Raw genomic sequence first — 69,239 nt, forward strand, 5'->3', positions numbered from 1 at the left:
GAACACTGGCACCAGGTTGGTTTAGAGTCACCCAGGACCCAAAGAAATGCACTTAACCACAGATCAGAGAAAAATGTTCCCTGCTCTCTTTCCCTGCTCTGCTGCCTGGCTGGGAAAGCCTTCGAGGACCAGGTGGCATGGGAAATCTGCAACTGGGGGCAAGGAAGTGTTCACCCGCTTTTCTTTATACCTGACATTTCCAAAGCCCAGAAAAAAAGAACTCCAAGCCCCCGCCACCCCCCAAAAAAACCCCACAACCAACTCAAAATCACCACCCCACTGCCAGAAGCATGGGGCTGGCCCTTTGGCTGATATAAATCCTGACTTACACGAGTCAGGAATCCAACAGCTGTATTGTTTGGCTTTTTTTCCCTCCCCTCTCCCCCAACCATCCCCTCTCATTTTTTCTGCAGTGTGCTTCACCTTGCCAAGCTGCCTGCAATGAAAAACAAAGCCCAACGTGCCATGATGGAGGCTTCTAGGCATCACCACAAGGCAAAGAATAAACACTGGAAAGAATCCCCCAGGGGTGGCATCCCGGTGGGATCCCTCCCCATTTTTGCAAGCCAAATCCAGGGATCATCTTCCCTGCACACCTCAGCCCAGCTCAGAGTTACAGGAACATGGCTGGAAGGTACCAGGGAACAACCCCAGGGGATGAGCTTAAGTATGGATGAAGTGGTTGTAGGAAAGTGAGTGATTCCATCCCAGTGCAGGAGCTGGGAAGAAGCAGGATGGGAAGAGGAGGCTAAATCCCAGTTTCCAGTAAGGGCTGTATCATGAAGGAGAGCTAAATGCATGTTACAGAGTGTGGTGTGATGTGTGGCTGCCCACAGGAGCTTTGGAGATATAGTTAGGTGAGAACTTAGACACAACAGCAACCAAAAAAAAGGAAGTGATTTCTTACCCCACCCCCCCCACCCCCGCCCCTTCTTTTAATCTTTTAAGAAGTATTTTGTTCCTATGGAGCTGGCTGGAAGCTGGACCAATGCCCTCCATGCTGGGAGAGCACAAGAAGCTGTAAAATACAGGAGGACTTCCCAAATGAAAGGGTTTGCCTCACACATACCTGTCCCCATGTGGAGCACCACTGGAACCCTGCAGCTCCGTGCATCCTTTCCCTGCTAGCACCAAAACACAGGAGTTTCCCTCCAGGAAAGAGCAAAGACAGGGCAGACCAGCTCCTGCACAACCTGGAGGATGCTGAACAGTTCCTGTCAGCATCCAGCCAGCAGGTGAGGGATGGGAAAGGAACTGTCCTCTTTGGAATGGGTACAAGGAATGTTCCCGAGGCTACAAGCACCTGAGCCCCATTTCCAGCCTCAGCATGGCTGAATCTTAAGTCCTAGAAATGCCATTTCACCAAACCCATATCACTTTGCACTGAAACAGTGAGAAAAATCAAATTAACCATATTCCTATCACCACAAGCTGATTTTTACTTTTTGTACTATATATACCTTAACTTTAAAACTTAGTAAAAGAGTATTTAATAATCCATTTTCTAGTTTATATTCTTTTCTTGTTGGGAGCCTTTCCCCAGCTAGTGGCACATGTCAATGTGACAGCCATTCCCTTGTATAGCTGATATTTTCCAGTTAGTAAGAAATATTTCCTTGGGAGAAGGGAGTGTAGAAATGTGTGTATGTATATGCGTACATACATAAATATATAGTTAAGTGGCTAATAAATTGATTTGTCTGAAAGCAGAGAAAAAAGCACAGCTTTTTACGCTCTTAATTTTCTAAGGGAAATCTCCAGAGACATCCAACATTTCCAGAAGAAAATCAAATAGGCCAGAGGGTGGGAGAGTTAAAAGCCACTCCAGGTAAACCTGTTGAAGCCAATGAGTAAATATAATCCTAAACAACAATGCTAACATCCCATCTTTAGCAGCAAAAAGGCAAAATCATCTAAACATAACATGAGCCCAGCCACCATGCCCGGGGAAGAAAGCAATTGCTTTTTCTCCAAAAGCAAAGAACAAGTTTTGCTCAGGGCAATGTGGAATATAAACATGCAACTGTTCTGCATTAGCTGCAGCATTCTTCTTTTTACCACCCAATTTTCCCTTTTATTCCACGGCAAACAGTGGAGGTTCTCTATTGCACATTGGGGGGATCCAAACTGGAAATCATTAAAATATAGATTTCAGTTAGAGTGGACCTTCTGTTAGTGGAAGGAAAGATTGCCACAGCTTCCTGAGTATATGATTTAATGATGTGTTCTGCATTTTCTTAATTTTCCACATTTTAAAGGCCTCTGTTCTCTATTTGGTGGAGGAGGGCTCACTCAAGAGGCACGGCAGCTGCAGGGATGTGAAACCGAGAGTGTCCACAGCCAGGGCCCAGGGGGACATGAAGAGGCACCAGGTAGCTGGGGTGCTAATTTTCATATAAATGCACCAATTCTGTGACTGGTGATGCCAAGCCTGTAGCCAGGTGGGAAAGACATGAGCTATAAACCAAATCCAGAGCTACACGACAGCCCTCAGGGTGCTTGGGGATTGAAGGCAATAGTGCACCTCCTTCCATAAGCTACCCATCACAGGCCATGGAGGTCCATTGACATTGCCTTCATAGGACACTAAAGAAATCCAAACATCAGGATTAACCTGGTGGCTGGGGTCCATGACAGTGACCACCAGGCAAATGGGTGGCTCTTTCCCATATTTTGGGGCTCCCCATTACCTACAAGATCTGACACATCAGTGCTGGTGCTTTGCACATGAGATAACTCGAGGTTCACAAACCGGAACGTGTACCATTCCTTCCAGGATTTTCTCCCTCAAATAATCTCTGATTTACACTATTACAGACCCATCGTCCAGATACAGGGCTAGAAACCTTGCACAGATTTTCATTTCTATGTGATCTGAAAGTACAGTCGTGGGCTTGGGGTTTGTTGGGCTTTTTTTTTTTCTTTCTTTTTAAACAAACAGTTGAAAAATACAGAAGGGGGAAAAAACCTATCTTTTAAATAATATATATAATCCAGGAATGAGCTGTGCTGAGTGCATGTCTGTTATGTATAACTTAAATTTATACCCGTGGCAGAATGAAATCATCACTTAAAATAAAGTCAAATGTCCATTTTTCAGATTTAATTAAGACATCATTTTGACGGAGGCTGAGCTAACATAAACAAACCAAGGAAGGCAACATGAGGAATGAACTGCACAGAAAACCTGGAGCTCGTTTGTGCGCTGGAGCTGCTTGCCTGGCTGCAGCTGAACACTGGCAGCGTCTCTCACCCAGCTACAAGTGTTTGCTGCTGTGGTTGAACCTAAGAAAGGTAAATAGAAAGGGGTATTTTTAAAAATAACTGTCAGAGTGAGCTCTGGGAGCTTTGCTCCCTTGTTTTTATCTCTCTTGACCTGAGAGGGTTTCACCCTGAATGTAAAGCGTGCTTGATACTTCTGCACCTCCACTGGGTGGAGGAGAGCTGGGACACTCACTGCATCCCTTGGCAAGGGACACCTTCAGTATAGACATTGGAATTTATGGAAAAATAATGAAGGGAAGCCATGCAAAGCTTTTCCTTTCCTCCAGCTGAGCATCTGAAAATGCAATGGGAGACAGGCTCAAAAACTCATTCACACTCCTGGCTTTGTTAGCTTATGGGACAATTAGCAAGGGTTGAGGCAGCAAGCAATACTACAATCACCTCCTTACCTAAAAAAAACACCAAATCACCTAAAATGTCAATGCTAATGTGCCTTGGGGGCTGGTGGATAAGAAGTTGCCCCTCTAGCTACATGATCTTTTAGGTAAAGAAATGAGCTCTGCAAACACTGAGGTTCCACCTCTGGGTCTTGCATTTTCTCCTGGAGTATTTGTGCCCCCCCCCTCCCCAACAAGCTCCAGGCACCTAGGAACCAAATAATTGCCTATTTGGCTCCCATGCACTTAAACAATTTCCAACATCCTGCAGAGTCTGCCAGGCTGGGACCCTGGCCTCCTGAATTAACCTGCTGAGGTGACTCAGGTCACAGGGTTGTTCCTGACTCCGCTGCTGGGGTGTCCTGCACCTCTTCAGTGTGACCTTCTGCTCCCTCCCTGACAGTTTTTGTTACACTTTCTGGGATTAAGGAAAGTCAAAGAACAAGACATTATTTCAAAAGGAACCTGCAATTTGTTGAAATCCACTTTTTTTCAGGCTAAAGGGTTTGCTTCAACACTCCACCCTCCTCCCCCTCGCTACAAACAACTGAAAATAAAAATGTTAACATTATTTATTAAATTACTGGCTGAAAGCACCATTTGATTTCCAAAGGATTTTCCACTTTAGGTGTAAGGTAATGATATATGCTAATAATGACAATATGGGGTGGGTGGAGGGAGGCATTTTAAACCAATCACAAGGAGCAGTTTAAATGACTCAGCACAGTCAACCCTCCAAAACTTGGGGGTGCACACGCTATTTTGAAATCAACCTGTTAATCCCAATTTTGAACCAGAACAACTTTTTAACATTCAAATATTATTTCTACAACAAGAAATGCATTTCCCTGCCTCACACAAATAAAATACAAAGCAGCAGCCTGTGTTTCCCCAAGGGCTGAGCCCAGGCTGCTCAGTTGGAGCCAGCACATCCTGCTCCCAGCCTTATCCCATGATCCAGCTGGCATTGGGGCAGCACTGCTTGGTGCATCCAGCTTCTTTTTCCCTCCTGTTTCTTACATCCCAGGGCCCTGCCTGGGTTCCCCTGTCGTGGTTCAGCAGAGGTGCAAGGCCAGTAGGTCATATAACCTTTTCCTCCACAAACCAGCCTGCCAGAGCAGTCTCTCCTTTCCAGACCTATGTTCCCAGTGAGCAGCCCACCTCCCAACAATGCCTGGCCAGGTAGTGGGGACTGGCCTGGAACCAGCCCCTTTCTCCCCACCTACAGAACATCCCAGGCTGCAATAAAACTAACAGTAACTCGTTTTATGAAGTGTGAACCAATAAACCAGTGCCTCCGCATTGCACAGGTTACTCTGCCTGTGGAGAGCAGTTAGGACAAGAATTTTATTTTTTTTCCCCCGGTCCTCAAGTTATCCTAACACACTCATGATATGTGGGGGTGCCAGCCAGGCCCTGTGTCATTACCGTGGGGCTATTCCAGGAAATGTAGGCATGGGGACACTGCAGTCAGACGGCAGTGGCAGAGCCTAATGCCCATCAGCCTCAGAGAGAAAACCCAAGGGGCATTCAACAGCTCACAGATCAGAGGCAGCAGCCCAGGTACAGGGCAAGGGAGCACACTAATTCTCTAGCAAACATCTTCCCAGAACCCCTTATTTATTTATTTTTTCCCCCAGACAGGGACACCCTGGCAGCCTGCTGGAATACCAGATCCTCATCAAAACCTCAAAACCTCACTTGGCTCTTGCACACTTCACTGTGGGCAATTCCACTGGCTAAATAATTTATTAAATGCACATATGTATGTGCAAAGCACAGGGTGTCTTTGGTGCACCCTGCATCCCTGGGATCCTGCTCCTCCATAATTTGTTCCCACCATGGAGAACCACCTGATCTCCCCTCCCAGCACACATGTACACCTCTGTTATAACACCTATAAGTAACTTGTTTTATTGCAGTCCAGCAGTTTGTCTCTCAGAAGCATCACTGCCCTGCCTCTCTGAGGGGAAAGGGGCTTTGACATACTAGAAACATCCCCAGGGAAGTCATGAAGGAACCCTGGGAGCAGCGTGGGTGCCAGGACCCCCTGGCGGAGCAGGAGCACATCCACCTTTCATCACACAACCTCGTGTAGCCCCCGGTTGTTTTTCAGCCCATCTCCAACAACAAACAGTAATTTTGGTAGGGAACAGGACGGCCGGTGCCTGTCTTGGATTAACCGTCTCGTTCAGGCAAAAGAAAAGATCCATAAAAAAAAAAATGTCTGTCCAAACACCAAATATTCACCAGCAGCATAAATCTCTGCAAGTGGAACAATGGCACTTTATCACCTTCTCTACCCCCCAGCTCTGGTTTTGTTGTCATCCACTTTAACCATATTTTATCTTCCCCCCCAACACCCCCCATGTCTTTTTCCAGCACGAAAAAACTCTGCTTTTTTAAGTCCTACCTAGAAAATTTTCGGTTACATCATTTGCACAAATATGTTGTTGTTAACATTGAAAAACCTCTTTGCTTGCAGTTGTATATTTTATTTGGCTAAAAATGTGCTCATGTCTAATACATCACATGTCCTCTGGTGATACTATTTAAGCTAGAAATTCCAAAACTCACAAATACCGAATAGCCAAATGTTCCAGAGCTGTACTCGTCTACTAAACATGCAATATATCTCCTCCTTCTCCAAACAGAAATAGATTTCTCTCCGATTTGTTTGATAAATTTGACCCAAGATTTCCATTTGGAGTTATTGGAGTTCCTACTGTTTTTCTGCGTGTTGGTGGGCCAAGCCCTAATCACCCAAATCTCCCCAGGAGGCCATAAATTACAGCCATGAGATGGGGCTTTGTGTTCCTCCGGCGGCGGGTTTTGACAGCCCTGAATTTAATCCATTGTTTTATGACGGATGGGGAGGAGCAGCCACGCTCATGGCTGAGATTTACGAGCCTTTGGGTCTGGAGGGGTCCATCGTTGGCCGGGCGTGTGAAAACAGATGGAGGGACAGACACCCCCAGCACGCAGGGCCTGACCTGGAGGTTCTCACCAGTCCTCACAAATGGGATCCATATGCCCAGGGAGATCTTTATCAGCGTGGCTCTCTGGAGGGCACCCAGCCTTCCTGCCTCTGCACTCGCCCAGCCAGGCTCACTGATTAAAGTCTTGACTCGTGATGGTGTTACAGGTGTGAAGACCAAGCCCTGGATACCTCCACCCTCCCATCATCTCAAACCTCAGCTATGTCACCCTTTATCCTAAAGAGTTGAGATTTAGATACTTATCTCATAGAATCCCCAAACTGGTTTGGGTCAGAAGGGACCTTGAAGACCATCTAGTTCCAACCCCTGCATGGGCAGGGACAGCTCCCACCAGACCACGTTGCTCCAAGCCCCAACCAACCTGCCCTTCAACACTTCCAGGGATGAGGCAGCCACAGCTTTTCTAAGCAACTCGGGCCAGTGTCTCACCACCCTCACAGCAAAGAATTTCTTCCTAAGATCTTAACTGATCTTCCTAATATCTAATCTCCATAGGCATATGAAACATCTGAATTTATGCAGCCAAATGTGTCATCTCCTCTGCTTTACACATGTTAATGTGTTTTAAGCAGTGCCTTTTTACAGGCTTAGCTGGACTGTAAAACAACTACTTATGCCTTTGCCTGACAGATGACTGAGACATACATGCATTTGAAACCTTCCAGGCTGATCACCTGAAGAGGCTGAACACTGTTGGGCATTCCTCCCAATAATTATTTTTTTTTAACCAATTAAAGACCACAAAGGTCTGTTGCATGCATATTGAAGCTCACCCAGCAAATCCCTTTAAACAAAGCACAGGAGAAACTCTCTAAGGCTAAACATTACTCTGCTTTTTCACATTATGAATACATTTATGTAGGAAGACGTGTAGCTACATCTGCAAATAACAGACTGCAAACAAGTCACCCCTATGTTGAAGGTACATTCAGTGCTGGAGCTACTGTTTTCACCCCAGCCTGCTCTGCAGCAGGCAGCTTCTCTCCAAAGCACCAGCTTACATCTCCTCAATATCCAGCAAATAACTGGATTATTTTAAAAAATCAGAGCCCTCCACTTCTGCCATAATAGAAAACTGGGAGCTGGAGCAGCCCCATCCCAGGAGCAACGGGGTTCAGGTGTCCCAAAAATTCCCTGTTCCTCTGTGCCAATCTTTGCCCAGAGGACCCAAATTTATTTGTTCAGAAAAGTCCCAGATAAGTGGTGCAGACCAACCACTCAGGCAGCCACAGGCACACAGAGAACCTGGGCAAAAAAAATCATGTTCCACTGTGGAAAAGCCCAGCCGAGGCCCTGGGAATGGACTATCTTCAACAATTTAGGTGGAATAGCTGGTTTTCAACTACTTCATTTTCTTTTCAGCCTTTCCCCTTCCTATTCCTGAAGCTTTTAAACTATGCAAAGCCAACTGCAAGATTACCCTAGGAAAAATATCAACAGCAGTTCCTCTTCTTCCTCAGCATATAACAACACGTTTTAGAGTGGGGAAAAAAAAAAAGAAAAAAAAAAGAAAAAAAAAAAGTCTTAATTATTCTCAGAAACAAATATATACAGAGCTACAGCTGGGAATAAACTGGCAGCAGTGGTTGAAGTGGGGAGAGGTGCCCAGGCTGCTAATACCTGGGTTTGGGTAGCTCAAACTGCCTTGCTCACCGGAGATGTACCAGTCCCAATATAAAATAATTTAAAATTACACCTATCTTGATGAAGGCTACAGGAGAAACCCATTCTGCTATGGGAGCATGACTTCACATCGCCTACAGTGCTGATTCAGCCATGCAGGTAGGGCTGCACCAGGGCATTACACAGAGGCAGCACATCCATCCTGCCCCAGATCACTCAGTTCAGCTTCAAAGAGAAGAGGCTCAGCTTGTCTGAGCTCTCTGCTTTTCATATTTTTACTAACCAAAATTACTGTAAAGTGAAAGGAGAAAAATCTCAAACAATATGACTCCAGGACCCAGGGCTTCAGAAAAAAAATATTCCAAGGCTCATGAGAAATGCCACATCAGCAAGCAGGCACACTGACCCTGTGGTAGAGGCTTTGAAAAATATTGCCCTGAGTAAGTCTGAATTCAATGGGATGTGAAAGGGCTTTAAAAAACATGAAACCAGTTGTCAGAAACATTAAAAAGTTATTTTAAAATTTATAACAATAATAAACATTTATTAAGGAAGGTGAGTTATTAAGCTCCAATCAGAGGGGCTTATCCAACCAGCCCAGAAAGGACATTTTAGATGGTACGTGAAGGCAAACATTAATAGTGTGTGGTATTTATTTCACACTGCTGAGCCCCTTACAGCTCGTCAATTAGGTATGTAACACTGTGCAAATACAAACTCTCTATGTGGAGAGAAATATCTTGACAAAAAAAAAAAAAAAAAAAAGGAATAAACCCTATAGCTCTTTGTCCCAATTAAGTTGTCTTGTACTCACAACTCAGTAATTAATTGCATTTTGGCTGAAAATGCCCTTGTCAAAGAGCATTTTCATTCGGTGGAAACGAGTCCCCGACTCACCGCAAACAAACCTTCTGCTGCCTTTTAAAAATCCCAATTGGCTCCACTGCAAAACGAAAAATACCCCGTGCTGCTACATTTCTATTATTGCAGTGCTTGGAGTAAAATATCTCCAGCTATCTTTTAAATTAAAAGCTGCTCTCCGCTGAATCCCGGCCGGCAGCGCGTGCCGTAAATCCTCCCGCCGCACACTCCCAACCCGCCGTTCAGATGGGGAGAAAAATGGGGAGTTTGGTACCAGGAGTATTCCAGCATTGAGGAGCACCTCAAAAACAACAACACCACCACAAACAACCAAACAAAAAATATCGCTTTTACTAACGGTTACAAAATCCATCCCTGCTAAAAGACAGAGGAACCTGCAGCTTTCCTCCTCACTCTCAGCTTGCCAGATTTCTTTTTAGTTACTCCTATTTCTGTCCCTCCCCACCCCCCAAAAAACGTTGACAGTCCTTCAAAAATAAAGTGTGTTTAATATTTCACGAGAGATACATTTTGCAAACAGCCGTGCTGAGAAGATAAATAAATGCAAGGTTTCTGACGAGGAACCGCTCGGAAACCGGGCTTTATTTTTCTATGATAAATCATTTACTTTGCAAACGATCTATATTTTATGAATTATGGCCATCAGATGACTAGCTGTCTAGCCTGTCTAGCACTTGCCCGTGCTGTTGCTTTTTTTTTTTTTTCTCTCCTCATAGCAGAGCTCTTTGTTGCATTTGTTTCGTTATTATTAACTATGAGCTGTCAGTGCAAAAAAACAACGATCCAACCATGGGGATGCAGGAGGGCCAGGAGCTCCAATCTCCAGGGAGCAAACCTACCCAATTTTTAAGCAGGGGGGGAAGAAAAAAAAAAATAATTTAAAAAAAAATCAATCTGAGCTATGTTGCTTTTATTCCACAAAAAGGTCCAGATTCAGGAAGGCTTCTATAAAACTCTCCTGGATGGACAGAACTCCTGTTGCTGGAAAAACCCCAGCTGGGAAAGGTCAGGGAACCCAGACTTGTTCAGCACTGAGGTTTTAAACCTCTGTCATGGCTTTCAGGCCATGTGTGTTAGAGACATTTTTTGCCCCTAGCTAGAATTAAAAGAGCCTTATGGATTGCATTTTGTTGTTCCTTCAGGCTCCTTGTCAATATTCCCTTCACTCTCTGAAGTACAACTTTCCCCACTAAAAATAAAAGATACCATCTCAGAAATACTATCAAAGGCTTAATAGTCTCAGCCCTTAAAACTATGAAGACACCTTTCTGTATGCTGCTTGCCTATTTTCTTTCCCCTCTGCTCTTTGCAGATATTTATAACTGAGCCACATGTGGTTGTAAAGATTTATGATGAGTCTGTGGAATAAGCCCTGTTAATGTGTCCAGCCAAGGGCCAAGGTTTTGCCTTGGGTAATACCCTGCAGCTACCAGCAGCTCAGAGCACCAGCCCCAAGCAGTGCTCTGGGGTTATTTGTCCAGGGCAGTGGAGTTATAATCAGTGCTTATTGACCTATTGTATGTGGGAAGTGTGGGTCAGAGCCTATTATCAGGAAACAAGACAGTTTCCAGGGAATTCAAACACCTCACAAAAGGCAGGAGATGCTCCAGGAAGCAATATCCTGACACGGAATGGTTTGAAGAATGCAAAAAACCTCAAGCTGATGCTGTGGGTTTTAAGACACTGGAATTAAAACATCACTGGGATTTCTTTATTTTCATTCTCTCCCTCAGAATTTTCCAAAGCATTTGTTTCACACTATTTCAGAACACAAACACCCGAGATGATGACAGGTCCAACAGAGTGCAGAGTCCAGCCTGGAGATGGGATGGAGCGGGCAGGGCAGCAGCATCTCACCCAGTTCCACCAGCAGAACCAGCTTCTCCATCCCCAGGTCCCAACGTGGCAGCAAGCCCTGTCCTGCACAGCAACCCACAGATATGCCTTGTTCCTGTGGTGGGGTCCAGGGAGACTCAGAGCTGGGGGATTATGTGGCTCTAAAAACATAAGGAACCTTCACGGGAAATTGTTTCCCAGCAGAAATTGGGGAGGGGGCAGGGGCTGCACAGCCCAAATTGTTGTATTGCCCAATGGCTAATTGCATAGGGTTCCCTTTAACCTCTGATGGTAAATCCTAGTCAGAACTGTATGGTCTGAGACAACTACCTGGAAAGAAAATAAATTACATCTGCAGTCCCTGAACTTGGAACCCATCTCAATTTACAATATTAGAGTGGGGTTTTTTAAAGGATATTTTAAAAAACACACAGCATTTCAAACCCCTTTAGTTAGCTGTTTACCTTCCAGCCTTCCTCTGCCTTTCCCCTAAGCCATAAGTCTCATAAATGAAAAAAACAAAACAACCCAACTGACATATGGTGGGGTTTAGTGCTATGGAAGGTGTGGGACTTCAAATCTCAACAATTTTAAAAGCAGAGCCCATTCTACCCAGCACAGCTAGACCTTGCAGCCCAGGCCAAGCCATGAATTAGAGTTTATAGTGCTGCAGAGAGAATACCAAGGAATTAAAAGAAAAACATTTCGACTTGAGTAGGAAAATTTTCTGTATTCTCTTTTACAGCCAACCATAACTTTCACAAGATGAGTTATGCTTTCTGTTATTGGCATGTTTTTCAAGTTAAATAAAAACTGTTTTCCAGGAGAGGCACCGGTGGATCTTGCTTCCCAAATCCCTTGTCATTCTCTCAGCTCCACTTTCTGCCCAGATATAGAGTTTTCATTCAGTTCTAAATATTAATAATAAAAAAAAATAATCTCATCGCCTCCTTCCTTACATACTGGGACAATCTGGGCAGGATTTATTCTCACTGGTGTCTTTCTGAGGTCTTCCAGTCTATCAGAACAGAAACTTGTCCTTGTTTGGAAGAGGGAAGGGCAGGTAGAGCAGAGCAATCCCGTATCTGCTGTCAGCTCCAAGCCCGTGTGCTCAGAGTTGCTGAGCAGGGTTGGGCTGGGATAAAAAAAGCTACAAGAACCACATCAACACATGGAGTCCCTGACTGGGAAATGGATACTTGCCCCACTGCTCCTCCATCTCATTGAGTCACACACAGCTCAATGCTGCAACATTTACTGCCCAAAAAAACCCCACCAGGCAATGCCAAAACCCTCCAGCAGCCTCATGTCACATGTGCTCTGCTGGTAACTAGCAAAGCTCTGCCAGGAGGGAGCACCGGGCAGAAGAAACCAAGAACCTGGACTTGAGGAGCTTCAGGTGGGCTACAGGCTTTCACAAGGGTGAAGGGAAAGAGGCAACAAAGCTCCCACCTCGAAAGCTTTGCCCAGGAAAACCCACTTACATGGCCTTGTGCCAGGGGGGTGGAATCCTATCCCCATAAAAGTCCATGGAAGACCTGAGGGAGGGTTTAGCAGAGCTGTTTTCCCATCTTCTTTGAAATGAATAAAGATATCTATAAATCGGGGACCCTGACTGAAGATGGAATTACACCCATCCCAAAGCAGAGCACAAAAAAATACTCAAGGCGAAGTTTTAATTCTTATTTGATCCCTGTCACCCTTGTGCTACCTCACAACAATATTCACAACAACATGGAGGTGCATTTGTCTAAAAGACACCAGCCCTGAGACATCTTATGAAATCCAACCCATGGCAGCATGAGATGTTTAAACACACAATATAGGGCAATTTAAAGCCAAAACCATGTGCACTCGCTGGAGTGCAGAGTGGTATTTCCTAACAGTCCTGTAGGTGAAATACTTTCTGCTGAAAAGGTTTGTCATCAAAAGAGGCAGTTTCATCAAAATCAACATCTCTGCAGGGAAAAAAACACAACTATTTCAATAATGTTTTCCTTTATTTTTATGAGAAGATATTTTTAAATGAAATATTTCACTTTGAAACACTGCTCGAGTCCAAGTGTTTCAGGCTTGAATACCCTAAAATATTTTTGTTTAGAAAACAGGGAGACTTTCCTCTAGCACAAGTAACTCTGAACTTCTTGTGCCACCAAAAAAACACATCTTGCCTTCCCACTCAGATCTAGGGTGAAAAATATCAAAATGTACAAATTTCCACTGGACGCAAATGACCATTTCGACCTGTATGATGAAATCCCAACTCTTCTGTTACTTCTTTATACTGGTCTGTGCAGGGTCAGAATGTTTTCTGCTGGTGACACCTGCATCAGGTTGGTGTCCCCAAATCAGGACAGAGTCAGCTCGAACACCAACACCTTGCATACTCCCCTGGACATAAGCCTTGGCAGCAGAAGGGTGAGGAGCAGGTGGGCTTGGTGCCAGGTCAGACATACTCCATGGTAACTCCCACCACTCCTGGAGCACAGCAGAAGTGGTCAGCTCAATGTGCAGGAGAGCAGCAGCTCCTCCCCATCCCCTGCAGTGTGGAACTGGAAACGAAGAGCCTCTTACTCAGAGTCCCTAATTTTTTATTATTGATCAGCATCAGCCATGGGGCACTGGACTGAACCAAGCCTTACCCCAAGCCAGAGCTATTGTTTTGATGCAGGACAAAGACAACAACAACCAAGACAAGAGAGGAAACCTTACCTTACCTCCATGATGACCATCCCTTCGGCAGACAGCCATGATCCTCTCCTACCCCTCGTCCAGTTGAAAAACTATGCTTGGCTGGTCCTGGAAGAGGACAGATAACAAAAGAGTGAGAAACACAGAAGAAACTGGAACGAAACAGTCACTTAGAGGGATAAACTTCTCTGTCCGGGGTATGACTACTCCAGTGGTTTTGACTCTTTTTCCAAAACCCAGTGCTGGGATGAGCAGTTAATACCAGATGTTCAGCTCCTCCAGACACTTGAATGGAGTTTTGAACACGAGGAGGAAAAAAATAGTCTATTGGAGCAGGCGGGTTTGTGGTTAGAGCTCTAGGCTGGGATGCAGTTCTTGTTTCACAGCCCAGCTCTAGCACAGACTCCCTGCAGGCTCTCTCACCCTACATGCCATGGTCCCAGCTGGCTCCTCCAAGCCTTCAAATGGAGATAAAAATGAAGGGCATGTTTGTGGAACAGGAACCAGCTTTGCAAACTGCACTGCTTCTCTGCTCCATCCTAGACTATGGAGAAACGCCTGTTTTATTTCTACTGATATATGAGGGTCTAAAGGTAAATATGAGTAATATCTCTTTGGTTGAACAGCAACCCAGCTGGACGATGGAACAGAAACCAAGTCAGATCTTTTCCTTTGTCCCCCCCAGTGCAAGTCACCACCCAATTCTGAACATCTAGAAATGCTCCAGCCTTCAGACTGCGTAACTGCCAGAAGCTGTCGTCCCCAGGTGCAATCAAACGAGTAACAAGATTGTTTCACTTTTTTAAAGGAGGCCTGCATCATCTTCTATTGCTTAGTGCAACAAGTATTTCATGGGAAACCAGAAGTCTGCAGGTACATCCATGCTTAGTAGCAAATTAATTCTCATACAGAGGATCAACAATGAGACTTCGGTGAGTCCTGGCAGTTGTTTTCTCCAGCCCTGGACCAGCCCTTTCTCCCAGAAGGATTGCTCTGAACAGCTCCTGGAGTACACATGGCAGGGAAGACCCTATGCAACAGCCCCCAGGGCTGTCAGCAGCACAGCCACATCTCCAGGCACTGCTCCCTTGCCGATAAATCCCATGGAAATGCAGCACTCATGCCACATCCACACCTTAACCATGCCTCAGGTACCATCCCTGAGGACAGGGAGCTGAAGTACAACCCCTGCCCCCAGCAGCTGAACCCCCCAGAGCTGGTGTTAAACGCATCTGGAATAAAAATCCCACTTGCCCAATTTCCCCAAACTGGGAGCAATTCAACCCAGCAGCAGTAATGTCAGAAACAGCATCCACATAGCCTGAGCTTCTGCGGTAGCTGCCTGTCATGGGCTGCCAGAGCTCCAAGCCTCCAAGAGGCATTTCGGAAAGACAGAAAAGGGAAAATTATAGTTATTTTACTAAACAGTGATGGTCCCGCCTCTGCACAGACAGTTGATGTATTGGAGTGGTTTATTTTCTAAGAAAATAAGTATTGTGGGTTTTCAGCCTGGCTTCCCAAAGGAATGAGGTTTGTGTAATCTCTCAAGTGTACATCTCTTCACTAAAACCAACTTCTTTCCCCATAGCTTTTCAGTCTGCTGCTCAGCTCCAGACAGAAGAGAGAATTAGAGGTCAACAAATTAGGGGGCGAGGAATAAAAGGAAAACCAGCAATTTTTCAGAGAATATATTAGTGCTCCTGCTAAAAGGGAAGGGACTCTCCATACCCACACAAGCTGGACACCCCAGAGAGCAAACAACATCCACACCATTGCCATTAGCCCAGCACATCCCATCTCTCACTTGCTGAGATATCACAGAGATTTGCTGGATTTGTCCCTCCAAAGCCACAAAATCTCCAGGAAATGGGATTTCCTCGGTCCTGATCCTGCCTGTGCTCAGGGCTCCAGGCTGTCAGGGTAGAGGGTCTGTAAAAGAAGCCCAGTTATACTGCACAGCAGGGCACTGGAAAGCCAGTTCCCCCAGAGACCCCGGGCCAGCTTTCAAAAACTCAGTGCAAGTCACTGCTCCTTATACCCAGGAAAACAACAACCCATCAATCACGGCACGGCTGCTCTCCAGCAGAACCAAGCCAAACCCCCACGAGGCCCCTGCACAGTGCAGCAGGATCTCCAGAGGCTTGTGGCGGGCTCACCCCTTGCACAGGTGACAGGGAGGGGAGGAAGGTGACAGCAGCAGCCTCCAGCACTCTGAACACTTGCAGAGCTGTGCTGATGCCCTCGCTGCATCCCAGTGCCCCCAGCACGTCCCCGTGTCCTCCCAGCGAGCTCTCGGTCCTGAAGCACTTCCCAAACGGCGCTGTCTGCAACAAGGGACCGCTTAAGCTCCTCCCTTCTGCAAGGCAGTAGCTCGAAGTCTTTCTTAAGCATCAGGCATCAATTCCTTAAGCATGTGCTGACAAACTGTACTCCCCCCACACCCTTTTTTTTATTATTATTTTTATTTTTTTCAGGGAAGGCAGAACAGGAGCCTCCAGCTCAGCACCCTCAGTCCAGCCTGCACCAAGCCATGGAGCCCCGTCCCTGCAGCCGTGGGAACAAGCTGTCCAGCTCCTCTGCACACGGGGCAACACTAGCACCAGTTCTCACTGCTGCAAAGAGCCTGCAGCCCTGCCCAGCTCCTTCCTGTGAAGGCAAGACCAGCCCCGTGGAGATGGCACAGTCACTTGGCTCCTCTCATCCAGCAGTGCTCCACCAGGAAGTCACCCTCGGATTTTCCTAGCCAGCCTAACTACAGGCACTGGCAATTTTGAAGCCTCCCCACACCTCACTTCTCCCTTTTCTTGTTATCCTCATGCCCTACCTTTGTTCAGGCTCTGCTCCAGCAGCAGCGTCTTCAAAACTTTTCTCAACTACCACCATGGCTTCAGAGCCTGGTGACCCCAGCTGAGGGAGCTGCAGCATTTCCCACCTGGAGCAGGAGCACAGAGAGGACACACAGCAAGACTAGGACAAACAACCAGCCAGGAGCACCCTTAGGGAGGGCTTAAGTAGGCTCCAAGGGCAGTCCCAAGGTGTGGATCGGGCACAGGTGAGGGGATGGAATTAACCCATTCCCGACAGACCTGGGCTGGTCCCAGCAGATTTGGGTGAGCCTGAACTTTTCAATCTGCTCGTTACAGAGCATCTCCACCCAATGTGTTTGGTTAAGGAAATCACATTACTTTGCACATTTAGAGTTCAACATGTTGGGAAACCTGCCAGATTTTGTTCTCCTCTTTCACTTTGCTTCTCACTTTCCTCAAAGTTGCTGACATTATTTCTTAGATGATAAGAAGGTCACTGTGCAGCAGGGGTGGAGATCTTTGGAATAAATATAGGGGACAATAGATATGGGGCAAATATATGGAGCAAAGGCTGCTGCAGGAGCTGGTACAGCCACATGGATGAAGGCAGGTGACCTTCCCCACCATCATTCAGCTATTTTGGGTGGCCCTGGAGATACAGCTGACAAAGGTGCCACCACGATCCTTCACAGGGACAAGGTCAAAGCCTCCTGGATACATGGACCCTGTACCAGCTGAGCTGCAGGTGGCCTAAGGGCAGAGCAGGACCTACAGCCATCCCATGTCAAAGCTGATGCTCCTGTGGCTCCTCTTTACATCACTATAATTTGCCCTTTCAACAGGAGGGTGGCAGTTTCACCACATAACAAAACAGCTACACATCAACTCATGGAAAATCATCCACTTGTGCACATTTTCCTTTTTCCTTCCTCCCTTTTTGCTGGTGACCACTCATCACTGAGGTTTATCTCTGACTCAGCCTGACTCCTGACCACCCACTGATGAGTTTTCCAAGCTGGGGAGAGCTGCCTCCAGCACCCGTGCAGCTCAGATGCTCCATTATATTTTTTTTGCTTTCCTGGTCTGGATGCATGTTTGTTCTTCTTCACCTTGATTCCTGAAAAGTCAAACGTCTGATGCTGGGGTCATGCTAGAAGGAAATTACAATCCCAGCTGAAGATGCTGCGTCACCCTGTCACAGTTAAGACTTATAACTTCTGTTCTCTCTATATATATATCTATATCACATCTCTGTGGCGTTAAAAAGCCTAATATTAAAACCAAAACAAACCAAGAAGGGGAACCAAGGGTGAAAAAGCAATGCGTGCTGCTGGATAATGTCCCACTTAGTTGGATGACACACATCAATAAATACGTCAATAAATACATCAATAAATATAAAGGCACAAGAAATGTGGTGTCCCATCACTCTACTTTGCCACCTTCCATGAATTATCATGGGTGATAGGCAGCTTCCAGTGTCACTGGTGACCTTCTTTGTGTTTTCCCCTTTTTTTCCACCACTTCAAATACCCACTGGGGACTTTCCAGGCATGGGGAGGCTTTTCCCACAGTTAGTGAAAGGTTCCTGGTTGCCCCTCATAGTCTTTGAAGTCCAAACGCTCCCCAGCAGACCTGGGAATTTGCTGGTGATTTATGACTATTTGGACAAGTGGTGAGCAGAGAGGGGCTGGGGGGGGACCTTCCCTCCTCCCTGGCCATGGGCTCTGCCAAAGGGGGACACACGTCCCTATGGGGCCCTAATTGAAAGATTTTTGGTGGCACAGGTGGGTTCTCTGCCAGCTGGACAGTGCAGGTGGCTGGGCAGGTTGAGAGGATAAGAAGTGCACAAGGTTAGTTCTCATCATGGAAGGGCACCCTTCATCCCACCAGTGCCTCCAGGAATGAAGGCTGAAGATGCAGAGGATTTAAAAGAAAACACACACATGTAAATCACACGGGTAAAATTCATACTTGTCATCCTCACTTATTTCCAGAATTTCCTGCACAAGCCACAGGGTGGAGAATGTGGCCATGGCTGAAAGCAGGAGCTCACATATCATCCCACCACACTGGGAGTCAGAAATTTGGGAAAAAGCTGGACATCACACCAGAACACCCCTGAAACCACTGGAAGCAAATTGTGGAGGAATTTGACCAAACTGCCTGGACTCATTGGCTGTTCCTCAGCCCATTCAATCATCCATCCATCCATCCATCCATCCATCCTTGGTAGGTTTCTGACCAAGCCCCTTTCTGAGCCATTTTCCTCTTGCCTCTGCCCTGGAGCATCCCCCCGCCCCCCCTCCCAGGTCCCACCTTGCCCAAGCTTCCAAGAGCAGGTGCTGGTTGGGAGTGCCCTGAGGGCCTGAGGCAGTAGTGACAGAAGCAAGGGAAGGGGACTAGGAGGTCTCCCAGGCAGGGGCTGTGCTGCAGGGAATCAGATGGGCATCCCTCCCTGCTCTCCAGACCCACAGGGATGCTCCCAAAGCTCCCAAAGACCCTATTGACCTGCTGCTGTGATTGTCTGTGTTCATAATCCACGGATTGTTCATCCCAGGAACCTCTGGAGGAGATAGGATGGGCTCATCCCAGCAGAGAGCTGAGCAAGCCTGTGCCTGAGGGTGCTCCCAGCCTGACTCCTGGCACAGGGGATTTTTCTCTGGGCATTTCTTTTGCCAAAATGGAAACAGGAAAGCAGAGCTGGTAAACCAGTTCTGGATGAGGAAAAAAAAACCTTGAGAACTGGGAAAGGAGAGGGAAAGAAGCCCCCTGCCACCAAGCTCAGATGTGCTGACCCTGCTGGAGTCAGGCTCACTTTTCTGTCCCTGCCAGAATTGCTGCACCAGCCAAGCCCACATTCTTGTTTCTGGCTCCAGGCAGGGTGCACCTCTGCCCAGCAGCTCCCACCTCACTCCCAGCTCCCATCCTTCCTTCCCATGTGGCTTTTCCAAAGCTTGACTTCTGTTTGCTGATATATTTGAAATCCTCGGATTTCCAGCAGGTTGGAAATGTGCTTTTCAGCCGCCTCCTAATCCTCACCAGCTTTAATTCCCCAGTTCAAAGCACATTTTAGAGGAGATTAAAGTTTACTTTATTGCTTCTCATATGTTTTAAAATTCGGGTTTCAGAGGGGATGCTGCAGGTCCTGGAGCTTCTCCTCTGTGTACTTGGCAGAGCCTGTCCCCATCTCCAACTGTTTGGCATCCAGGAGGAATTGCAGGCTCTGAGCATCCCCCATGCATGATACTCCTCAATAAATTTGATTATGTTTCTGGTACTTAGGGAGGAAAAGTTCAGATTAGGGCAAGACTGCTTGCTCTCAGCATTATTAATTTCTTTTATTTTATGTTATATTTTGAAAGAAGCAATAGATCTGCACTTTTATGGGGAGGTAGGCTGTGGCTGGGGTTGACCTGAGTTTAGGGAGGAATTTCAAGCAGTTCAGCTTTCTAGCCTGCCCTGCAAGGGAGGTGAGGCACCGTGGCCCCCTGCATCCTGGCTCTTCCCATCTCCCTCAGAAATTTCCAGCTCCTCTTTGCCCATTTGCTGAACTGGAGCATCTTGAAATACCTCTTCTCTTTTCCCTTCTCATAAGTGAATAGATTATCTGAAACTGCTGCATCCTGAGAAGGAGAAAAAGAAATCCTCTACACATTCCCCTCTTTCAAATAAAAGAAAATATGATATTGGAGTTTTGCACTAAAATTATTGTAATATTCTTTCTTTTACAAGTGCCTTTAAAGTTCATCTTTATGGTTCCGATATTGAAACCATTGCAAAGGAATTGTTTGTGGGGATTATTTGACTTTTATTAAAAAAAATCAAAAACAGGTGGGTTCCTCGTCATCTGCACTTAAGTTTTTAATAAAAAGTAAAAGTTCTGGCACATCACTAGCTTTTCTCTTTCTTTCTTTCTTTCTTTCTTTCTTTCTTTCTTTCTTTCTTTCTTTCTTTCTTTCTTTCTTTCTTTCTTTCTTTCTTTCTTTCTTTCTTTCTTTTCTTTTCTTTTCTTTTCTTTCTCTCTCTGTCTCTCTTTCTTTCTTCATTTTCATTTTCATTCTCTCTTTGGACAAAGACAGGACACATCTTTTTCACTTTTGTGCTAAGGAATATGATTCAGAGCTCACACACTTACAGACTTGGAACTTCATCACCCCAGGATTGGTTAGCTGGGTCTCCAAAGGCAGCATGGATTTTGCAGTCATGCTGACTGCAATTACCTTTTTTCCTTGCTTGCAATTCCCCTTCCCCAGCCCCAAATAATTCCTGGACCTTTTGGTGCAAGGGAATTAGACAGAGGAGCTGATGCCTGAGATGGATGATGTGCCCAGAGGCTTGTGAGGAGCTGGAGAGGGGTAGTCCAGCTGCACAGCCTGTGCTCAACCCTAGCATCAGACAGCAGAGAAGCTACTAAAGAAGTGTCCCAACTCCACACACTCAGAAGGCAGTAGACTGAAGACCTGGGACTAGGAAGGACCTGGCTGGAGTCATACACACTGTGCCTCCAAGCCATGAAGCTCCTGGCCTTGAAGCTTCCCACAGCTTCCATGAGAGCCTGAGCAGACTCGTGGGGCAACGACCTGCCCAGGGGGCTTAAAAACCTCCAAAAATCCATCTAAACCACAAAGAGCTGGAAAATGTCTGGTGAGGGCCTCACCCACTCCTGCCTCCGTCTTGCTCCTTTCTCCAGGCAAGGCCATGACTTCTAGTGCCTGAAGGGGCTGCAGGAAAGCTGGGAAGGGACTTTTGACACGGGCATGGAGAGATAGGATGAGGGGAAATAGCTTCAAGCCGAAGGAAGGGGGACTGGGATGAGATATGGGGAAGAAATTCCTTGCTGCAAGGGTGGTGAGACACTGGCCCAGGCTGCCCAGCAAAGCTGTAGCTGCCCCATCCCTGGAAGTGATCAAGGCCAGTTTGATGGGGCTTGGAGCAGCCTAGCCTAGCAGAAGGTGTCCCTGCCCATGCAGAGGGGTGGAACTGAATGATCTTTAAGCTCCCTCCAACCCAGTCTGGGATGCTATGGCTCTAGAAAAATGAACCTGCTGGCCCCACACCTCAGCCCACAGGGGATCCTGGGACCTGAGGACATTGCCATGAGCAAGTGGCCTCCCCCAAAACTCCCTCCCCCACCAAGCATTCCTGAACTCTTCCAGGTGGTGGGAAGACTCTGGAAAGCAGGCAGCCCGCCTCCAGCTCATGGCCCTGGAGCCAGGGCTGGGTTTGGTTTGGGGCTAGTGCAAACACCCCAGAGCTGTTTCATTACCCTGAAACTCCGCTGCTTCCCAGCCCTTTCCCTCATGCCACAGGACTTCTTGGCCTTCTGCTCATCATGTTTTATTCTATCTCCTCAATTCCAAAGGAAATAAAACTTGGCTGAAGCCAATAAAGCCAATATGAAACCCCCAGCTCAAGGTGCCTGCTGGGGCTGGGCTGCTGCACAGGCTCCAGAGGGGTTCAGAGCAGGGCTCCAGCCCATGCTCTGGCTTAATTTTAGCTCTGGATAAAAATTCCCTGGCCTCAGTACTGTGATCTGCTTCCAACCACAGGCTGCCATCCTTGCAGGAGAAATGGGAGAAGGGGCGATGCTCCTGAACCCACCAGATATGTTAATTTCTTACATGTCTTTTTTTCCTCTCTCCACTGATGGATCAGAGCTTTCCTTGCAGATTATACTTTCTGGATGCTGCCTGCTCTCCGTTGCTCCTCTTAGACACCCTCTCAGTCCTCCCACTGGCCAAACAGGCTGGAATAAAATCACCAAAATACCAGTAAGACAGACTTGAGGCTTGCAGGCCCCAGGAGCTGTGCTGCTGACCCGCCCTGTCACGTCCCACAGCTTGATAACACGGCTGCCACCTTCCTTGTGTGTATTTGAGCATTTCCCCTGCTCAGGGTCTCTTTCTCCTGTATCTCTAAAAACTCAACCTGCTGCTGCTGGCCTCAAAGCCTGACATGAATTGTAGCCACGGGAAAGTCTCAGCAATGGGTTTCACTCCAGAATATGATGCTGTTGCACACAGAAAATCAGGATAGTTTTTGCATGTCTTTGTCTAAAGACAATTTCATCTAAATCCCAGTGGAAGCAGCACTTTGGGAGGAAGGAGAAAAGGGGTCGGGTCCAGGATTATGCACGTTTTTAAACATAATGATTTGATGTTTACTGGTGAAATACCTGCATGTGCCAGTACTTTGAGGTCAGAGAAAACCATAAAGCAAAACCAAATCTTCTGAAGATCTCAGGCAGCACTTTATTGACCCAGCTAAAAATTACTTTAACTCTCCCTGAAGCTGAAGAGGATTAGGAGAAGCCTTTGCTCAGCTAGGCCCCACACTGTCAAGTTTTTCTAATTAAAAATTGCATCTTCAGAAGACAACAAACCTTTTGATTTGCATCTCAACAAATGAAAAAGCTCCCTCTCCCCTCCCCTTTAATGTTGCTGTTGAAAGAGGGGAGGACAACCATCCAGGAGCAGAGCCCACACCAACTAGATTTTCACTTGTAGATGGTGTATTTTCTCCATTGAGCTCAACAAACTTGCTCTGGTCTAGCCCAGGGACCTGGGCATCCCATCATCCTAAGGATGGCATGTTCTGGGCTTTGTCTAATGCCATTTATATTGTCCCACAGCTGTTCTCTGTGTTTCTGCTGGGGATCAGTGAGCAAAACCTGGCACAACTGCTCAGGAATGCTTTTCAGGGATCTGCCTGGAAAAAAAAAACACTATAAAATGAATAGTCCTTTGAGGTATGGAGTCAGGTCTGTAGAAGGAAGTGAAACAGAAATATTCATGCCACAGTAGCAGGAGAAAGATTGGGTGATTCTGAAGGAGCAAACATACAGTATCACAAAAAAATGAGCTCCAACTTGTCAATGAGTGAACTGATCCCAAACCAGGGAAACTGAACTCCCTTTCCACAAAGGGAACCTGTTTGCTGCCAGCTTTCCTCTCCTGGAGCTGGTGGTCCTCATGTGTGCTTGTGGGATGGTGCCTCTCGGGAAGCATTTTTGATTCAAAAGGAGCAGGGGAGCACCCGGCAGGAGCAGAAACCTTGATCCACAGCTGCAGGTGTCTGAGAGCTGGGAGAAGGAGCTGGATGAGGATGGACATCTGCAGGTCATGGCACTGACTTGTTCCTGTAGAGTACTGAGCTCCCACCTAACAGCAGCCAGGAACAAGGTTGTGTCTGTCAGACCAGTGGACTTCTTGGCAGATGAAGACCTGGCCATGGCCACTGATGCCTTTTCCTCACCTGGGCTGCATGGAAGGAGTCAAAACCCAGGTGTGAAGCCTGAAGACTCAGTGTTGAGTTGCTGTTTCCCTTAAGATGGTTATTCTTCCATAGGAAGACCTGACCATCCCCTGAGCTCAGGAAGTACCCAGTGCTGGCTGGGATTCTGTACATCCAGGTATGGCCAGGGTGTTGGAATTCAACTGGCCCAAGATAATTTCTTCTAAATTATGCTTTTTTTTCCCTTTTTTTTTCTGAATTACTGTGGACATCCTCATTATATGTTCAAGTTGTTGAATTCCAAATGAAACTTTCCAAAAGGAGCCTTTTGTTGGTTGGCTCTGAAAACCTTTTCAAGTTGCCGCTCCCTTCCAAATTTTCCTTTGAGACTTTGCAGTTCAGAGGACAGGAGAAGTGTCTGAGGTCTCATAAAACTTGGTGCCCAGCTTTTGCACTGGATCCTGACTCCCCTTCATTTGCCATTAATGCTCATACCCAGGAGCAAGCTGCCTTACCTCATCACACCCTGGGAAGAGGGGGGACAATGCCTAGCACTCACACCAGACCAGGATTACGAAAGACAGTCAGAACATCTGGAGAGAATAAAACATCTGAAAAATCCCTGTTCCCAGAGGACACAGTCCTATAAAACTGATCTTCTGGGAGCCAAATTAAATAAGGTGTAAATGGATTCCTTTCTCTGCCTCCTGGAGCAATGGGAAAAGCCAATGGACATTTTTCCAGCCTGGTTCCCAGGGAAGGAGCAGCTCAGCTCCCACTGGTGGGTGATGCCCAGGAAGGATTTGCTGCTGAGAGGCTGGAATTTCACCTCCTTGTCAGGCAGGGATCAGGATGGGTGGTGGGTCTTCTGCCTCCCACGGCCAAGTAGAGCTGCTTCCTTCTGCTTGGGATTATCAAGGCTGGTCAGTCTGGAAGCAACAAAGAGGATCCATGTTTTGGGCAGAAGGACTCGACACTCAGCAGAATAGGAGTGCACCAGGAAGGAATTCCAGGAGGATCCAGCAATGCAGGAACTGCAGCACTGAGAATGAGCTCTGGACGTTTTTCTCACATGAAGAGATGGCAGGGACAAATTTGAAGCTTCAAATAAAGCAACAGAGGGAAAAACAAAGTAATGAGAGTGGGTGGATTAAGCAGTGACAGGTCATGGAATAACCAATGGGTTATTGAGCAATAGAGCTGCAGCTCTATGCCTTTGGGGGACACTGCAGGTGACAAGGGGAGGTGAATAGAGCTGGTTGCTGTTTGGGCTGGAAAGGACTTCCCCAAGTCCAGGTTTTAGCTAAAAGGAATCACTATCCCTTACAGAGACAAGAGAGAGAATGCTGATGGGAAATTTTTGGGGAAAAAAATCATCCTCCCTTCTAATCCTGCCTGAAAATGTATTATGAACTCTGTGTTCTTGGGCAGAACATCCTCTTTTGGAAAAAAAATTTTAAATCCATCCTCCCTTAAGAAAAAAAAAAAAAAAAAGGAGAAAAAAAAAAAAAGCCCAGTATTTTCAGATATTTCTATGAAAAGGCCCAGAAAAAGAACCCACAAAATGTGGGCAAGGAATAAAGGCAAAACCACACTGAAAATGGGCACCCAACCAGCAGTTCCTATTCAGCTGGCCACAGACATCCCCAGCACGCCCCAAATCTGGGATTTCCAGTGCTGGCTACCTCGCCAGCCTGATTGTCAAGAGACCAGCCCAGGTCACTTCTCCCCTTTTCTCCTCCCCAGTCACATTTTTCCTCTCAGGACCCTCATAGTTCCTGGGATCTGCACAGCACGTGGCCACCTGCCTGCCTTTGCCTCCTCGTGGGGCACAATCCTGGGATAAAGCAGATTCAGAACCGTCCTCCACCCTCCCCTGCTGTAGATGAGGAAAGGAGGAGGGGGGCCTGTCCGAGGCAGAGGCAGAGGCATTTCTATCTTCCACCAGCCTTCTCCAAACACAAAGGGTGCCTTAGGTTGCCACCTAGTGACTCTTCGGAAGAATGACCTGCAGTTAGAATCGATCGTTTTGGCTGGAAAAGACCTTTAAGATCATCAAGTCCAACCGCTAACCCAGCACTGCCAGGACCACCACTCAACCATGTCCCTCAGCACCACACCGACACGGCTTTTAAATCCTTCCAGGGACGGGGACTCCACCACTGCCCTGGCCAGTCTGTGCTGAGGCCTGACAACCCTTTCCAGGAAGGAATTGTTCCCAATATCCAATCTGAACCTCCCCTGGCAGACCTTCAGGCCATTTCCTCTTCTTCTCTCCTTATAGCGGGTCCACTTGTTCACACACTGGATGAGCCTTCTTCTCTCAGGTGGCGGGCATGCAGCATTACCCAAATCCCCAAGTCCCAAAGGCACCGAGGTGACAGAGCCCAGGCCATAGAGCTGCAATTGTCCACGTCTCAGCCACCTGATGAATCTGAGATTAAGAGTGAGCTCAGAAGGTAAGGTCACCACTGATGGTCTTCTGGCCCTCCTCAAGACCTTGGCCTTGGCGTGCTAGAATCATAGAATCCCAGAACGGTTTAGTTTGAAATGGACCTTAAGGACCATCTAGTTCCAACACCCTGCATGGGCAGGGACACCTCCCACTAGACCAGGTTTCTTCAAGCTCCTTCCAACCTAGCCTTGAACATCTCCAGCCCTCCTGGTTTGAGCCCGTGGGTTCCTGGGGCACAGAAGTGGACAGATGGAGAAACCATCTTTTGGCAAAAAAAAAAATAAATATATATAATAAAGGTTTGGTAAAGAGTTTTCATTTCAAAGTCTCTCTTTGCTTTGTTTTTTTAAGAGCCTAGAAATGTGCAGTGCCCAAAACAGCCAGCAAGGTACTAGAGAGATAGTTGCAATTTGGCACAGCAGCATCTTTTCCAGGGTTTGGGGTGGAAATAACCTGGAGAGAAGGAAAATCAGAGTCAGAGGGGGGAGCTGTGGGATTTCCTCACGGCCTGCAGGAGGTGTCTGCCGTATTCCCATGTCAGTGGCACTGCAGAGACGTGTCCCCGCTGGGCTCCCTTGCCCTCCCCACTGCACCCATCAGCCATGCTGATGGATGCTGCCATTCCATAAAGCCACCTTTATGACCCAGGAACAGCCACAGGGGGCTAATTTATTTACTTAAGGAGGGCATGCATGTCCCCTTCAGTGAATGAGGGGTGTGTGACCCACCGCTGCCTGGCACCCCATAACTCCAGTGCCCTGACAGCACCCTACACCGCCCGTGACAACCCAATAGGGAATCTGGTTCCTTGACGGTACTTTATGGGGCGAGGGGTGATGGCAGGGCCAGCCCCCTTCCCGGGCTGCCCTGGGTAATTTAATCCCTGTACATCAGCCTACCTGCTGTAATGAGGCTCATTATGAAGCTCTATTTAAAGCCTCATTTAAGCCAGAGGGAAAAAAAATAGCTTTTTCTGCAGAGCAGGTCAGCGGCTCCAATTAGAGGCGTGCTGCTGATGGCAGGGCTTCCTCCTCCCAAAAACGCAGAAAGCCACAAAAAGTATCTCTGAACTCACTAGAAATGATGGTGGAGAGGCAGCATGCCAGCAGCAGCAGGAGAAAATGGTACCAAGCTCTCAAAAAACAGGGTGTCTTGGTGCAAGGAATGAGAAGGAATGTGATGCTTTAATGCATGGAAGATGCTGGAGGAGGAAAAGAAGCCAAGAGTGTGTGTCCCTGGGGAGACCTGGAAGGGTTTGGAGCACACTGGCACCCAGCACTGTCACTAAAGTGCTGGGGACATGCTCAGCCTCCCAACAGGACCAGGAGCTGCAGGAGGATGACAAGGAAGGGCAGGTGGGGAGGAGTCCATTCCCTGGACCATGCGTCAGGGATACCCCCAGCCCATGGGACATCCAGAGATGTCACCCATAGCACCAAAAGGACTAAAGCACCCAAGGCTGCCTGCTCCAAACCCTGGTGCCACCTGATGGGGTCGCTCCTGCCCCTTCCCACCTCAGAACCCAGCATCTCTCCCAAAAAGTGATGCAGGAGAAGAGCAGCCATTTCACTCCTTTGCCCCAAACAAATTTTGCAGCAAATAAAGAGCCTACATCAAGTGCTCGGGTATTTGTACATTGCTCCTTGAGTGATGAAATTTCAGCTTCCTCTAAAATATTAGGATCTCCCTAAACTCTTGTTTACTATGCACAGATGCAGAGGGAGAATTACTCAAGTTTTTGCAATGAAAATAAGCTTGATTTTGTGAACACCTGCTTCTGCTGTTTAATAATGCTGAGCTCCTGTCTTGTGTGCTCTTCTGTTTACTCTCCCACAAATTATTTTTGTTCTCAGTTGACAAAGATAAATGATGGGATTAATATATATTGGAGAAGTCCCAGCGAACAGTTTGCTAGCAAAGAGAAAGGACTGATATTATTTCCCTCAGGTAACATAACACAGACAAACTGGATTAAGAGTAATTTGCTGTGGGGCTTATATGTGATCATGAGCCATTAGCAGAGCACATTTATGAAAATGGCTTTTTCTAAAATAAAAATTAGCCTGACTTTCATTACCTTGCTGGTGCTGCGCAGAGAACAGTCATTCATTTTCAAGTGAGAGAAGAAAAATTAGAGATCACTAACTGACAGATAACTGGGAACTGCTAAATATGAGGGTGGGATAGAAGAAGAAAACCGAGCATCCCTGATACTAAACCTGAGTCAAGGAGGTTAGTTGTGACCTCTCTATAAGTAGGCATGGTGTTTACCTATTTTTCTTTTAGCAGCCCTGCATGTCCTGGGCCTGCTATTCCTTCTCCATTGAGCTCAAAAGGGTAATATTTTTTTATTATTTTTTTAATTATTTTTTTTTTTTACTTTTTAAATCTTGCTTTCTGGAGAAACATGTTTCTTATAAACAGAGAAAATTCAGAGCTGCTGAGTAAACGGAAAAAAAAAAGCAGGATACCTCAGTCAAAACCCTTTCCCATCTCCCAAAGAATCCCTGAGGAGCTGCTCCCTCCCTCACCAGGGCTTCTAGGTTGCTGCACACCTCTGGATGCTCCCCCAGGGTCCTGGAGTCCAGAATCCCTGAAGGCTGCTCTGCTTTTGGCCATGTGGAAATTGCCAGCTCTGCCCTAGATGCCACAGGGGTGAGGACCACGTGCTCAGGTATGCCCACCACTGGCATTCTCCCGTTCACACACAGGAGGAGCTTCATTTCAGCAGTTAATAATAATGTTCTGTTTACTTCCAGGGGTTTAATAAAGACGAGACTCAACCTTGCCTCAAAAACGCTGAATTATATAATATTGGCAGGAAGCTCCAAAAATAACTATTTTTACATGTGGTATTGCCCAAACCTTTAAAACACAGGCGTGCCTGGTGCTGCCAAAGGTGCCCTTTGTTCCTGTTGGGAAGGAGAAACAGACCCTAAAAATAAAATTGGCCAAATAATAAGAGCTGAGCTGTCTCATTAGTCTGCTTTGTACAAACGCAGAAATCGGGGTGGGATTCTGGACTCACCCAGCCCCCGAAAAAACATTAAAAAGATGTGTAGATGTGGTGCTGAAGGAAGTGGTTTAGTGGTGTCCTTGGCAGTGCTGGGTTAACGGTTGGACTTGACAGCCTTAAAGGTCTTTTCCAACCAAAACAATTCTATGGATTCTAAAAACCTGTGTTTTTCCAACTGCCTGACAAAAATCCTTCACTCCCCCTGCACAGAGCCTCTGTGGCTTCTGTCTCCAGCCCTCTGCAGGCCCTGTGTCATGGCTGGTTGAACAAAACCCCTTTGCTCTTTGGCACCCCAACACCCTTTCTCAGCAGTGCATTCATCCCCACATAACCCTCCTACCACATCACCCCGAGCCAGCCTCACCCCCTGATCCATGGGGAGAGAGAAGCGGGATTAAACGTTCCCCCATGAAGGTCAGTGAACCTGCAGCAGATCTACAGCTCCTGCAAGGAGCTAAACCACACAGAAGTGGGGATGGGCAAGCAGGAAAGCTGCCAGGGAGGCAAAGCCCTCCAGGTCTCACTGCCCCTCTGCATCTTACCTGAAATATTGCTCGCAGTCAGTCCAGCTCAAACATCTTCCCAGATTTTGTGCGTTTGGTTTTTTTTTGGCAACGCAGTAACCAGCCACCAGGTGGGATGAAGGAGAAACATGCAGGTTATACAGCAGCTTCAGCTCTGTGCTCTCTGAAGCCTCCCTTCACCTTCAGGTGCCTTAATTAGGCTGGTGAGGCCCAGCAGGTCAAACCATTTGGCTTTTTTGTGGTGTGCTGGGTGGGGGCTCCCAAAGGGCTGCCCATAGATGGGGAAACCGAGGCAGCTGGCATTATTAGCCCAGGGAGGGGCTGGGTGCAGCCCTGGACTCTGCAGAGCAGAGGTTTCACGTCGGAGTGCTTGGATTGCTGTGGATCCCACCCACGACCCCACCCAAGATCCCACCCACAGCAGGTACCCGAGCAGCCCTGTGCCCTCTACACCGTGCAACGCAGGACGATGCTGTCACTGTCGTCGTCCTTCCCTGCCCCATCCCCGATGGGGGCGGCAGGGTGTGCAAACCGTCATCGCTGCAAAATTCCAACTTGCCCTTTGCCAAAGCATGCCAGGGATGCGGATCTCCCGGATCACCCCCACCCCCGTGCCAGGACCCTCGAAGCCATGGCGGGGGAGGTGGGGATGGTTGGCATCCTCCCCGTATCATCATTCTGCCAGCCCGGAGGGTTTTGAAAACAATACTGGAAGTAATCCCTTTTGATCCTATGCTAATCCCAGATAATTGCTTTCAGGCATAATAGGAAAACTGCATTTTCTTGGGGGGGGCGTGGTGGGGGACTGGTCAGTTTGAAAGGGCTTTGATTTCCCGAGTGCTGGAGGTGCTTGTTTTAGCCTAGGGAGCTCTATTGTCCCCAGGAGCGGGGTGCCGGGAGAGATGTCCCAGGCTGTGATCCGGCCAGAGATGCCGTCTGTCCGCAGGCATCCTGGCACGCGGACGTAGCCGGAGCCTCTCCCAGCCGCTCCAGACCAGGGGGAGCAATGGGGAAAGGGGAAAGGTTATTTAATCGGGGAAACTGCTGCCACAGGATGCTGAAGAGGTCGAACATCAGTGGGTCAAGAATATGGGATAAAAATATGGTTAAACATATGGACAGCTGTGGGGGTTGTGTCGGGGGGGTGGCAGTAGTGCGTCCCATTTTCGGGTCACAGCATGGATTTGGGATACACTCAGCCTCCACAGGTACCCTGACCCCATTTGGGGCGCCGTAAACGACCAAGCTGAGAGAGCCGGAGGTGTTTGAACACCAGCCCGAGCACACTTGCTGCTTTAAAAAGAAAGCTGGGCTTGGACGGCAGCTTGTGGGTCACTGTGCTCTTACCCTGCTCCCCCCAGCCCCGGGGCCACGCTGACAGCCCGCATTCTTCCTGCCCCGCCTCGGAGCCCGCGGAACAATGGGCTGCCCATTGCTCATTAACCAACGGGGCCCTTTTGGCAGCTCCGGGTGTTGGAAAGTTCGTTATGGCCGAGGCAGGAGGAACAAGGTGATTTTGTAGCTGTGTGAAGGCTGCACCTCGGGGGGGGGGGGCGGGGGGGGTAGGGGGGAAGGGTATGAAATGTTGGCTCTTCAAGGAGGAATATGTTTGTGATGGTTTGTTTATACAGGCAGTGAAGCTCCTGGCTGAGGCTTTGAAGGTGTTCATGAGGATGGATGGGTGAGGGATCCTCCAAAGGCGCCCTAAAACCAGCCAGGGAAGAGCCCGGGTGACCCAAGACCTCCTGAGTTTGGAGCAGGCTGGATTGACGGACGCTAAACAAGCCCCAGCAAAACTTAACCTTCCTCCTACAGTTCAAGTAACGTTTTCAGGTGTTTTTGTTGTGGTTTTTTTCAAGGCAAGGACAGAAAAGCAGATTGAGATCTTGGGTGTCAAACCCAAACTGGCCCAAGCAGGTTTTTTTGACAGGGTGAGGTTTCCCACAGGAACCAGAAGCAGAAATCTGGAAGGTTTCTGGTGCCTTTGCTTTGAGGTCCTTTGCCCACTGGAGGGAGCATACGACAAGCGATTCGATACATCGGGCTGGAAAGAGGTTTGCATTTAAACGAGGGCTGGGGAAGCCGGGTTAGATTTTGCTCAAACAAAAGAAATATATTAAATACATTTTTAAAAATCTGAGAGAAGGACAATCTGTTTAAATCTGGGCTGTGATTTCTTGCCCTTCAAAGAGCTTTTCCTATGGGGACGCGGGGGGGGGGGGGGGGGTGGGGGAGAAATTCCAGGCACCCCATGGAGCTCCCTCTTAATTTAGTTTATAACACAACGCAGTGACCTTGATACAAATAAATTAAATTACATAGATACAATAAAATCAGCTGAAATTCTGGAGAGGCTATGGAAATCACTGAGTCCTGCGCTGGGGAACCTGAATAACTTCAATATTTCCCTTTTGGTGAGCCAAACAGGCCAAACCTAAAACATGCTTTGGGTGTGTGAAGTGAATGTTGGGTGAAAGTCTTCTCCTTCATCTCAGTGAGGTGTTTCACCCCTGGAGCATGTGGTGGCTTATTTCTATGAATGCCTCTGCTGCTTCAGCTACCTTGAGGGGGCTCACATATTTAGAGGCATCATCCCCAAACATCAGGTTTGGGGTTGTGCATGCACAGGAAAGGGGAAGAACAAAGAGAAAAGTTTCAGACCATTTCACAGGACCAGGTATGTGATGAGCCTGTCTCCTCTGGAAGACCTTTGATCTCTCCATTTTTTATCTGAGGCAGATTTATTAGGATAAAAGCTTGCTGGGAGGAGAATGATGGAGAGAAAATATTGAGTCTAGGAGCTTGAGCAGGAGCTAGCTGGGATGTACCATCCAGCCAGCAAGATGACCACACTCTTGTGGAGGACATGATCATGCTTCCAATGATTTTTTTGGATCCTGCCTTGCTCAGAAGTTGTGTTTTATGCCTGTTTTGTCTGGGGAGATGCAAAGGGCAAAAATGCCTCAACCTAAACCCAGTGTCCTGTAGCCCCCTCAGAAGAGCAGGGCACAGGGCACTGCTGGCCTTGATGAGCCGAGCAAACGGAGCACTATTGATTCCAAGAATTTGTGGTTTACCAGCAAGAGTTCAGCTGTGAGCCCTCATGCTGGGGCCTGACTCACAGATACACTTTCAGTCCCAAATAGTTAATTTGCAGGTTAAACAGCTGGGTTGGTGTGTGTGTGAGGGAGAGGGATGTATTTCTTTGTCTTAATTCAGGTTCTGTTTCCTGTGAGACACGGCTGCCTCCATGGGCACCTGGTCCAACGCCCATAGATGCCCTCCCAGGGAATGCAATAGCACCTGGATTGTGGCCATTAGGCCACCATTTTCCAAGGTGCTGAGTAAATACAGCTTCCAGGGCCTTTAATTCCCCTTTGTGAGGGAGCTTGTCTTTGAAAACCAAGCCTGCCGCTTTCTCCTTTCTCTGGGCATGTGGTTGGAGGGGCAGGAGCTGCCTGGGCCATGACACGTTGTCTATTAAACAGAGATGATGCCTTCACATGCAATTGTCTGCTGGATGTTCCTGGAGGAACAAAAGGCTCCTATTCACAAGCCCTGGCACGCCATGCGGGGATGATTACAAAGGTTAAGGCTCAAAGATAGTTCCCCTCTGCTTCAATGACTGCAGGACTATCCTTCTAATAGCCCTAATTTAAAATTAGCCTGATACAATACAGTTATTATAATGGAGCCTGGTTTTATTTCATTTTTGGGGGGATACACTTGCTGCTGCCACAATACCCCTCATTCTCCAGCAGTGCCTCTCCCCCATTATTCACTATAGATGGAGCCAAGGGGGTGTATGGAATGGGATAATGGGCTCCATCCCAGGGTCAACTCAAACCACTGTGTCCACAGCTGTGCAGAGAGCCATGAGGATGCTCCAAGGGCTGGAGCACCTCTGCTATGGAGACAATCTGAGAGAGTTGGGCTTGTTCAGCTTGGAGAAGGGAAGGCTTCAGGGAGACCTTAGAGCACCTTCCAGTACCTGAAGCAGCAGGACCCCACCAGTATAACCTGCCCCATCTCACTGCTTGCAGCAGTGGTATATTCCCCACTGACTGGTCTAACACATCTTGGCTTGACAGGATGCTCAGGCTCTATTTTTAGGCTGGAGATGCACATGGTGGGTGCACAAAGCAAGAACATGTGTTGTGAAGACACAAGAGGGTCTGCATAGCAGTCTGGGACCTGTCTGGCATGGAAAAAGCTCTCAGATCTTAGTGCTCATTGAATTTGTTTAATAACACAGTTGATAATCTTAATTGGAAACATACCTATCCAGACTCTGTTGCTCCAGACAGAAAGAGGCTGTAGAGGGAAATCTGGGAGGGACATGGGTGGTTATTAAATGTAGGGCTGAGCATTGCAGTTGCTGGAGGCAGGGCAAGATGTTGGCAAGTTCTTCACGAAAGCTCCTAATTAGAGCAGAGAACTCCTTGGATACATAGCTCTGCTCTTCAGGAGAGAGTGGCAACGGATCTGGCACCAGGATAACATCCTCAGATAACTTCAGTTTGCTGTCACTTCTAAAATAAAGCTTAAGAAAAAGTTTTCTTTTCTTGGTGCTATGGGGGCCATGGTCATGGCAGGTAGGTCCTTTCATCCTGCCAAAGAGAAGCAAGACAAGCTCAGGTAATTCAATGCCACCAGAAGGCTGGAGAGGGCTTGGGGCACTGGTGGTAGCTATAGGGCTGCTGTCACACCTGCTGTCACTTCCTATCAATGTGCTTTCAGAGAGGACAAAGTCCTTCCTGGACCAACTGACCTGGGATTTAGCCTCATGCCTTTCTGGTGCCTCTCCTGCAAACCAAGGATGAGTTACAGATGCACCCAAGAGACTTCCAAAGGGAACTTTTGATATTTGGTTTATCCGTGATGAGGTAGCTGGGGGGTGGCTCTCGTTTGGATTCTCATCAACCAAATACAGGCAAGGAGACATTTTAAAAGGTTGTATTAGGAATCACAGAGTATCTCAAGTTGGAAGGGAGCCATGAAGGTCATTGAGTCCACCTCCAAGATGGACTTCCATTTGATTTGTCTTTTCTGCGACCAAAACCAGTGGTTGGGGTGTGGAGAAGCACAGGAGAATCGCATCCTCCCATAACTCCCCCTTCCCAAGGGAGCAGTGGCATTCCTCAGGAAAACCCAGCTGGTGCTGGCTGCAGTCCTCCCAGCCAATGTTTTAACAAGAGGCCCCACAAATATTTAACTCCAACAAAGGGAGAAACCCTGGTGTAGTGTGGGTGGGATGGATATGTTTGCGGAGAAGAGAGGGTGAAAGCCTGTGGAATGTATTGATTGGATTCCCGCTGGAACACAACTGCCTTCTCATAACCCAGGGGCAGATAATGGCTGGGCAAACAAGGACATGCTGAGTGCACTTGGCTGGAGGTATTTCTGTGTTGTCCCAGCAAACTGAAAGGAGAAGAAATGTGAGGAGCCCGCTACGCTCCCCCGAGGATGCCCTCTTGTCTGAAGGGGGTGGGCACGTTACGGGGGGGGGACACAAGCTGCTGCCTGCCAGGTCTCTAGCCTCCCTGCCTGCTCCCAAAGCCCAGTGCCTTTGGTGGGGATGCTGGGGCTGGACCTCAGCATCCCCGTCAAGTCCAAAGTCATGTGTGTCATCCCCATCATGTCCTGAGTCATGTGCATCTCCATGGAATGACTGCTGGTCCTTCTGGTGTCAGGAGAGGCGGGATAATGGCCATGGGGAGGAGTCTGCCCATCAGCAGGGCTGGTTTCACCCATCTTCTTCCCATCCTTCCAGCATGGATCACTCTGGAGAAGTCGGAGCTTCTGGTACCTTCCTCTCCTGTCAAGCAGCATCTCCACCCTTCATCTTCCACCATGAGGGTGTGAAAGGACAATTGGCAATTTTCTTTGAAAAGCTACAAATTAATTAATCCCATATGGGGGAAAAAAAGAGGCAATTTATTTATTGGGTAAAACTTAGAACAACTTCTCTATTTCATTTAGCAGAATGAAAACCCTTTCTTAGCAGAGAGCCACATTTCTGTGCACTTCTCTGCCCATCCCAACAAAGTTCCTGGCTCTTGGGAATTTTGTCTCATTTTCTGTTCCTGAAGGGGCCTATTCTATTCTATTCTATTCTATTCTATTCTATTCTATTCTATTCTATTCTATTCTATTCTATTCTATTCTATTCCATTCCATTCCATTCTACTCTACTCTACTCTACTCTACTCTACTCTACTCTACTCTACTCTACTCTACTCTATTCATCTTACTTTTAAAAATTGTTTTCTTTCTTTTCTTTTTTTTTTTTTTCTCTTTCCCTTCCACGTACTTGCATGCCAATTACCCCAGTTTTCACCCCCTGAACACACCAGGGGCAGACCCAGGGGCACATCCTGGATGCTGCTGGCCAACCTAGCTGGTTTGGGGGCAAACCTCACCCCACTCCAGGCATGATTCCCATCCTTGTCCAGGAGTTTTTCAGGCTCTCAGGACAGGTGCAGGCAGGAGGGCAATAGGGAACTCAAATAAATAAAAAAGGAGACAAGGCTGACCTTTAAAGTTTTATTCCAGCTCTGTCTATCTGCTGAAAAGCATCCCGGCTCACACAAAAAACTCCTGACCTGCAGCCTCTCACTTGTGTCATGACATTGAGTCCAGGGGCTGTGACACATGGTCTTTGGGTCTGGGGGGTGGCCAGCAAAGGCTGGGGCACCATGGCTGCCTGGGCAGGGGGTTATTAAATAAGCACCAGCTTCTCCTCCGAGGTGAATGGGTGACAACGGAAAGTGTGGCTGTAAGGGAGGGAATTAAAAGGTTATTAAATAAATTGAAAAAAAATATAAAATAAGAATAACTATAATAAATTTTTAAAATAATGGTGCAACCCCTCCCAAATCCCAGAGCAGGTGGGTGCTGGAGTGTGTAAGGAGGAATCAAGGTGGTGATGGGGTAAGGTGCCTTCTGCAGCATGCTCTTCAGGGATGCACAGGGCCAGGATGAAGGCAGTGTTCTTGAGGGGACCTCTCCACCCTCAGGAAGTGGTCAGAGAGGCCCCCTCCTCCTGGCCTGCTGAAAGCTGCAGGTGGCTTCAAAGAACCAGAAGAGGACGGGTGACGGGTTTGCGGGATTATCCCTAAGCACCTGCTGACCTTTGTGTGCCTGGCCCATGGCCCCAAGTTGTGTAACTCATCTGTAACTTACACCCCAATTAGTGGCCAAGTGTTCCTGGTTTGAGCAATGGGAGATTGGCTCAGCTTGCTTTGCATTGCCAGGGATGAGGATGCCACCACCATGGCTTTTGCAGCCTCCTTACTCAGGGCCATAATAGCATAACAGCATTTTTAGTTTTCCCCATTCTTCCTTCAGTCTATTCCCCCAAAACGAAAGCCATTCTTCCTGAGTCTTTTCCCCACTCTTTCTCAGTTTTTTTCCCTAGTCTTTTTCCAGCCCTGACCTCCAGGCACTCTGTGATTGGGATCAGGCTGCCCTTATGGGTTGCTGTCGTATCCACAGTACCAACCTTGCAACATAAGCCCATAACCTGCCTGTTATTGCTCGTTCTTCCACCCTCCTAAAAGGATTATTGCAAAGGCAGTTTTTTCTGCTCACATCCCAGGTAAAAAGCACATCCCCCCAGAAAATTTAGGGAGGGAAAGAAGGGGAGCACAGCAAGTATGGCACACTCACTCACCATAGCATTCCCTGCCAGCTCAGGACCCAGGATAATGCCTTGTTATTCCAAAGGGAATCTCCAACTCCTCCTTCTTGAAACTACATCTTGCTGGGTGGTACTTTTGGCCAGCTGAAAGCCAGAGGAACCCTGTGCACAACAGAAAGCAAGTATTTAATTTGAAGGTGTCCCCTCAAAAAAACCCCCTCTGAACCATCGCAGGCCACTGGTAGAGTGGTGAAGGGGAAGAAAGATTATTTTGTAAAAGTCAGGGCCATTTCGTTTTATAGCATTTAAGTCAGGGAAAATGCATCGGACAATTATATTGCACTTAATACTGGGATAATGGAACAATGAAAGATGTATGTTTGCATTTTGTAAAATTAAACTGTATGCAGTTATTTATCTTTTACCTTAATTGTTTGAGCTTGTTTCTAATGTAAACTGTTGTAATTTTAAATAAATATAATAGAAAAAACTTTCCTAGGTATCGGAAATCCAGAGTAAATTTACTTTGCAAATAGGCTTTGTTAGGTATGCTTTATGCTGAGGATCTGGAACTGACACTTTCATTCAAAAATATTTTGAATCCTTCAGCAGAGGCTCTGTCTCTCCTGGTAGACTGTGGAGCTTCGGGAAAGGAGAGGACATGGATGGGGGAAGGACTGCAGGTAAGATGGACCCCATAGAAGGTCTGGTGGGCTCGTTGACTGGGAAACCACCAGGTGATGCTAGGTCTTACAAACAGGGAGCTCTGTGCCCGAGCATGCTGAAGAAAGTTCCTGCCATGGCCGTAATCCTGAGGGTCATGGGTGCACCATCGCTTGATTCGTTGACCTTCAGACCGCTCCTCTTCATGAGACACATAAAAATAGGACTGCGGCATGGCGGGGCCTGTTCAAGGGGTCTGTGTCGTGCCTGGCTTGGGTGGTTGAAAGCACAGGACTCCGGGTCTTTCATCCTGCCTTGAACCGAAGCCAGACATTAATGGTTTGGAGAACATGCCCAAGCGCGTCTCAGCGCTGCCAGCAGCCAGGCCAACGCTCACTTCGGTTTGGGCAACAGCTTCAGGACTCCCAGCAGCCAGCACTGAGGGCAGGATAACTTCTTCAATGGAAGTCTATCATCATGCCATGTAAAATCCCAATTATCTGAACTGGGAAAGTACAGTTACTGCCTTCTAGCTCTTTGAGGACTTTCAGAGATGATCTTGGTTAAGCCCAAGATGTTGATTAAGGAGGTGAATGCAACTGTTGACTTAGCCCTCAGGGGTTGTTATAAATGTGTCTGTTTGTTTTTCCAGCACCTCAAGGGAAGGCTCTGACAAAGGAAGCGCGCTGGGTTGAAAGGTAACACCAGTGATTAATGACATATACATTCAGCATGACGTCTTTATCACGGGGTGGTCTTATTGATTTCAAGTTGAGCAACCTGGGAAGTGGAAAAGGGGCTGTAAAAGTGAAAGCCCTGTGAAAATTAATTAATTGCTGAAACAAAAGTGTCAGCCTTCCTCACGCCTCTGGAATCCAGCAGGCAGTCCAGTCTTGCAGGGTTCCTGCAGCAGCTCCCTGAATCCTGACTGATGTTCCTTTCATAGCGTGCAGTGAGCAAAAAAAAAAAGGTAAAATAGGAATGCTGGGGTTGGTTCAGGCTTGTTAGCAGCATGTGCCAAGAGGATTTTTTGAATGGCTGTGGCCCTCTTGACAAAGGGAATCCATTGGAGGGAGTTCAAGGTGGGTCAGAGTGCCAGGAGTTGTGCCCATGGGTTGACTTGGACTGGTTAGCTCAAAAACTTCTCTGTGGAGGTTCTGGTTCCCGGTTCCTCTACTGGAACCATCCCTGATGCTCCAGTGAGGCTACTGACACAGGACGCATTGGGTATGGGCACTTCCAAAACCTGATCCCAAAGACCTGCACCAAGTCCTCTAGGACTTAGCTTGGCTTTGGAGTAGATAGTCCTGCTCTGCTTGGGTTGAGCAGAGCAGCCATATGCTACCCTTGATTTCCCTAGTATCACCTCTGTGTGTGATGGAAACCAGAAAGTGCTAGGAAGAAAATACCCTTGAGCATCAGCTTTGTAGGAAATAGGCAAATTCTATGCAAATGAAGGCCCTCAGCAGTGGCTACTGCTCTTTTTTGCCTTTGATTCCTTTAGATGGCACCATCCTCCTGCACTGGTGCTGCGCTGGAGCCTGTCACAATTAGTATTCACCCTGCAAAAAGAGGAAAATTCCTTCATTACAGCGTGGCCGGAGCACAGCGGCAGTTGGAGCGGTGGAAGCTTCTCCATTATCAGCCCCAGCTTCCCCTGAGGAGGAAAGCTCAGGCTTGGGATGCCCCAAGCCCAGAGCAGCCACCTCCTCCTTTTTAAAGATATTCCTGGGCAGGATGATGTTTTAGATATGACCTTCCTGTATGGAATGAGCAGCCTAGGAGACCGGTCCTGGTGTTGGGAGATGGGAACGAGGTGTGAAAGTTGGTGGGATTACACCTGCTACAGAGCTGGGCTTTTGGCTGGGAAGAGATGGAAATGGACAGTGCAGGGCATCCTGGACTGCAGGGCCCTATCTGGAGCCCACAGATGTGCCAAGGGATGTGCCAAGCTGGAAAATGCATGCATCCCTCTGCAGGGGCTGGGAAAGTGCTGTGGCCTGGCAGGGTGGCCTTGATGTCCTCCGGTGCAGCCCAGAATGGTGAGTAGCACCCGGTCCCATGTACAGTATGTCTGGGTGCTCTCTATGGAGCTGAGGGTTGGCTGGTCCTCCCTATAGCTGGCTGCCTTGGGAGAGCCACTCAGGCACAGGAGGATTAAAGCAGAGGGTTTGGACCATCGGGGGTGTGGATTGTCTGTAGGGACCATCCTCCCCCTAATTAAATCTGCCTTTCTACATCAGTGCAGGACCAAGGGGCAGGGAAGAAGAGGAAAGTCACAGTTCTGTTTCCTTGAAAAACTCCTTTTACCTCTCTGGGGAAAAAAAAAAAAATAAAAAAATTTGAAACCATGGAAAAATAATCTCATTTGCCATTGAAAATTCTGGAAAAATATGGGCAGCACAGGGCAGGTTACCTTGGGCCCAGTAACATTTTCCCCACCTCTGGGTTTGTTTTTGTTGTTTTTTTTTAATACATCAGAATCACCAACACCTGAATCTTTCTATCCAGTGGAATACAATTTTCGCCAGCCAGAGGGGCTGCATCCCTTTCCTCCCCTGAAAGTCCAGGTCCCCCCTTTCCCTAATTCTGGACTGTCCTGACACAATGCAGCAGTGGGGAATTCACGAGGTCAGCCCAAATCCCTTGTTCTCCTGGCATCAGAAGCCGCAGCCTTGTTCAGCCCTTTTAGAAGTGCAAATAATCTCTATAAATGTGGAGGGGAGGCAGATGTGGATCCCAAAGAAGAGCTGCATCACTTCGTACTTATTCATCTGCTTTGGTTTATTTTTCCTGCTTTTTTGGGGGGACTGTTTTCTATCAAGGGGTTAGGCAGACTCTGAAGTAAGACATGCACCTCCATAGGGTCTCTCTTCCCTCTACATCAGGGGATGTACCCATCTGCACCTGGCTCTGCTCCCTGGGGCGGGGGAGTGAGACCATCCCCACATGGTCTCAGAAGGGTTTTTTTGGCATTGCAAAGTTGCCCTGTTAAACTGATGCTATTGAATATACACACACACACACTATATATATATATCTCTATATATATATATGTAAAAGGATCCTAAATGGGTTCTGGGCCCAGGTAAATGGTAACTGCAATGTTTTACCTCCACAACCAGGGTCAGACTGTCATTAAAACAGGAACCAGCCCCAAAATATGCCAGATGACCAAAGAATCTGGTGGGTCAACTTGATTTGGAGTGGTTTATGTCATCCAAGAGAGAGATGGCATCCAGTCCCTGGAACGGCTGGTCAAAAGCAGAATTAAAATAGAGATGTTTTCACCAATAAATAAGCAAACCCCTCCAATAATACCCTCCTGCTGCCGGTCCTGTGACCCTGCATGAGTTGCCTTGATCTTCCTCTGCCTTTTGTTCCCCTCCAGCCAGCTTTTGTCTGCACCCAGCCCTCACAGCCGTGGGGGTGCCCGGGGTGCCCTACCCTCCCTGCTGTCTCCAAACCATAGTCCCTCCAGCCTCTGCCTTGCCCCAGCTTCATACGGAGACAGAACAACCCCCTGCTCGCTGCCTCCTCTTCTCATCCCGGTCCTACAGGAGAGCCCACAGCATCTTCACAATAAATCCCTTTTATTTTGTTACCTGGAAAAATAGATTTTGCTTCCTCTGGCTTCTGCCTGTCAGCTCCGATTACTTTCTTATTTATTTGCTCAGCCATTTTTGCTCCTCTCCCTGTTAAAAACACAAAGTCAGTCATTAAGCACCACGCGCCGTTGTCGAACCCTTCCTTAGGCATCGCTTAGCCGGTAGTGAGAGAAACCCCCTCTTCCTCCCTATATTTATTTTCCTTTTGGATCATTTGGCTCAAGGGGGGTGTAGGGGGAAGGAAATAATCCTCAGCGTAGTTTAAATAGCCTGGAATTGTTCCTGTGCAAGAGAAGAATCCCCATTAACCCTTAAAGTTTTGTGTTTTGTGTTTCTTCTGCTGCAAACCTCAGGGTGGCAGAAAAGGAAGAGAGGGCTGTCGAGTGCTGGGTGCAGGCGGACGTGCAGCTATTTGGAGGTGATGTGGAGGAAAGGACGAGTGTAAACTTAAGGAGAGTGAAAGAGTAACAGCCAAAAGGTTACCAAAAATATGTTGAAAAAAATCTCAAAATACTGAAAGTTGCATTTTAACATAATTTAATTCAAATAAATTTGCCCTCCCTGCACCAGTGCTCCCCACCCACTGCATCACAGAGTTTGCAACTCCTCGAATTTCCCTTAGGGCTCATTGCTGGAAGAAGGCGCTGGGATTTAGGGAACGGCCTCGGCAGGGGGAAGCTCCGTCCCTTTCCCACCCTCTTGCTGGCTACAAAGCAGCAGAGATTTAAATTTGGGAGCTGATTGGGACAATTTTATCCCGGCGACCCTGCTGTCTAACCCTGTTTGCTGAGTTACGCCGGGTTTGCTGACAACTTCTACTTGAGTAAATTGTATTTAGACAACAATATATTTCATTCAGGTCTTTTGCAATGTCTGGACCAAGGTCAGTTTTATATTCTACTGAAATCATAAAGTGACACTTGAGATAAACAGAATGTTTACTCTCTCCATGTGAGCTGAAGCTGATATGTAAATTTATCCTTATTCTTTCATCAAATTTGCATTTACCCTCTTAGTCAAACACTACAGGGTTCCAAATCAAACAGCTTTAATGGTGGTCAACCCTTTATGACCGATTGCCATATCAGAGAGAAAGAAACAGCAATTTAGATTAAAATGAAAAGAGTAACACAACATAACGAGCGTCATCCGGTTTGCCATAATTGGATAAACTTTTCATCCCAGTGCCTGTGTTTGGATGCTCGGCTGCCCGGGAAGCAATCGCCGTGTTCTCCCAGGGTTATTCTAGTGCCTTTATCTGCCCCGCACAGACCCTGCTCACCTGGCATTATTTTTTCCTTCTGATCAAACAAGCCAAGTGCCACTAAACAAATCGTGGTGTGGAGGGTTTTTTTATTATTATTTTCCCCTTACATTTACATCAATAAGGAATTTGATTCACTGCGAGCAGCCAGCGGCTCTCCAGCTATCTGTGAGGCTCAGGTCAGGGTGGAATAAAACAATCAGACTTGGCAGGGGAAATAGGAAATCCCAAGGTGGTTTTCCAGCTTTACTTGGCATTTAATGACAGGTGACATGAGGCTGGTGGGCAGTTTGTCTCCAGGCCTGAGGCTACAGGGATGGGCTGGGGGCAAGGGCCTTAGGCAAGAACTTTGGCAAAGTCAGATGGACAAGTATCAGCTGGAAAAACACAACCAAGAGCACAAGATGGCTATAGAAATCCTCCAGGAGCAAATAATAATGTAAAAAAATACTATATTTTGCACCTAGGCTGGGTATGCACAGAAATGCAGGGTTTATGAACCCAAAGAGCATGGTTTCTGTGCCCTGAAGGCCTCATGGGGCTGAGCTGAGACCCCATAACTTGGTTCATGAATGCCCTGAGCCCATGCTCTAGGAAGAGGAGGATAACTGCTTTATCAAGGTCTCCCTACTGCACTGGGCAGAAGGAAAAGAGAGGAAGAAAAGAAAATAAAAGCGGAAGGGAGGCATCTTCAACAGCAGCTTTCGCCTGGAAACGGCAGGTTGGGAGCTTGGAATGCTGGAGCTGCCGCACCGGCGCGGGCTGTGCTCAGCTTCAGCCCTCCCCTCCTTCCAGCAAAACAACCCCTAAAAAAATAAACTGCAACTAAAGCAAAGAAAGAGGAGAAAAAAAGGCTACCAAAAAAAAAAAAAAAAAAAGAGCAAGAAAAAAAAAAAAGAAGAAGCAGGAGAACAGGGGGGAAAGAGAGAATTTTCCCTTTCAGCGGGGCTGTCAAATGGATATCTTCTAGTGGGAGGGCTGGGAGGGAGCAGATATCTGCCTCTCTCCGGAGCCTGCAAGTATTTCTGCCATTCATGAAGCCCGGGGATGCCACACACATTCTGTTTGTTCAACATAAGCAAACAGATTGTAAACTGGCTGATAATTTTTGTACTGACAATGTCATTTACAGCTGTCAGCCTTTTGTCTGTCATGTTTGCTTTATTCAAATATGAACCAAGTGGACCTCCCTTCCACCGCTTTCTTCTGCATTAAAATCACATCAATTCCCTTCTATTCTGTCTTATCTAAAATTCATTGGAGGCCAATCACTTGGATGAATGCTTTGGGGTTTCCATGGAGGCAAGAAGTCTAGTGTGGACTTCAGGGGATTAGGAAGTTTCAGATTTAAAGCCTTGAAGTGCACGTTTCTTTCAGTTCTTTCTTTTGATTGCAGAGGAAGGGGAAAGAAAAAAAAAGAAAAAAGAAAAAAAATCAGGAAATTTCAGGATAATTTCATTTTTCTGAATTGCCCTGGCATGAAACCATCCTCCCTTTCAGTGTCTGGGTGCTCTCAGCTGTCCAGCTTTTGCTTTGACACAATTTATAGGCATGATTTTTTCATCTGAGTATACTGTACCAGCACCTTTCCCCCGACACCCTCACCAGGACACTTCCCACTGCCTCCCATAAGAAATTCAAACCCATCTCCAATTAGATTGATTTGGATCCAGCTGCTTCCCATGGTGCTGCCTGCAGGTCTGGAAGCATCTCCCTTTGTTAATAGAGGTCATGGCACTTTGTGTTAAATAATTCACAGCAGACTATCTGTCTGTCTGTCTGCCTGCCTGGCTGGGGGCAGCTGCAGATGTTGCCTGTTTCTGCGGCGAGCTCCAAGCTCTCCCAAGCTCACACCTGGGCAATAGTTGGACACCAAGGACGTTTATTTTGTATTTGTTGCTCAAGCTCTGAGCTAATTTAAACCAGGAGGCAGTGCCAGCGGGATAAATTGACATTGACTTGCCTTTTTTTTAAAAATCTTTCAGCCTTTCAATGTTATTGGGGGGGGAAGTGTTGATTTCTTAGCACCATTTTGGAGCTGCTTTTGGGAGCCAGGTCCCTGCTGCCCCACTCATGTTCAAATAGCCAACAGAAGAAGTGGCCAAAACACAAACCAAGCATTAATATGATGGGTTTACATCTTGTGGACAGAGAGAAGGAATCCATTGCCCAAGGAAAGCTGGAGCTGGGCAGCTCCACTGCTTCCCCTCTCTTGGCTGTCCCACTGAGGAGAGGACACAGGTGACAATAAAAGTCAATTTTTTTGCCTCTTGCCTCATCTTCCTTTCCCTACATCCAGGGATTAAAAATGTCAAGTCCAACCTCAAAGGAAAAAAGCCCCAGACTGGTTTGTTAAGTATGAAATCTTAAAAAAAAAAAAAAAAGTGCTGTTAATTCACCTTCTGGGTTCTGAAACATAAGTGCCCTTGATAAGTGCTTGGAGCACCTGCTGCCATGGCATGGAGGCGGAGCAAAGCTTGCCAGCACAGCACTTGCCCTCTGGAGCAGAGGTGACATGCCCACTGTGCCACCCCAGCTCTTCTGGCACTCCTATAACAATAGTAATGAAGATGGAGATGGCACTGGAGTTGGAGATGGCATGGAGATGGTGAAACATCTTGGAGAAGTGACGACAATCACAACAGAGAATGTGATGACAATGACAGTGGTGATGGCAATATCAATGGTGATGGCAACGGCAAATACTGTCCTGGGCAGCTGGTCCCAGCAGCAGAGGTTCACCCATGAGCCCACCACTTGTGACCTTCCCCTTCTCCTGCCTCCAGCACATGGGACAAACCTTGTCTGGTCAATCTGGTGGAGGCTCTGATTGGGTTTTGGGGGTAGGCTGAAGGGTTTCCCTCTGCCAGCTCTGCACCTGTGACTTCTCTAAGCTCCACAAAGTACATCCCAGTCAAAACTAATATCACAGTGACCCTCCTCGCTGATGCAGATTGAGCTGAATGTAAATGCCATGTCCATCAATCCCACCAGCTGGTGTCTCCTCCTTGGTGCCTCCCCGTCACCCTACTTAGGTGGCAACTTAGCGCTGGGTCAATAAAGCCTACACACACCTACAGACACACACCACACAGCCACAAACAAACAAGCCCAAGCAAACAGGCAAACAAAAATTAATCAAGACTTTTCTCCCAGCATCTGGGCACAAGAGGAAGGACTGGTGTTTCCTCTGTGATTGCTGTTTCTAAGTACTGCTGAGCCCACATCCCAGGTGGTGAGATGGAGATGGCCACACTGCCCATTGCTAAAGGTCCTCTCTGGAATTTCTCACAGCCCTTGCCTAACATGGCTCCATGCTCCACCTCCCAGTCCTGTGCTGAGATGATGCTGTAGCTGGTGGTGGCATCAAATGCTCTTTCCCATCACATTCCCAGTTTGTTCCTTAAGAAACATATGATGGTCACAGTCGCTCACGCCGTGCTGCAGGGAAGGGAGGTGGTACAGGGGAGATTTACAGTGCCCGTGTGTTCTGACGCATTTGAGCTCATTGGTGTTATTGAGAGGGAAGGCAGGAGTGGCAATAAAGTCACAAAATCATGGAATGTTTTGGGTTGAAAGAGACTTTAAAAATCATCTAGATCCAAACCACTGCAATGAGCAGGGACACTTCCCATGAGAAGTCCTTGTAAAGTCATGCCCACTTCAGCTTGGATTAAAGTTAACTCATCTGTCAGGCCCCTTTCTAGGCCAAGACCATGAATAACCAAGCTGGGGGGCTGGAGGACACGAAGCCCAGTATCACCTCATCCCCAGGAGAGCAGCTGCCCAGCCCAAGGCAGCACACACCTTCCTCTGCATAAATTGTCCTAAAAACCACTCTGGACTTGGATTTTAAATTCACTTTTAGAATTGTAGAATTGTAGAATCATAGAATCATAGAATCATTTTTGTTGGAAAAAACCTCTTAAGATCATCGAGTCCAATCGTTTTTGCATCCAATGCTCCCTTTTTTAGGAATTGCCATTATTTCCCCCCTTTTTTTCCCCTTCTCTTTTCCTTTTGGCAGCTCCTCGAGCTCAGGGAGACTTTGGAGATGACAGAGATTGTTTCCTCGTAACCCTGGTGCATTTAAACATTTCCAAATCCCAGCGATGGAGTTGCTGATGGGTTTTGTTCCCTTGCTGCTCTGACTCATCTTCCTTTCAAGTTGGGGCCTTTTTTTTTTTTTTTCAAAATTACAAAGGGGAAAATAAAAGAAAAGGAAAAAGAGTGGGAAGAAGCTTTTCTCTATCATTTGTCTTACTGCCTATAATAGCGGGAAAGAATGGGGGGAGAGAAGAGGAAACTTTCCCTTTGTTTCAGTAACATCTCATTTCAATTTGAAACCAAAGTCCATGTGCGTGTGTGCTGCTTGATAAACTCCAAACCCAGGAGAAAATAACTGAATGGAAATGTCCCCCTCTGTGGATGCTGGCTGGGGAAAAGGGCTTTAAACTGCTTCAGTTGGAATTTACAGCTTTGAAGATGATGATGGTTATTTTTCCAAGCAGGCATTGCCCCATTTTACTCCAGAATGGTGCCAGGAGTCCAGGAAATAATGGAATTCTGTTGCTTCATGCTCAAACACTGTTTCTTTGGAAAATTGTACTGTGTGCCAGTTGTACCATTTTATATATAATCTCTGTTTCCAGGTACTGACAAGCTGCCTGGATGTCGTTTAACTGGGCAGAGCTGCTCTAAGCACTGGTGTCTGTGCTTCTGGGACCTTCCCATCTCCATCTTCTACTCATGCTCTGTCAGGATGTGCTGGGTGGGGTGGCTGTGGTACGAACTGCTCTGTCCATGCTCTGTGGTCAACAAGGTCAGAAGCAGCCCAAAAATGTAAATTCAGGATTGCTGGGGAATGCAATCATGGCTCCCAAGGCTCTTCTAACTAGCAGGACCCTGTGCGGTGCTTGGTGAGACCCTGCCCTGGCTCTGATGGGCTTTAAGTCAAGATTTGGCCCTGATAATGCTCCACCTCACCATCCTGCCTGCCCAGATTTAAAATTCTGTCCTCCACTTCAGGTCCTGCACAGCCTTGGCTTCACTTCTGCGCCAGCTCAGCTTTGGGGAGGGGGAAGAGACATCTCTGAAGCTTTGAGAAAACCCCTGGTTGATTGACGGCTTTCAGCCAGCTGGCTCCTTCATGGCCATGAGCAGTCCCACAACCGCACAGAGTTACAAAATCAACCAAAAATAAAGTTTACTCTTTTTTTTCTTTTTTTTAAATTATTTCCCCCCCTCCTTCTTTTCTCATTTCTTTCTTTCTTTCCCAAACAAAACCAGAGCAAACCCTGCCTGGCTCTGCCACATGCCATACAATACTGCCCAGACAATCCAGCCCCACAATTCCCGTCCACTCCTGGGATATTTACGACATATCCCACAGTTGTCATGTCAACACGACGAGCAAGGGCAGCCTTAAATCAAGCTGTCAAGGGGCCAGAACAGTACTGCTATGCACAATAACGCCCCTGACTGACATCGGCCATTGCATCTCTCATTTCAGGAGGTCTGAGGCTGCTCCCTCGCTAGTTTGGGTTGGTCCTTTGGAAGCAGAGTAGGGCAAGGGAAGAATATCAATGAGAGGGTGAAGGTGGCCTCTTTTTTTAGATAGATAGATAGATAGATAGATAGATAGATAGATAGATAGATAGATAGATAGATAGATAGATAAGAGTTTGTTGGAGTATCAGGTGTTCTTTTCCTTCAGGGGAAAGACTCTCTGTGCCGCTTGTCCTCTCAGAAATCAGTAGTAACTCTGCTGTTGAGCCTGGAAGATGTTCTCCACTGACCACCACAACTTCTTCACTCACCCTCCACTCCTTGGATGCGGGAACTCACCTTCACCCTGCCCCAAGAAACCTGCCTCCCACCTGAAATTCCTCAAGCATGTGGGGCAGGAGCTATGAGCAAAGCACATTTTCTTGTCACCAGCCCATTTCCCAGAGGAAAAGGAGCAAACAGGTGGGTTTGCCTGGAGGCTGCCCTGAAATTTCCTGGATATCCCACTCCTGCAAGTTCTGTGCAAATATATCAGCAACCTGGAGGAGGGGAGTGGCAGCAAAGCAGCACTCGGGAGAGCAACCCCATGGAGGGAAAAGCCAGGAGCTGCTTCCAGGGAGAAGTCTCACCTTCTATATCTTCATGCAATATATAAAAATATATATATTTCCATATATATATATATATATATATATATATACAATTATTTTTTTAATGGAAAGAAATACCAGCTGCATTTCAAGCCCCTTTGCCTCCAAAGCAAGAGACTATTTGGGCAAAATACTGCATTTATGCTGCTGAAGCACAGATGTGAAGGAGGAGGTTGCGAGTTTGTTAAATACGTGATGGCACATCAAACCCTTCTGTGTTCACCTGCCATAAGCCACACTGTATTTGTCAGGGCTGGAAATGTATATCAGGCTTTTGAATGTTTGAAAAATTATTTTCATATATATATAAGTACCTGCCTAGGTGCTGTTTACATAATTGTGGCTGTACTTATTTCCCTTCTACTCATTGCAAGGTAGTTTCACTCAGAGGATACTCAAGCCCTTAAACACTTTATCTTACACTTAAGACTGGTACATGCCCATGAATCAGGGCACCAACCTGCACCTCAACCTCCACTTTAGCACAAGACCTTCCCAAAGCGACTTACTTTTCCGCACCTGCCCATTACAGCTCCATTTGTTTCCATACATTTTGTTCCACAGCACCCCTAGGAAAGAGGATGGTGACCTGAGTGGGCAGAACAAGCTCTTGGAAGCTTGTGGCTGCTCTGCAGGCACCGCTCACTCCTTTCCCCACTGCTTTGCATTCCCTTATGAAATCCTGGCAGAGCAGAGGAAAGCAGCACGGGGGGTGATTTGCACCATTAGCAGAGGCGATAAACCGAGCAGGGGGGACAGACAGGAAAGTGTAAAGCAATTAGCGACCTTGTCAGCAGCCTGCTTCCTTCTGTCGTTTCCAGAGGAAGGTCTTGCCAGGTGCCACCACAGCCCTGAGAGCCAGCAAGGACAGGAGCTGGTTCTCAGCAACCCGGCCAGCCTTCACACCACGTCGGCTCGGGCTTTCACCAATAAACAGATGGTTTCACGGCCCATTAGGGCTGCGGGTGGCTATTTTGTGAGCATGTAAATGATATTGTTGTGTTGCACAGCGCCGTTATTTACTGCTAATTGCTGAAGTTGTCCATCATTATTATATTCCAGGTTGACAGGATTTGTATAGTTTGTGCTATCCATCCTATCTAAAATTAGCATTTTTCTTTTTTTTTAGGAAAAAGTTATCGGTGCTAAAAGAAACCATCACAGAATTGACTGGGGTAAAATATCTCAGGGCTTTTTTGTATGCACACACCGACCCTTCTTTGCGAGGAGGATGAAAACCAGCGCGATCCGACTGTGAAGTTTGCAAACAAGGTCCCACCCCAGGGTCTGCATCACATTTCCCTTTGTGTCCCGGCTAAGGGCACACAGAGGATCACAGACCCCATCCTCGCGCTGTTTACTTTGGGAACAATCAGTAATGTATGAATAATAATGGCACCCTCTGACCATGACTAATTGAATTGCGGCATGCTGCGCAGGCAGTAGGAAAGCTTTGCTCCCCGCCAGTCTATCAGCCTTGCTTTTCAAGTAGCAGAAGACAATGATTGATGTTGATGTGCTTTCAAACAAGTCGCCTTAAACACCTAACCACAGCACGTCCCAACCTGCAGCTCCAGCCCCTATTAAAGCTGAGCCTGGATTTATCCAGTTCTGCATTAATTCCCTTAAAAGTCCTCCTGGAGGCTGGCTTTTCCCCCTGGATAGGGTCTCCTTTGCAGCAGTACCCAGCGCAGAGCAGTTGGGCTTTACCCCAGCACTCCCTGCTAGACAGCCTCATTAGCCTAACGAAGCCAGGGCAATCAGGCCTGACTTTCCACAGGAATGTGAAGAAGGGTGAGGCGGCTCAGTTACCCCTTCCCAGTGGAAAGCTGGGAAGCACAGTCCATCAGGACCAGCTCCAGGCATCCATTGGCTGAGATGGGAGAGGGAAGGGGCATGAATTTTGCTTTAATACCTGCCTATCTATGCATCCATCTATCCACCCAGCCAGCCACCTATCTATTCATCTACCCAAGAGACTGAAAAACCAGCTCATAAAAACAGATGCAAAGCCAAGACTGATGGAAAAGCCAACAACTGCCATCACAGCCTCTGGGCAAGAAGGTGCATCCAAAACTCCAACCTTTTGGCTCAGACTCTGGGAATGATGCTACCTGTGGCCTCTCTGCCCTGGGAATCTAAAAAAAGAGCTCCTGGAAGAGCTCAGGAGAGGAGCCCCACTTAGAGCACTGCTGTGCTGGAGGGTGTTTCCTCCTCAGCCCTAAAAATGCTCGTTTCTCAATCCATAGCAAGACAATGATGATTATAATAAATATTAGTAATAACAACAACAACAACAATAATAATAGCAGCAGCAAGGCAAGAGCAAGCAAACTCTGGGGTTTATCCTGCTCCAAGCCGGCTCCTTGGCTGCGCCAGGAGGCAAAAGTCCAGGCTCGGCCACACATGGATAGGGTATTTTATTTGATTAAAATGAGGATGGGAAGTTCATTAAATCCTTTCTTTAGCAATACAGTTAAGTGAAACGTTAGTGATTTATTTTCTCCTGCTGTATTTGGGTTTTCAGGGCCTGGGTGCCAGCCGCTGGGGTCAGCTCCAACTCTCCAGTGCTGCCCTTGTTTAGGAGTCAACAAAAGCAGTGTTTAGCCACCCAAAGCCAAGCGGAAATCTGCACTTTGGCCCAAGTCTAATGATCACTCCTCGGCAGGATAACAAGTCTTGTGTCAAAACCTTTTGCTAATCTTCACCTCCCAGCTTTTTCCAACTTGTTTTTTCTTGGCTGTTGCTGTGTAGGAAGCATTGCCCAGCAGCCAGCGGCACCAGCGCTCTCAGCTCCACTGTCACATTCCCGGCTCGGCATCCTGCCAATGGACCAGCTCCACACAAGCACCTCCAACAAAACCTCTGCAGAAAAGACCTTTGTTTCTCTCCTGGAGAATGATGACATGGCAAAGTTGCTGAGAATGGGGTGTGGAAGATAAGTTCATATGGTTGCTTCCAGTGCAGAAGCATCCCCGTGTGGGAGCATCCTGGACCTAGGTCCCTGACACCCTGGGGAAGACAGGCATGCAGCAGAGCATCTCCACCCGAACCAGGCTCACCAAAATTCTGCTGTTTGCATTGGAATAATTCAGTTTCAGCCCTCCATGCCAGGAAGATGCCCATTTGGGGCTGAATAATTGGGAAACAGAAGATAAGTCCAGGGAATTGATGGAGCATCCTGATGTGGGAGCATCCCTGATGCCTCAGGGGAGCCAGAGATGCGGCAGAGCACCTCCATCCCAACCTAGCTCAGCCAAAATCTGCTGTTGCATTGGAATAATTTGGTTTTAACCCACCTTGCCAGGAAGATGCCACAATTGGGGCTGAATAAGTGGGATATAGAAGACAAATTCAGGCAGTTGCTGGAGCATCCCAGTGTGGGAACACCTCTGGGCCGGGTCCCTGATGCTTCGGAGGAGACCGGGATGAAGCAGAGCACCTCCACCCCAACCTTGCTTAACCAAAATCTCCTGTTTGCATTGGAATAATTCAGTTTTAACCTCCTTCACCAGGAAGGCGCCACGTTTGGGGCTGCGGCTCCCGGGATTGTGTCCCCAAAGCCGCATCCCTGCCGGCAGGGCCCGGCGGCACTTGCCGCACTATATGTACACTTGGTCAGGCTGTGTAAACTTTGACATGTGGATGTCAATCTTTCTCATATTTGCAGATGGCTTTATCAGAGCGTGATTAGTTTCTAGAACAAATTTGAGCAAAAGAAAACATTACCTACAGTATGTAAGCCAACAGACCAGCTAGTTTTCAGATTTGTCTATTTACATGGGCACTGGGTGTTTTGCTAAGGCTCTCTAAAAGTGATGGTAATTGAACAGTGCCAGTGTGTTAGTGGAAGCTGATGAGTTGTAAAGGTTTTATAAACAACCACAGTGGATTTGGCTATAGCCTCCCCGGTAATGTTTGTTAATCTCACTGAGCGAGTGTGCACCGAACACAGTGTAAATACCCCTGAATTTGGAGGTGTCAATAGTGTAACTTTTACTGTTTGTAAAATCATTCCCTGATATCATCAGTAAGTTTACCAAACGTCCCAGGGCCAAATATAATAAAAGCTTAAGTAAGCGCCTGCAGAGGAATGGGGAAAAACATGTTTGCTGGGTTTGTTTCCTATTTGTTAAAGGATAGCAAAGAAAATAGGACGCCCATTAATAAATACAAGCATCATCCCTGTATCTATGGAGGTATCTGTGGGGCTTCCCAGTGGCGTAACAAGGCAGTGCCTTTGGATAGCTCAGGGCTGGGACTGGGTGCTGTGCCAGACCTGCTTCTGCTTACCCAGGGAAATCCTGCAGCCAGGCGGGCTCCTGATGGAGCTGTCTCGGCTGTTTCGACTCCCTTGCTCAGCCAGCACGTTCTCCCAACCCAGCCGTAGGCTCTGCCAGGAGGAAGCCACAGCCACCACTGCAGCAATGCCGGGGAATTGCCGAAATTTCATCCCAAAAAATGGCATTAACCACTAGAGGGCCCAAATATTATCCACAGCCCGACGGCGGCAGCAGGGAGACATGCTCTCCGGAGGGCTTCTCCTTCGCTGGGGAAGTAACTCTGCTTCGCCTTTTTGGGGTTGTTCGGTTTTTGTTTGGTTTGTTCTCTTGTTTGTTTGCGGTTTGTTTTGTTTTGTTTTTTGCTAATAAAAAGGGGTCTGGAAAGAGGAGGAGGAGCCGGAACCGGGACTTAATAAACACACACCTCCCCCCCCCCGGCTGGAAGTATTGATGGCAGCGGGAGATGAGACGGCTGTGACATTTAAAGGAGGAATTTGTGATCCACAAATATGAGCATGACTGACACAGCACGGCAGCACATAAAATCAATACAAATAACCTAAACCTTAATACCTTGATCCTGGGGAAGAGCAGTGTGTTCCTGGGGAGGCTGCAGCTGCCCAGGCTGTGCCTGCTGGGGGCTATCGACCGCTGGCTTGGGGGCAAGGACAATTAGGATGCTCTTTAGGAGGGAGGCTTTCCCTTCTCTGCTCCTCAGGCTGGAACGTGGAAGAGGAGATGGCAGAACCCAGTTTGCTCTTCCTTTTCCCAACACGTTATTCTGTTTGATTTATAAGAGCAGGTTTTCAGAGATCAGCTCCCAATTCACTCCTCAAGCAATGGGATCTGGGGGTAAGATCATAGAATGGTTTGGGTTGGAAGGGACCTTAAAAACCATCTAGTTCCAGGGATGGGGCAGCCACAGATTCGCTGGGCAACCTGAGCCATTATCTCACCACCCTCACAGTGAAGAATTTCTTCTAATCTCAATCTCTCCTTCATTTTAAAAATATCAGCCCCTCATCCAATCCCTTCCTGCCCTTGTGACAAGTCCCTGCCCAGCTTTCCGGTATCCCCTTCAGGTGCTGGCAGGTGCTCTAAGGTCTCCCCAGAGCCTTCTCTTCTCCGAGCTGAACAAGCCCAACTCCCTCAGCCTATCTTCAGAGCAGAGGTGCTCCAGCCCTCCGATCACCCTTGTGGCCTCCTCTGGACTTGCTCCAAGAGCTGGTCTAGTATGAGTATTTTGTCACTGGGAAGAGGAAGCTTGAGCTCCCTCCAAGTGTTAGAAACATCCAGCCCCAAGGACAGTGGCTAAGCCATGGAAAAATCAGACCTTAAGCTGTGCCAGAGGCATCTCGTACCTTCTAGTAGTCATTGTGGCTTCTGTGGGTCTAGCCCTTCTGTGTCACCACAAACATCTACCCAGCCCACCCAGCCACTCTGCAACTGAGGGCTGGGGAAAGCTCTGCCTATGCCCAGCTCATGCTCCTTGTTCTTCCTGCAGAGCAAACTCCAGTAGCAGAAACCAGCTGACAGCACAGTCCAAAACCTGCCAGGCAAGCAGAGAAGGGAGCTGGCCCTGGATGATCTTAAAGATCTCATCCGGCCAAAACAATTCCCTGACTCTCTGATGTCCACCCCAGCATCCGGGTAGAGGACAGAGGCAGTGAAAAGGTGACAGCAGCCATCATCATCCAGGCAGTGTTTGTTAATGTGTGTACAGAAGAACTCTGTTTGTTTGTAGGTCCTTAGTAGAAGTGTGTCTAATGTTGACTTTTTGAGCCTAATATTGTTTGAATTTTCTATCACGAGCCTCAGCCACGCTACCCAAGAGCTCCTTCCCTCTGCATTTGTACATTCATTTGTACCTTTGAAAAATGGCCAACAAAAAGCCAAATGGGTCTCCTGGCTATTCCCCCCAAGAAGCACCATCTTGGGCTTGTGTTAGCCACAGGTTGGGCTTGTGTTAGCCACTCCTGGGCAGCCCCTTCCACCGCAGTTGCAGGCAGGGATCCTGCCCATGCAGGGCTCATCCCCCTACCGGGTTCAGCCTGGGCCAGGGCCGTGCTTGTTTTCACAGTCAACAGAAAACACCCTGTTCTGGCCAATTCTTCACTAATCTTAAAGCAAATATAGATCTCTTATCCAGCCCCCCAGTTCTTTTCAGGTAAAAGTTTACCATGACCCCCCCAGTATCGCTGTGGCTGGGGGGAATATTCCAGCCTGCAATCCCCGTGTGACCCAAGCCCTCGGCCCTGCCATGCTCCTGCACAATTAGCAACCACATTCCTATCAGAAGGCAAAACTTTTAATCACTGGGAAAAAAGCTACCAGGGTGCAGGAGGAGGGCACCCACCATCCTGCTCCCAAATTTGCTTTGGAAAAGCTTTGCTGCTAACAACAAGCACTCAGAAAGGACTCCATGGAACTAATACCCAATGACGGAATGACCTTTAAAAGGACATAATTAAAAAAAAAATCCTGGATGGGTGTAATTTTTACTTCCCCCTTGGGTTTAGAGGTCGTTAAAAAAACGGGGGGAGGGGGCACTAAAGGTTACTTTTCTACGGGTGAATGCAAGAGGCTTGTTGTAGAATGAAACAACTCTGGAAAGTGGCATTGAAAGAAGCACAGTCAGAAATACCACTCATGCAAGGAAAAGGAAGGGAAAGCCACTGAGATAATGGGAATATAGAGATATTCCAATTTTTTGTGTGCACCACATAACAAAAGCTGCTGCTTGGAAATTACTGTTGTGAATAAGAGCCTAAAGCAGGTGTTCAGAGAGCAGCTGTCACATAAAAGCCAATATTTAAAGCCATTCTGTTGACATTACAATTATATTTACCTTGAACGTCTTCTGGGCATTATTAATTTCCTCCATTATCTCTTGCTTTAACATTTTATTTTATATACCGAGGTTTTCCCCCCGCCCCCTTGGCAGGGTCTCTAATTGCTCCCATCACCCACTTGGTGGCGAAGGTGCTGGAGCAGCCACCCAGGAAGGGCTTTTCCCAGTGCTCCAGGGACAGCAGGATGCTGTCAAAGCCAATGGGAACCCACCAGTTCTCACCCCATCCACACTTACGGAGCAGGAATAGTGAAAAGCATCACACACACACACAAAACCATGCTGCAATGTTTTTGGTCACTGAAGGGGAATTTTACCAGGGGAGAGGAGGATTTGTTAGCTCCAGCCTTTCAGGGGCAGAGGGTGTTTGGTTCGGCATCACAGACACCTGTGGGACAGCATCCAGAGTGTTCTGTTAAGGGTTTTTTTAGTTGGTGGTTGCTTTGTTGGTTGTTTTTTTTCAACTGTAGTCTTTCATCTTTCATGCAGAGAATTTATTGGCTTGCTCTGCCATCCCAGAGTGTTTAAAACATTGGCAGGTTTGTTGGGTTTTTTTGTTTTTTTCATGGGAAGAATTAATTTTTGGTGAAGGGGAAAGTATCTTAGGAACAAGGCAGAGGGTAGTTTTGAAGGGGGAGGGGGAAAACCACACCACCACCTCTCCCAGGCTAATGCAAGTCAAAACGCAGGTCTCCCAGCCCAGCAGTCCCAGGAGCAGGACTTGGCAGTGGCAATTCCCAGAGGCGCATTTTCCCAGCCCTTCCCAGGAGCACAGGGCCTTCAGGACCTCATCCAGCACTGCATTTATCCCTGCACATGCCACTGAATAATCCCATTTACTTCCTTCCCAGGAGGACCCTGACAGGAAGGTGACCAGTGGCTGTTGAGTGGGACAGAGCAGAAGTGGGCTCTGCAGGAATGCTCCTCCTCTGTTGGGATGTAATGAATGCTGGGGTGGGGGGCAAGAGAAGAGAGGGCTCATACCCTCCCCAGCCCCCTGATGCCAAGCTCAGTCCCACAATAGAGCTGGATGAGGAGACCCATCCCCTGGAGATGATGCAGCAACACCTCATTCCCCCACTTCACTATCCACAGGGGGACGTGACAGGGGAAAACAGCACCCCGATGAAAAAGCCTGCTTAAAACCTTGTGTTGAAACCACACACAGGCATCAAATAGCCTCCAAGCACCCAGATTTGCTGCTTGCTGAGAGCAGGGCCAGCCTGCTGCAGGGCCAGCTGCAGTGAAAGGCTGCTGGGGCTGGGGGCCCCCTAGGCCCAGCTGAAGGCCCAGTGTAAGTACAGTATATCTCCCTTAAATTATAGGCTCTCAGATTAGCATGTCCTTGTCCTTGCTCTGATAAAAGAGCCCAGAGGCTGGCTTAAATTATAGGAGCAAATCAAGCCTTCTTTTGATTCTGACCCTAGAGACACAAGAGTCCCAGAGGGTCCCAGTTTTCTTCTGCCCACTTGCCTTTATTTATTGCTAATTTCCCCTCCTACAATAAACATGGCCAGGGTCATCTGATCCCTATCCCGTTGGAGTTTTGTAGGCGACATAAACCATGGTCTCCTGGCGGCATTCCTGCTCCCTGGTTGCTGCCAGCCGACAGAAAAGTCCTTTATGAAGTGGCTGGGGAGACAGAGGGTGTCAGGAGGAGCAGGGGCTGAATGGATGGCATTTCAGCCCCCCTTTGCAGCGGCCTCCCTCAATAGATTGGTTATGGGACAGCTCAGACTGGGAACAGGGCAGGAGGGAGCTGGGAGCTGTGGGGAAATACCTGGCATATGGCTGAAATACCCTTCTCTCTCAAGGGGGGGTGGGAAAAAAGGAAAAAGTATGTTTGGGAATTGGGGGCAGCCATGTGGGTTTTAATGGGTGGGAGAAACTCCCCTGGGAAGGTTTTTAATCACAGCAGGTAGGGATAGGATGGGATACCTGCAGGCCAGGGAACACCAGTTCTTACAAAAGGCCCCAGGCAGCAGCCAGCTCAGCACCAACCAACACCCTTCCATGCTTCCCATCCCACCATCCTCTTCATTTCAGGGCTGGATTTGCTTTGGCTATAGGAGAAAAAATTATTATTTCCTTTTGCCCTTCTGTGGGCTGGAGAAGACTACTAAATAATTGCACAGGGCCACCTCTGACACAGCCTGCTTGAGAAATAACCACCCAGTGCCACTTCCTCTCAGAAAGTTATTCAAAACCATGTTAAATTAGTTCTCCCTCCCCCAAACAACAAGTAAATCAACTTTCCTAAAATCAAAACCCAATCCCACCCCAACAGAGCTCTGCTTCCAGCTGCAGGTTGGAGTTTTCAGCCTGCTGAATTGACTCAAGAGCAGTAAGTCCTGAGAACTTAGGTGGCCCCCAGGGAACCAATTTTAAAGGATATTTACATGCCAAGAAGGCCAGTATCCAGGGAGCATCTCCAGAGCACCCTGGCACTGCTGCAGACTCCAGGAAAACTCAAGATGTCCTTTACAAATCTGTTCCTTCACTCACTTTTTAGAATACACCCTGGGGTACCCAGAGGAATAGAGGTATTCTGGATATTTTCTCATGCTCAGAATTAAGACAGGTGGGTTTTGTTTGGCTGTAGGTGGGGTTTTTAAACAAATTTTTAGGGAACAATATCTCCTAGCTGAGACACCAGGAGATTTGGGAAAATTGGGAGACTGGGAAGGAATTTTAACAAAAAAATATAAAAAATAGCAGCCTGTTTCCATTTAGCACAGCTTCACCCGCTTGAGTTTGGGGCTGCCTGCACCTTTGAGACTGACAAGCTCCTTGCTAACACATTTTTGGCCCTTGCATGGGTATTTGGGGTTGCTCCTTGCTCTCCTCCCCACATCTCAAGTCCTGTTGGGATGGGGTCTCCCGGCCCACAGGATGGTGAGGATCCAGGTGGCACATTTATGCAACCACATCTCAAATACTGCTCATACATCACCCAGGAGGGTCAAAAGTTCATCCAACCAACTCTGACACCCTCCAGTTTTGTTTCCTGCTCAGGAAAGTGGGTGAAGGAAAGAGAAACAAGAAAGAGGAGAGAAATCCAATAAACGCAGGGGTGAGAAGGGAGAGGGGCCAGCGGTGAGAAAAGCAAACAAGGGCTGGGACAAAAGGAGAAGAAAGAGAAGGGGAAACCCAGGAAGCAGGAGGACAACAGCAGGTTGGGAGGAGCAGGCCATGGGCACAGAGGCTGCTGGTGCCAAAAGAAGCAGCCATGGGTATGTGGCCACACCGTTACAGCATTCAGAAGAGTTTGATGACAATTTTGTCACCATGAACCCAGACTTAGCAGGTGAGACTGCACTAATGTTGGCTCTGCTGACCTCTGCAGTGGCCAGTACAGACACATGTCCCCAGCCCCAAGGACATGGTTGGTACAGACATGTGTCCCCAGCCCCAGGGGACAGAGCACAGCACAGACTCATGTCCTCAGCCCCAGGGGACAGAACACAGCACAGACCCATGTCCCCTGGATGGCAAGGGGTGATCTTCTGGGGACAATCTTATTTTTTCAGGAAATAATAACTTCATCAATTCCCACCACCCACGTCCTCCATGCCAGCAAGTTCCCTTATCCTCCCACACATGGCTGTGCAAGCCAGACCACTCCAAGGGGTAGGACATCAGCCCCTCCTCTCCACTCATTGGGAAACACCCCAGGAGATGTTCCCAGCATCACTGGGGGAAGCTCCATGCTTCCTTTCTGGCCCCCTGCCAGCAAGAAGTCCCTGTTTGTGCCTCCTCCTGGCATAGACTCCAGCCTCTCCTGGGGTTTACAGGAGGCAGGATGGTTCCTTACAAGAGCTGAACGTGCCCTGGCACGCTTCTGGGCTTCAGCGAGGTGCTGGTGCATAGTCATGTGCACCTTGGAGGTGGAACAAAGGCTTTATGGCTCTGGCACCACACACAGAGCCCGGATGGTGGCCTTCCCCATGCTCTCCAGTGACCTTGGATCTTTATTGTTGCTGAGAATGGACCCTTTATAGGCTCCAGATGGAAAGTGTAAAATTAATAACCCCTGGTTGGCAAACGCCCATATGTTTTCCACCTTCTCCCAAGATACAAGTTGTTTATAGTGACATTTATTTAATGCAAATTAACATATAAATGAAGATACATGGCTCTTCCTAGAGACTTGCAGAAACTGCTCAGCACTGTCTTGTTAAAGCCCATCATGGTTAATGATATAACTGAGGGGAGGGGGCTAATAAAACAAATAAAAATATTTTGCTTGCTGAGTTCTTGGGCTGTAAGCCCCAAACCCTCCTGTCACCCCCATGCCCCTTCCTCTCACTCTCCAAACCCACCCGGGACAGAATCTGGCTGGCCAGAGGGTGCACCAGGACCACACCACAGGGCAGCAGATGAAAGATGGTGGGGTTTTTTGTTCATTGTTTTTTTAAGCTTATTACTAACTTTTCTCCCATTCTCTAGAGACCACAACAACTTGTTTACTGAAAGCCAACTCCTAAGGTTTGTTACTTGATTTTTCAGATAAAACCCAGCATCTCCAAATCTGTAGGAGAAGTTTCCTTTGAAATAACCTCAGCCTTTTTCTTTATTCTCTCCAGCCAGGAGGAATTTCACCAGCCTCCTTCTAGGGCCCTTTTCTTTAACAATATATACCAAGGCAGCCTGGGAGGTGCTAATTGCTTTTTATCTAAATGGACTGTTTCTCCTCATGCCACCGGTGCTTTGGGTGGTGGAAGGAATACAATACATTATCAAGGAGCAAGATACATGTGTACAAAGGGTATTTACTCCCAGGAGGTTAAAGATATGGCACAAAGAAAGCCAGCCTTGCAAGGGTACCCTGTTAACTAGTGATGGATGAAGCACCAGAAGAAAAAAGGTCTGAAAACTGCAAGCAGATAAGGTCTGAAAACTGCAAGGCCTTCCAGGCCCTTCTGCTCCCCTTCCAGGCCTTCTCTGGGCACATGATGAACTCCTGAAGGTGCAACGACAGGGACTTGCTTGCAGAGCAGTGGATTCGTGAGGTCTCAGCCCCAAGCACATAGTGATGGCCACACAGGAATGGGGTGGCATTGGGTCCACCTGCCCTCCTGGAGGTGCCATGGAAAACAAAGCACCCAGGTGGGTTTGTGACCACTTTAGGATGAACATTGTCCCTGCAAGTCATTTGGGTACCCTGGGACATGCCTGGGGTGACGTCCTCCTCCCAAAGCTGTGAGAAAAGAGCTTGGAGAAAGACAGGGGAATAGCCTGCATGGGGGGAGCAGAGGGGCAGAGTGGGCTCAGCCTGGCACAGCAGCTCCTTTATAAATAAAAGCCCCACTAGTTACCTCCCATTTGTCCGCCAACGACCTTAGTTAAACCAGAGCAAGTTTCTTCATTCAGAGCAGGGCTAAGCCTTTAAAAAACTGTTGACTTTCCAGAAAAGCAGGAAGCGGGTAAACACGGCAATTGGCTGCTCTTTCTCCTGCCCACATGTCACCATAAGGCAGGAGGGGAGGAGGGAAATTCTATTAGGCTTTTATTTAACATGAATTTGAATGTATTCCAGGTCACTGATCACATAAGCAATCATGATATGGGTAATAAAGAAGTTCCTACCATACCTTTATTTGCTTTCTACCTGTAATAAATCTTTATCACACACCATGCTGATTGCAACAGTATCGCTTCCTTTTTTAAATCCCCCCCCCCACCCGCCAGTCCTTTTTTTTTCTGCAAAGCAGAAAAAAAAAAAATCAACAACAAAACCAGCTTGATTCATCTGCCATCCCCAAAGCCTCCACTGCTGAGTGGCTGGGGATGGGCGAGCGTTCTGGGTCAGGGCTCTCTACCAAAAGGCTGCTGACAGGATGTTGCAACAGCCAGGGTGACTTTCCCCGGGTCCTTCAGCAGGACCGTGACAACCAGGTGCAGGTGGCAGGGCTCTGTGTGCCTCTTCGCAGTTCTCCTGGCCCTGCCTGACTCCACACCCTTTCCAGCTTCTCCCTGCCTTCTCCAGTGTGCAGATCTCAGGACAAGGCAGAACATCCCACTCCATGGGCATGGGGTTTTGCAGCATCCCCTCCCAGGTCCCACCCTGCACGAGCTTCACCCGAGGGTTGCAGGTAACAACACACACAGGCAGGTACTTTCCCATCCACTGGGAAGCAGAAGCCAACCACACACCCCTCCAGCTCTGCCAGCACCAGAGACCAAGGGCAGTTTTGCATCACCTCTCTGTGCCTTCCTGAAGACCAGCTCAGCCAAGAATCATCCTTGTCCCAAAAAAGCCAGGTAGTGGTGGGTTCAAACCCAGAAAGCCCCCAGGAATCTCCCCACAGACTTCAGCTGGGGACAGAGACCCCCTTAGTGACCACAAACATATAAACTATAAAATCATGAAATGTTTTGGGTTGGAAAGGACCTTAAAGACCATCCAGTTCCAAATCTCTGCATGGGCAGGGATACCTCCCACTAGATCAGCCCCATCTAACCTGGCCTTGAACACCTCCAGGGATGGGGCAGCCACAGCTTCTCTGGGCAACCTGCACCACTGTCTCACCACCCTCACAGTGAAGAATTTCTTCCTAATGTCTAATCAACCCTATTAGGGAACAAGCTAAGAAAACCCCACTCCCAGGGTCTTTAATCACAGGAAAGCCAGGAAAGTGTGGTGATGTTTAAAAGTGTATCAGCAGTCAGTCTACAAAAAGGAAAATTCAGGTTGGCTTCATCTTTGCAGGATGCTGGGAAATAACAACCTGCATCTGTTCAACAGGGAGGCACCAAAACCAGTTTAATTGCTGCGTAAATAAATATATGTAGGATAAAAAATTCCTAACTAGAAAAAAAAAACGAACCCTAACAAATCAAAGGCTGCAACTATTTAGCTCAGAGAAGGGCAGAAGAAGGGTTAAAGTCTACCTGTGCATTAGCTACAGATGGCAAGCCAGAGATTTATCTTTGGCCTCTCCAAACATAGGAATAGGGGTCATGCACTGCCACTGGATGGAAGCCAGTCTGTGAGGGATAAAAGGAAATGTTTTTTCCCCCCACTGTGATACCACTCGTAAAATTCAGCTCTATGGATTCTATCATCAATCCAAAAACTTAATACAATTCATGAAGGGCCAGACATTGTTTTCAATAAGTGACCATCCGCCATCTCATCAGAAATAACAAAATGAGGAACACTGGGCTCTTAAAAATATATGCAGACCCCCTCCAGCTTTAGCAGACCCTGAGATCCAGGGTGTCTCAAAGGTGCCAACAGCTGCCCAGGCAGAACATTTTTCCCAGTCTCTGTGTAACCATTTTCAACTCCTTCATCAAGCCCAGCCAGAGAAGCTCCCCACTCTATGAAGCATCAGGCTCTCTCAGTCCTGTTTTCCCTCAGCCCCTCATGCTTAATCTGTCTCATTTGAATGATTTGCATCCAAATCTCCCCAATTTTGTCCTTTCCTTCTCGAGCACACAGCGTTAGCTCCTGCTAATGCAAGGGCATCAATCACCTTCATCTTTTCCTATTTAATGATATTTATCCATCATCGCATGGGAGAGGAATTGGCTGCAGCTCAGCCTGGCAAAATAATTTGGTACCAGTTCAAGCATAATCTCACTAAACACACAGGTTTTAATTTCCCCCCTAAGTGAACTGCACTGTATCTGCAGCCCGTGTCCTTGCTACAAAATCTGGACGCTGCCTGCAAACTCCTGCAGGTTTCACTGCTGGTAGGAACCCAACTGTCTTGGTGCTATCTCAAGGGTAGGTTTGTGGTTGCCAGAGCCTCCTGAAGATGCTATCCAGTAGCTCAACCCTGGTAAATTTTCCTTACCCAATTTAATCCACTTTATGCTTAAATCTCTTGCTCCAAGGCAATGGATTGTGACCACCACCAAGTGACCTCACACTTGTCACGGCCTGTGTCTGGTCCCACAGATGCTTGCTAGGGCTTGGACTTTGCCCAGCTCACTCTGCCTTTACAGCAAAGGCTCAGCCCAAGCCCCAAGAAAGCTCTTGGATGTCACCAATTTGAATCCTCCTCCCTTTGGAGGAGTCATCCCCCTTTTTTTTTTCCTTTGGAGGCGGGGGGAAGGGTATGGTGGGTCAGTGATCAAATTGAGGAAGCTCTGGATGCACAACCCATTATCACCACCCTGAAGCTGAAGTCCTGGGGGTCCTGGAGCAGTGTGAATTATTTCAACCCCTTTTTTGGGGTTGATTACCTGGCTCCTGAAAGGCTGCAAATCCCACCTTTGGAAAGGCAGGACCTTGCACTCCTCTTTTCAGAGCCTGAAGAGGCAGCAGCATTTAAATTCAATAGCACAGATTGGGTACAATTTCACCCCTGTTGTTGTTAATTGCTTGGATATCAAGCAAGCTGATATAGTGATTATTTGTAGATATTTATACCATCCCAGGCCTTCTTTTTTTATAACTTTATTTCATTTTCTGCTGTTTACTCAAAGTAACTTTATCATTGCTGGCTGATAGTCTGTTCTTTATTGCCCCAGTGTGATTGCAAGGAGTCCACATGCAGTGCAATAACACACATATATAAATATTTGAACAGGGAAAGAAAGTCTGTCTGATTTGCACCAGGGCAGGAATAAATTAAAACAAATAATACCACTAGAGGGACCTTCTCTCTGATCGGCAGCACCAGGGAGGTCACAGAGTCCCAGGGAGGTCACCCCTATCCCAGCCAGCCATGGCAAACCCCCGCCCCCCTCCAGCCCAGACCCCTTCCCCAGGTTTACCAGATACCACAACCTCAGCACCCTGCAGACCCTTGCAGGACTTTGCCTTTGCTGAAGACCACTACAATTATTCCACTCGAGCACAAGCAACCCGCTTTGGGTTTTTGCAGTTAAAGACTGGAGTGGTTTTAATTAGTTTACTCGAGTCCTTCGCATCGGGTCCCCACACAGCCTTGCGGGTTCAAAGCCCTTCTGTGTGTTTTCCCTTTTCTTTTCTCTGTCCCTCTGGCTTTTAACGCCAAGTGTGAATAGTCGAGGAGGGGAGCGAAAGGCGCCGGACTTAGAAAGTAGAAAATCTCCAGGAAAGGGGGGAAAAAATGGAGGCAAACACAGAAGCTAATTTAGGCAGGCATAGCTGGTGGTGTTTGTGGTTGTCCCTGACAGCACTGCTGACTCCAAAGCACCTGTGTTTGCTCACCAGCTTTCCCCAATCTGCTAGAAAATGGCCTGAGCATGTCACATGGCAGGCAGATAGCCCCAGCGCCATGGGAATCAAAAAGCCGGAGCTTTTAGCAGAGTTAATCATTAATGCACCGTCTCTTTGTCCCATTCAGGAGTGCTGACAAGCGCTTTGATATTTCATATTTGCCAGCGGGTCAGCAGCAGCCATGCCCAGGTACTAATGAGGGGCCTGGCCCACGCCTTCCCCTTCCACTGCCCGCCTGCAGGTCTCCTCTCCCCATCCATAGGTACCTCCACACCTGCACACACCCCAGCACCTATGGGAAACCTCTGCCCCAGCAGGTCCAAGCCCACACAGAAGAGCTCCTGTGCTTTGGCACCAGCAAACTGCCTCTCCTCCCACCTCAGGCTCTTCCAGCCATCCTTTGAGATTAAAATAGGGAGCTAAGATGTTGGAGACATGGAGCATCTGAACACTGTGCGTTCTATTTCTTAGCAGCTGTCACTGTGTGTGTGTGTGTATCTTGGGGTTGAACAAATAATCCCTGGAGAATGGATAGGGAGGAATGCTGACTGCCTCACTCTGCTCCTCTCCTCCTCCCCCCAGCCACCACTATGTCACCCTGAGCCTTGGATATTTGCCACTTTTTTTTTTTCTTTTCCAAAATTGTTTGCCCAGGGGCTGATTTTTCCAGGTGTTGGGGGTTAAGGACCTCACCTCTTAAGGACATGGTTTAAGGGAGTGAATGGTTTCTCCTCCCAGACACAGTCCTAAGGACATCAGTGGCCAGTTCAACTTTCTCTGTCTTAGCAAATAAAATGGGGGTTTTGTGCTGGTTTGGAACAGAACCCCCCACTCCACAATGTAAAGGGCAGGTAGGTCCCCAGACTCAAACTGCTGGTTTGTGTCAGCTCCAAGGAGAATCTCAGCCAAGCTGGGAGGTGCACGGGGTCGCCCCATGCCTCCAACCAGCCCTGACAGCACACTTCATCTCTCGGGAGCAGAGCCTGCCCAAACCACACATGGTGACCAAGGGACTTGTTGAGTCTTTGTCCCTCCATTTTTACCATCAGATATGGAAATCCAGCTGAACCACACCATTCTCCCACAATGCCTCATGGATTCTGCACAACAACTGATGTGTCAACAATCACCCATGTAATGGCCACCAACCACCCGTGCAAAGGCCATACCAACCCTAAAGGAGCAAATGCTTCTGATGAGCCACATCTGCACTTAAGAGAGACCTGATGCTGTATTTAAACACAGGCAGATGGGAAAAGCCCTTGCCCAGTCCCAGCCTGGTAAATTACCCTTTTCCCTCCACCATTATTCCCAGACTCAGACACTCAAGTCCTGTAAAGGCCTTCATGTGCCTGAGGTTTTCCTCGAGCACCTCCAGATGGAAAGTGTATCAAACGCCAAATGAGAAATTAATTAATTCCCAGTTCCTCAGGAATAATATCTCCACGTGTTCCCTGTCCACTCTTCTCTAGATAGTCTATAGCTGCCCTTTCAGTAGTAAATAATGGCTATTTCTTCATCTGCTCTGGCCAGATTGGATGATGTGTATGTTCTCACATGTTCTCTGCCATCACAAAAGCCTCCAAGTGCTGCTCTGAGCCCAGTGGCACAACCAACACCCACGTCACCTGCAGAGTTGATGGTGCAGGGGCCTCATCCCATGAGACATGAAAGACCTAAGTCAGTCATAGGGTGCTCTCAGAACATTGGTGACCTTGGCAACTTCTCCAGATGTGGCTCAGTCCTGTAGGAAGCCCAAGGTACCAAGGCTTCCAGGTTCCTTCAATGTCCTTGAAAACTTTATCTCTGTGAGTCACCATTAGCTGGCCTTTACCAATCTATTACATTTAAGGGAGTTTCCTCTTTGATCTGAAAAAAACCTGGCACAAAGAGCTGGTGGCCCAGCCCCACATTCCTTTGGTGGCTTTGGGGAGTCCCAGGTTCACGAGGAACATGGTGGCTGGGATTCCTGAGCCAAGAGCTGCTCAAAAAGAAACTTCTCAGCTGCTTTGCAGCTTCTGGTTGCATCTCCTCACATCTCAATGGCTGAGAGAGGGGAGGGATCGTATATTCAACAGCTCCTGTAATATATGACTGTCCAAACACATGTACCTATAGCATCAACACACACGTACCTGTAGCATGGGGCACAAGTACCTCAGACCCAACCATCCCACCATGCCACACATAGTGCCAAACACACAGGCACACATCCCGAGTTCAGCGCAAGTCTAGGGCAACCCTGGGGCCACCTGAAAAACCAAGCAAACATTGACACATTGCAGCCCCAAGGCCACTGCCAGCTTTGATCTCTACCTTTGGAAAGGTCCAGGTGCGTTCAGCTCTTTTGCAACAAGAGCTCAGCAGAACAGCAACAGCAAGGAACACAACTCAAAACCCTCGGGCACAGTGAAGAGCAAGCTCACGGACCTCCAAGGCAATAAAACCACCATGGGGCCAAGCCTTGGGGGGCTTGTGTGTCCATAAGAGCTGCCCACATGCTAACCTCACAGCCAAGGATACCAACAATGAAGCTAAGCACACTCAAAGCCACAGTTCCTCCAACCCCAATTCACAGAACCTCAGGCCAGGATTGGTCCCTCTGCTCACTTATGTTTATTTACTCCTTTAACTTTTCCAAAACAGCCAAGTAAACTGGAGGAGTACAAAGGCAGGCCATGGGAAGCCCCCAGGAGCTGCACCACATGGGGTGGAAGGGAGAGCCCTACCACAGAGGACAAAACCAGAACCCAGCCTTTGCTACTGCTCACAGCTGCATCTCCTCACCTTGGAGCCACCAAGCAGGTACCAGCTACTGCTGCTACATCCCAGGTGGATGAAGATACCTGGGCCCTCTTTGTAGGGTGGGGCCCTCCAGGATTGGCCAAGAAGAGGGTGGGAAAGGCTGGATCCAAAGTTTACCTTGACTTCTGCAAAATCCTAGCACCTTGAAGGTGGGAAGGGATTTCTAGACCTCTGTCTGGCAGGCTTTGAGCTTTCTATTCCCTCCTGCCCATGGCCAGCAGCAGCACTTGGTTGGACTCACGTTTTTGAGGGGCTGCAGCTTGAGTTAAAACTGTCAGAGAGCTAAAGGAAAGATTTTCCTTTCTTTCTGTAAGCTCTGGCTTGGGACTGGTGATGTCCTCCAGCCGAGGGTGCTGATGCACAAGGTGAAAGCAAGGCCAGAAAAGGAGCCAACGTGTGTTAAGGCTGCTCAGGAACATTGAGAAATGAGAGATCCTGTGGTGGAGGATCAGCCTCCCCTAAGGAGAAAACCCCAGGTGCTAAAAGGCTCCTTAAGCTGGTGGAGAGGAGATAAATGGGAGCCAGGGGTTCCCAAACTGGGAGCGGAGCATGGCTTCCTTACTAGCACCAGCAATTAACGAGCACAGCAGCCTAATTATGGTCCTCTCCGGTCACGAAGCTCTAATCTAAGAGGCGTTCTTAATGAACTCCCGAGGCTGCCGTTGGATGCCTAGGGTAAATCACTTCCATGTGAGCCCGGGGGGGGAAGCTGCTCTCCCAGCCAGCAACCAGAGCTCATTCAGAATTCCTTGTTTAAATATTTTCCCTGCCCCGTCGCTGCAAGTCGATTCGCCGCGTGCAGCCCAGGCAGGGGCGAAGGCAGCCAAAAAGGAAGCTTTCCTGGAAAAATCACAAGGGCACTTTCAGCCCCAGCAATCCCCATCCCAAAGGCAAACAGGGAAGCCTCTGTCCCTGGCTGGGGCGGGCAGGGTTTCCGCCTTGCCTCTTATTTGACGTAGCAGAAGAGTTAGGCGAGGCAAGGCAAGGGAAGGGGCCTCTTCTCCTCCTTTGGGTGGAAATCCTTGTCTTTCTAGGTGCTTTCCAAGCTTGAGTCTCCTACTTGGTGCTGACAGGCTA

General features: G+C 47.8%; 1 long non-coding RNA gene across 1 annotated transcript; it reads right to left on the bottom strand.

Annotated features, from left to right (window-relative positions):
- Positions 1-36,263: 36,263 nt before the first annotated feature.
- LOC127382531 (uncharacterized) lies at positions 36,264-41,721 on the bottom strand. Its single transcript, XR_007888973.1, has 4 exons — positions 41,642-41,721; positions 41,150-41,290; positions 37,407-37,535; positions 36,264-36,507 (listed from the first exon to the last, which is right to left on the bottom strand). It is a non-coding gene; the product is annotated as an uncharacterized LOC127382531 (long non-coding RNA).
- Between the last annotated feature and the right edge of the window lie 27,518 nt (positions 41,722-69,239).

The sequence above is a fragment of the Apus apus genome, chromosome 3 (genome assembly GCF_020740795.1).
Source record: "Apus apus isolate bApuApu2 chromosome 3, bApuApu2.pri.cur, whole genome shotgun sequence".
NCBI lineage: Eukaryota > Metazoa > Chordata > Aves > Apodiformes > Apodidae > Apus > Apus apus.